The sequence below is a fragment of the Gorilla gorilla genome, chromosome 4, assembly GCF_029281585.2.
Source record: "Gorilla gorilla gorilla isolate KB3781 chromosome 4, NHGRI_mGorGor1-v2.1_pri, whole genome shotgun sequence".
NCBI lineage: Eukaryota > Metazoa > Chordata > Mammalia > Primates > Hominidae > Gorilla > Gorilla gorilla.
The window spans coordinates 41781534-41851650 of NC_073228.2; the positions used below are offsets into that span (position 1 = coordinate 41781534).

Genomic DNA, 70117 nt, shown 5'->3' on the forward strand with positions numbered 1-70117 from the left:
AGGATATGAGAACTACAGTAATTATATGTATGAATCAGGTTCATGTTTTGGAGATGGGGGAATATTTCTCACTATTTAATAACTTTTGCTGGGGTTTGTGAATTGCAATTGTTGGTCCAGAATCAAACAGAATTGCTTTTAGAGAGCCAATTACTCTTTGGGTTAGAAAAAGCATCTTGATAAACGTGTTTGTTCATGGAGGGCCAGACCTCCTAAAAATGGAAAGTCTTAGATAAAAAGCATTAAACTGCTCTTCAGAGTGGGCTGCAGGCTGTTTGGCGTTGTTTTGGGGACATAAGGAGAGGAAGGGAACCCTAGCCACAGGCAGAGCCAGGGAAGCATCAGGTGAGGATACCTGAGCGGGGTCAGGGATAAGCAGCACACACCACGTATATGTTTTGAGATGTTACCTTCTCAGCAGGTTCTGCAGAGGATGGGGTTTGAAGCTGCCTAGAAGCTGCCCTCTGCCCCAGGATCCTTAATGAAATACCATTTGGCTGTGGAGGTTCAGGGGACACTAGAGGCCAATGGGCTGGATGATGTCAGCGATTGTGGCTCTCTGGGCTCCCCCAGGAGGGTTCCTGGGAGTGGGGGCCAAAAGCTTCTGCCTGTCCTGGATGACGATCTGGCAAGTCTTAGGTAGCTCAAAGCGAGGCTCACCAAGCCACTTGCCCCTCACCCACTTCTTCCTGAAACCCCAGCGTAAGTGCCTCATGGGGTTGTAAAACCTGCCTCCAGCAAGCCACTGGGAACTAACAAACACTGTGGTTCTGGGGACAAGTTCTTGGCTGGCTCCAGGCACCGTCTTGCTACACATTTCCAGGATGTTGAGTCATCTGTTTGGCAGGGACCAGTCTGATTCAGGCTCACTCTGTTAGCCTCATATATTACGTGGCCCAGGAGGAACTAAAACTCCTGAAAACCTGCCAGGGCCCATCACACCCCTCTCTGTTACCCTGAAACTTCAGGAAAAGTCAGATCCACACAGCAGCTTGATTAGCAGTGCTTGTCGGGGGTGGGCGGAGCAGGAAGAATGCTGTGTCTAGGCTGGGGTGGGGGGATAGGAGGAGAATGTCAGCTGTAGGAGCCAAGGGGACTGGCAAGGAGCTGTGCAACCACGCAGGAAAAGCATCTGGATCCTCCCTTGAGCTACCCAACTTTATATTAAAGGTAAGGGTGACCTCGGAAGGCTGGGAGTTTTGGGGATTCACAGGCGGCCAACACTGGAGTGGGTCTCTGATCTCTTTTTCGTCTCGGTTAGGAGGATATTTGTTGGCTCAGTTTAACCTGAATCCTGCATGAGAGTTTTGCAAAGAGATGAAGACCTCCTTTGATCCTGTCTTCCTTGTGTGAGAGCTCAGCCACAAATAGAGTGTAGGGTCCTTTCAGTTTTCACCTCTAACAACTCTGACTTTGTTCTCTCCGTTCTCAGCTTCCTGCGCCAATCCCCCAGGTCCCAGATCTCCAGTTTTATTTCAGGGGTCTTCTATTTTTATCCTTTCCCCTTTGTTTTGTGGATAAGAGGAGGTTCAGGTGCATTTCCCTCCAACTGAGGACTTTGGAAATCTTGGCAGGCTTTGGAAATGTCACATGGCGTGGCAGGAGGAGCGGCTATGCAAAAACAAATGAGTGTTCCCATCAAGATGTTTGCAATTTAATTCTAGCCTAGCTACTCACTGACCTCAGCCTTAGGGATGTCATGGACTTTCTCAGGATCCATTTCTTCATCTGTAAAGTGAGGGAGTTGGTCTATAGGCTACTTTAGGCTCTTTGGATTGCAAGTGATGATAAACCAACTCAAACTAGCTTGAGCAAAATAAGAGATGTCACTGGGTGCTGTGGCTCACACCTGTAATCCCAGCACTTTGGGAGGGTGAGGAAGGAGGATTGCTTGAGCCCAGGAGTTCTAGGCCAGTCAGCAACATAGTGAGACCTCATCTCCACAAAAAATTTTAAAAATTAGCCAGGCTTGATGGCATGTGTCTGTCATCCCAGCTACTGGGGAGGCTGAGGCTGAGGCAGGAGGTTCACTTGAGCCTGGGAGGTCGAGGCTGCAGTGAGCTGTGTTCACACCACTGCACTCCAGCCTGGGTGACAGAGAAAGACCTTGTCTGAAACAATGAAAACTAAGACAAAACAAAACAAAACAAAACAACACCCCCCAGCCCAAATGAGAGATGTGTTAGCTTTTTGGTTGCCAAGGAAGGGAGGAGTAGCTAGGCCATAGTAAGGCAGCTGGATTTCAGAAACAAACAGAAACAGGCATCGCAAAGTTAACAGAACTTTCTCTCTGTCTCCTGTCTTTACTTTCCTTTGAATGTTGGCTTCATTCCTTCTCACTCAACCAGGTTTTTTCACATAAGGGGCTAACATGGCCACCAGTGGCCCCATCTCCATCTCACACTTTTACTACCTGAGCAATCTAGGATTGGACAGATTCCCTGAGCTCCAAATAGAAAATTCTCAGGGAAGGGCTCTGATTGGCCCAGATTGGATCAGTGCCCACCCCTGAACCAGTCAACCGTAGCCAGAGAAGTAGAATCACATTGTGTGAAATGGAAATGGCTGCCCCCAGTTCCACAGTCATTATGTGAATGAGGGTGGGGGTGGGGGCAGATGGAGACAATTCCAAGAGAAGCCAGATGGCTGGGCATGTGGCAAAAATGTGTGCAGCATAACCTGTTCTGAATCTAATTGTTGATGAAAGTTCTGCTATTGCTGTGTCAAAACACAAAATTGTCTTCTTGAGCCTCCAAAGTGATCACAGCTCACTGCAGTCTCGACCTCCGAGGCTCAAGTGATCCTCCTGCCTCAGCTTCCCAAGTAGCTGGGGCTACAGGTGTGTGCCACCATGCCTGGCTAACTTTTGTATTTTTAGTACAGATGGGGTTTCACCATGTTGGCCAGGCTGGTCTCGAAATCCTGGCCTCAGGTAATCTGCCTGCCTCAACCTCCCAAAGAGCTGGGATTACAGGCGTGAGCCACTGCACCCAGCCCATAAACAGTGCTTTTTATTGGGTACTAGAAGCATATGAATAGCAGAGCATAAACCTAAATTTGATCTAATGACCTTTGACAGTGTTAAAAGCTCTGGAACCTGGAGGCAGGAAACCAGTTTTTCATACTTTTTATTTTGAAATTATTATAGATTCACAGGAAGTTGCAAAGATAGTACAAAGAGGTCCCAATTTTCTTTGCCAAATTTCTCTCAATTTTTTTTTCCAGACAGGTCCTTGCTCTGTTGCCCAGGCTGCTGTGCAGTGGCATGACCATAGTTCACTGCAACCTCAAACTCCTGAGCTTCAGCGATCCTCCCACCTCAGCCTCCCAAGTAGTCCCATAGTCCCAGCCCCTGAGCTGGGACTACAGGTATGTGCCACCATGCCTGGCTAATTTTTTATAGAGACAGGGTTTCACTATATTGCGCAGACTTGTCTTGAACTCCTGGGCTCAAGCAACCCTCCTGCTTCGGCCTCCCAAAGCACTGGGATTACAGGCATGAGGCACCTGACCTCCAAGGGTTACAGGGCTACATCTCTTCTTTTTTTTTTTGAGATGGAGTTTCATTCTTGTCCCCGAGGCTAGAATGCAGTGGTGTGATCTCAGCTCACTGCAAACTCCACCTCCTGGGTTTCAGCAATTCTCTTGCTTCACCCTCTGGAGTAGCTGGCACAGGTGCGCGCCACCACTCCTGGCTAATTTTTGTATTTTTAGTAGAGACGGGGTCTCACTATGTTGGCCAGGCTGGTCTCAAACTCCTGACCTCAGGTGATCTGCCCACCTCAGCCTCCGAAAGTGCTGGGATTACAGGGGTAAGCCACCGTGCCAGGTCCTCCAAGGGTTACATCTTATGTAAAGTATCAAAGCCAGGAAACTGATGTGGGTATAACGTGTGTGCCTAATTCTGTGTTGTTTTATCACATGCAAATTTGTGTAACTACTACCTCTTCAAGTAAAATGCAGAACTGCTCCCTCACCAAACAGATCTCTCTGGTGAGACCTCTGTGTAGCCACACCCACTCTCTCCCCATCAACAACTAATGTGTCTCCATCGCTATCATTTTGAGGAGGCTGAGTTTTAAATCAACTTCTGACCCTCTCAGCAGTGTGACCTTGGATAAGTCACTTGTCCTTTTCTGGATGTTGATCTTCTCAGCTAAAGTAAGACAAGGTTGGCTCACATCAACATTCCTCTTGAATTTCCACCGGCTGATATGATCTGAAAATGCTACAGAGATTATGAGAAAGAAAATGGGGTTTTATGGTGAAATAAACTAGGGAAATGATGCTTTACATAAATACATAATGCTTCTTTACCGTGAATTCCCAGCCCTTTAATACACTAAGGTGAACTGTGAATCTTCTAGTGTGGGAGGTATATGCAGCATTTTCCAAATTTATCTGAACACAGAATGCTCCCCCCACCCTTAAAAAAATCCTCTAGAAAAAAAAAATCACTTGGAACTAGTTTTTCAGAGAATATGCTTAGAGATATGCTTTTTCAGGTGACCTCTGAGGTCCTCCTGCCTCAGGGATCCCACCCAGATTAAATGCCTAGAAATACATCCTCCCTCGTGGGTTAAATTATGTATCTTCAGCCAAAACCTAGGAGTGTGACCTTATTTGAAATAAGGGTCTTTTCAAGTGTAATTAAGATAAGGATCTTGAGATGAGATCATTCTAGTTTAGGGTGAAGTCTAAATCCAACGAAGAGTGTTCTTATCAGAGACAGAAAAGGGGGACACGCATAGACACAGAAGAAGATGATAGGCTAGGCATGATGGCTTGCACCTGTAATCCCAGTGCTTCGAGAGGCTGAGGCAGGAGGATTGCTCAAGCCCAGGAGTTCCAGGCTGCAGTGAGCTATAATCACCCCACTGTACTCCAGCCTGGGTGACAGAGCGAGACCCTGTCTCTGAAAAAAGAAAGAAGGAAGGAAGGAAAGAAAAAGAAAGAAAGAGAAAGAAAGACAAAGAAAGAAAAAAAGAAAGAAAGAAAGAAAGAAAAAAGAAAAGAAAAGAGAGAGAGAAAGAGAGAAAGGGAGAGAGGAAGAAAGGGAAGGGAGGGAGGGGAAGGAAGGAAGGAAGGGAGGGAGGGAGGGAGGGAGGGAATGCTCTGTGCTGTAGAGGCAGAGTCTGGAGGGCAGCCATAAGCTGAGGGCCACCCAGGGTTGCCAGCAGCCGCCAGAAGACAGGCAAGGGCAACCTTAGCCATGCTTGGATTTCAGACTTCTGGCCTCCAGAACTGAGAGATAATAAATTTCTGTTCTTTTAAGCCACCCACTCTGTGGTTCTTTGCTACGGCAGCCTGAGGAAACACGTAACCCTCTTTTCAGACTCTTGGGGTATTTTATTTTTATTTATTTTTTGTAGAGATGGGGTTTCACTTTGTTGCCTAGGCTAGTCTCGAACTTCTGGGCTCAAGCTACCCTCCCGCCTAGACCTCCCAAAGTGCTGGGATTACAGGCCTGAGCCACCGCGCCCCGACAAGGAGTTTTTATTTTTTAAAACAGCAGTGGCTGTTCACAAGTGCAGTCATGGTGTACTGCAACCTTGAACTCCTGGGCTCACTTGATCCTCCCGCTTCATCCTGCGGAGCAGCTGGGACTACAGGTACATGCCACCGAACCCTGCAGAATCTTAGGGGGTTTTGAAGGAAGGAAGGGTCTCGTTTAAGTTTCTCCAGCCCCCAAGCTCCTTCCCTCCTCAGGCCTTTGCATATGCTGACCCCTCTGGGAACCTGAATGGTGAAAATACAGCAGCCCTGTGAAGATTGGGAGGAGGGCATTGGGAGGGAGGGAAGTTCCAAGCAGAAAAGCCACCAAAGGCCCTGGGCCAGGCCAAGATTTGGGATAGTCAAGTCCCAGAGAGAAGGCAACTGTGGCTGCCATGCAGTGAGAAGGGAGGAGAAGTAGGAGAAGACGCTTGAGGGCAAGGGAGGGGCCACACACTGCCTAAGTCCTGCCAGCTACGGTCAGGGGTTTGAAGTTTATTCCAATGGGCAACTTTTTTTTAAAATTTTTTTTGAATAGGGTCTCGCTCTGTCACCCAGGCTGGAGTACAGTGGTGCGATCACAGCTCACTGCAGCTTCAACCTCTTGATCTCTTAAGCAATCGTCCCACCTCAGTCTCCTCCTGCCCCACCTCTGCACTACCCCGCCCTGCCATCGGATAGCTGGGACCACAGACTCACACCACCATGAGTGAAGCCAAAAAATACAAAAATACTTTTTGTATTTTTTTGTAGAGGCAGAGGTCTCTCTATGTTGCCCAGGCTGGTCTCGAACTCCTGGGCTCAAGCCATCCTCTCTCCCACCTTGGCCTCCCGAAGTGCTGGTATTACAGGAGTGAGCCATGGCGCCCAGCCCATTGGAGGATTTTTTTTTTTTTTTTTTGAGACGGAGTCTCACTGTGTCACCCAGGCTGGAGTGCAGCGGCACGATCTCAGCTCACTGCAACCTCCGCCTCATTGGAGGATTTTAAGCACGGGAATAACAAGTCTTGTTTGCGCTTTAGAAAGATCTCCCTAAGTGCAGTCTGTGGGATAAACTGCAGGGGGCGAGATGGAGACAAGCCTGGAGGCAGAAATCAGGTAGTTCATTAGGATAGGATGGGCTAGGGATGAAGGTGGCTTGGTCGAGGGCTGTAACTGTGAAATGGTAATAAGTGGGCCTAGGTCTATTTTGCAGGCAGCGCTGCCAGGATGATGGGGTGAGGGAAAAAGAAATCACAATAATTTCTTAGTGTTTTAGCCTACACAGCTGGGCGAATGGGGAGCGCCATCTATTTATGATAGGACACCTTGGGAAGGACTGGATTTGAGGGGGTGGTGGAGGGAAATTCGAGCCTGCTTTTGGCTGGGAGATGCTCATTAGGCATCCAAGAGGAGGCGTGAGGTAGTTAAATATGTGAATCTGAGTCCCAGGGAGAAGTCTCGGCGGGAGATTAAGTCTTGAGATTCATTAGACCAGAGATGGTCTGTGAAGCCGCAGATCAGGATGACAGCCACTATGGGAATGAACAAAGATGAAGACCGGAGACCCCAAGACAGACCTCCGGGGCAGCCATCACTGAGAGAGGGCGGAGGAGGAGGGGGAAGTGAAGGCTCCTGAGGAGAAGGCCGTGTGGAGGAGGGAAACCAGGGGAAGGTGGAGTCGGAGACATTGGAAGAACAGGTAAGGAGGCCGTGGCCAAGCGTGTCAAATGCCACTGAGAGATAGGCAGGGGAAGGGACCTTTGGACTTGGTGACATGTAGGTCACTGATGATCTGGACTAGAGTCATCTCCTGTAACGGTGGGGACAAACGGCTGCTTGGAGCAGCACAGAATGAAAGTGGGGAGGGGGGAGGTGGAACAGCAGATGCCAGAGGGGCTGGGGGCCTCCAGGGAGAGTTTCTTAAGGAGGAAGGGCGGGCATGTTATAAGCGGATGATAATGATCCGTGAAGGGGGAGAAAGCCTCTGCAGAGACAACTGCAGGGCCCGGCCCTAAGGAGCAGGAGGGCTGGGGCCCAGTGCAGGCTGGAGGAGCACGATGCGGCTTCCACTGTGCTCTGGCGGGGGAAGGGGGCACGCGTGGATACTGGGTGGCAGGTGTGGGGCATGGAGGTGAGGTGTGCTGGTGTGGGTGCATCCATTCTTTCTCTGAAGCATGTGGTGGCATTGCCAGCTGAAATTGAGGTTGGGGGTGTGGGAGATTTGAAATGAGTCATTTCAAGAGCGGGGAAGTGAAGCTGTGAAAGCACATTGGAGGAACCGAGGGCCTGCGCGAAACGTGTGCTTTTGATTTGGAAATGAGTCTAGTCACACAGGGGTGCTGGTTCTTGAGGCATAGTTGGATCCAACTGGAGTTTGGAGTTTGGAGTTTCTCTGGGTGAGCACAGTGAATGGGGAAAAGGGGTAAAGGATGCAGGGTAGTGACTGTAAGGATGGTTTAAGGACATGGTGATGGCGCTGCCAACAGGCAAAGACTGCTGGCTCAGAGGGTTGGGTGGGCTCAGAGAATTGCTGGCATGGTGTGGTGGTGACACAGGACCTACCTGAGCTGGAAGTACAGGAGGTGATGTTCAGAGTGGGAGGCTCGAGGTGATCAGAGCTGACAAGATAAGGTATGTCCACTTGAGACTGTGGCCAAGGTAGAGTGGAGGAAAGCCTGTTGGTGTTAAGGAGCTTCTCTGAATATTCTTACTTGGCCCTTCCCAACTTTGTTTTTTTTTTTTGTTTGTTTATTTGTTTTGAGACGGAGTCTCGCTCTGTCACTCAGGCTGGAGTACAGTGGCGTGATCTCAGCTCACTGCAACCTCCGCCACCCAGGTTCAAGCGATTCTCGTGCCTTACCCTCCCAAGTAGCTGGGATTACAGGTGCCCACCACCACGCCCAGCTAATTTTTGTGCTTTTAGTAGACAGGGTTTCACCATGTTGGCCAGGCTGGTCTCGAATTCCTGACCTCAAGTGATTTACCCACCTCAGCCTCCCAAAGTGCTGGGATTACAGGCATGCGCTACCGTGTTGGGCCCCTTCCCAACTTTGGATTCAGAGCTGTGTCCTACCAGAGCCAGAAGGGGCCGCCCTCTTCACTGTACAGATGGGCACACCAACGCCTGGAGATGTTGAATGCAGAAGGCGAAATGTCAGAAGCTGGAGTCCTACATCTCAGCTGGAGGGTGAGGTAAGATTCCTGCTGGTGTTCATCCCTCTCCTCACTTCCCTCAGCAGCAGCCCCTTTCTGCTCCCCTCCTGCATCCCTGGAGCAAGTGCCTTAAGGCCCTCCTGCTTCAACATGCCCCCCACCCTACAGCCTTTCCTGCATTTCCCTGTCCTCTGGGGAGTCCCTGCAGATAGAAATTCAACTGCACAGCCACGAGGAACATCTCCTTGATGTTAACTAGACTGTGTTTCTTTACAAATATCTGGTGGCAGATCTCCTCATTCATTCATTCATTCATTCATGCACTCATTTAATCTTCATTCATTCATTCCATCTTTCATTATTCACTCATTGGGTTTGAGCAACTAAAGCAGCCACGAGGGATGAAATTCTCCGTCACTGTGAAACTGCTCATTCACCCAACCAGCCAGCTCGCTGTTTCTGTCATTCATTATACACCTCATAAGTCCTGCATAGGTCTGAGATGTGGGCTTCATGTATGTCTGGCAGGCGTCCAGGCTTTCCCATCATGTGTCTGTCCCCTGGGTCACATCCATGTCAGGTGGGTACCACAGTCTAAAGTCCTTGTATTCTCTTCCACATACTAGGGCTGATAATTTATCAGTTGCCATTGATCAAAGTTCACAAGGCAAATCTTCATAAACTTCTGAAGCTGCCTACAGTTTCCCGTAAACAAATCTCTTTAAATTTACAAAAGCAATGCTTGCTGATTGTAAAAAACACACAGTGCCAAAGCATACAAAGGAAGAAGACCCGCTTGCAATTTGCTACCTACATCCCACTCCTGGGGCCAACAACTATTGGAAGTGTGGTGAGTGATTGACTTACATCCTTCTAGATCTTATCTACATATTTGCAAAGAAAAAATATACACATATAAAATAAAATATGTGTGGGTTATATCCTTACAAACTGAGATCATAGGCAGTTCCGCAACTTGCCTTTTCTCTGTAACAATAAGTGATGGATGCTTTGCAGGGTTGGTGCTACAGATCCTATTTATTCTTTTAAAAGGCTGCATAGGGAGCTCTGGTGGCACAATGAGTTACTGCCTGATACTTATTGAGCTCTTTTGTATGAGCACTTCTGAAGGCTCATTTCTAGAAGTGGAATTGCCACGTCATGTGCATTCTACATTTTAATGGATACCCAGTGCCAGGCATAGTGTTTCCTACATAGCAGGAGCTTTGTAAAGATCTGTGGCATGATTACATGGTGCCAGATGGCCCTCTAGAAAGGTGACACCATTCCCACTCCCACCAAGGATGACCAGAAGAGCCACAGAGGTTTCCATTTCTGTCACCAGGTGACAGCAACACTAGGTTTCAGGATGGCCACTTTCCCTAGGGCCACTCTGCTACTCCCTAGGAGGAGTTAAAGGCCCTGTGATGAAAGGAAGGCAACGTCCGGGCCGAGGGTAACTTCTCCTCCAGGTCTCCCAAGCCCATTTCTCAACATCCTCCTGCTATCACGGTGAGGGCAACATCAGCTGCAGGACTTCTCTAATTGGAACTAGCCACATCTACACAAAGAACCCACGTATTTTCTGCCACCCCTGACCAATCCCTGAAAGTAAAGGGAAACTTCCACTTACGCTTGGGCTCATTCTCCTATGGCCAACCCTGGCACTATCTTGTCAGTAACTGCTGCACTCCTTCCAGGGCCCTATCTCACTGGGAACCCACACCCGGATAGTCCCTGTTCCTGGCATCTTTGGGGCTGCCTGTGCCATCAAGCTGCCCCCAGCTCTGCCACCTGTCTGCGTCCTGATGCCCCCAGGATGAGCATTATTGGGAGAGCACTAAAAGAGGCACCCCTGTTGGCATACCAGGGCCAGTTCTACCTCCAATCCTCCTGAGAGCTTTGGCCAGCATTGACACGGGGCCCTCTGCCTGGAGAAGGAGGCTGGCATTGAGTGGGCTGTGGGGGCGCAGTGCAAAGGCAAAAATCAGGGTGGAGGCACTCAGCCCTGTCTGAGTCCCAAGGCACTGGCACTGTCCCGCCCCATTCTGCATTATTATGCCAGGCCCCCATGGGTCGAACCCCAGTGAAGACTCTTCTCCCCTAGGGGGTTAACTCCCATGAGCGAGCGGGGCTGGTAGAGAAGGGTGGAACCTGCCACCTCCTCACCTTCCTGTAGGAGATTCCAGGGTGGGGCCGTTCAAGGTCTCCTAAAGCCCCACTCCACAGATGCCCAGCCCCACCCACTGCTCTCCTGGGCTTTTCCCCACCCCCATTGTCTCCCAGCAGGTGGTTTTCTGCTATCAACAGCAGAATGGGCTGTTCCAGGGCTGCTTCCTGGATCCAACCCCCTCACAGCCAACTTACCAACTTCTCATGGTAAGACAGCCAGAGAGCTGGGCTCCATGTGTCCCAGGAAAGCCGTGGGCGGAAGGGATTGGGAAACCCACACAAGGGACACGCGTACCCCATTTCCAGGCTGCTTGGCACACAGAGACATCAAAAAACAGACAGCCAATACATCTAGAACAAGCCTCTCCCCAAGGGCGGCCCATGGATGGACTGTCCTCCCAGACCTCCCAGGTGGCTCATCAGTGGTGGGATTGCGGCGCAGCGACCCCATCACCGCGCCCCCCAGCAGTGCCTGGGCTCACCTCTCCACCCACCTCCCCACACAGGCAGAGGCAGGCCCTCAGCCGCAATCAGTAACATTCAGTGAGGACATGTGTTTATCACGTGTTACGGGTGGGTGCAGTGAGTTCTCTATTCAGGTAGGAGTGGAAGCTGGCTCAGGGCTCATCCAGTCCAATGTCCCACAGGTATAGAAGTGCCCTGATAAAATCTCAGAGCTGGCTGTCCAGTCAAGATTTGCATACCTCCAGAAATGGGGCTCTTACTACCCCTCACAGTAGCCCATTCTACTGTTGGGCACCTCCAATGGTCGGCATTTTCTTTCCGGCAGCCTCTTTCTTGGGTTGGGGGGTGGGCAGATACTATCACTCCAGCCTAACCCTCAGGACAAGAGAGGCAGCTGGGGTGGAAACAGAGGCAAAAAAAGTAATAAGTTAAATCCAACAATGAACAGAGACACGGCAGGATGGGCAGGGACATTCCTGGGGTGCCAGCAGTCTCTAGCTTGATCCAGGAGGCACTGGGGAGGAGGTTGCTGATGGCAAGATTCCAGGCAGGAGGTGACTCAGAAGGCCGGGTTGTCAATGCCCCTCTGATCCCCGGTATATTCTTCAGGCCTGAAGCTGTAGGGAGGGGGTGGCTCTGTGGGAGTTGGGCCCAGGCTGGGCTTCAGAATCACCTGCAGGGAAAAGAGAGAATTCAGTCTTCTGGGCCCTGGCCCTGGCCACCACTCCCCCATGCCAGCTGAGGCATGGTTACCAGGGAGAGGGGTGACCCAATGCTGGGTGCAGAGTGCCCTCCAGGATCGAAGGGCCCTCCACTGTCCCTGCTGCACAGCTGGCCAGAGGCAAGGTGGGGATGGGGATGAGACACCCACCTCACTGTAGGGGGGTGGGGGCGCAGAGCGGGATACTCTGACCCTCTCTGGGGGGATGATGGAGGGCAGTTCCAGGGGCCCCCGGCAATCCACGGGGGTGTCTGTCTCCGGCTCTCTGCAGTTGCGACAGAAGCACTTAGCCAGTCCACAGATGCAAAAGAGGGACAGGATGACCAGGAAGATGATGACGAAGATCCTGGGGTGGGGATCACCAAGAGTACTCTGAGTCTCCAGGCCACCCTGGGGACTCCCTACATCTCCCCGCTCCCGCCGCCCACACTGCCCCCTCGGCAGGTGCCTGGCCTTGTCCACACAGGACCAGGCCCCTCCAAGGACTGCACCCAAAGGAGCTGGCCCTGGGCTCACCTCACGGGGCCAGGGAAGAGCTCGTTCTCCTGGCAGCAGCTGTCACCACAGCATTTGAATCCTTTGGGGCAGGCGCTGGTCAGAGGGTACAGAAAAGGGCAAGGAGAAGTTGCTGGCACCAGAATGGAGAGGCAGAAGGATCCCAGCCTCCCCAAAATACACCCAAGATGCTCATGGCACAAGCCACCCCTTAGTGGGGTGGGGGGTATGGCCCCCGCTCTGAGCTCAGTAGGACTCTGGGGAAGGGCGTGTGCACTTGCGCCCAGTACGGCTCCCTATTGGGCCCCACGCCCCTCATCTGTAACACGGGTAGAAGAAGTATCCTGTTGACCTCAGCAGGCAGGTGTGGGGAAGGGGCATTGCAGCAGCCATGACACTCCTCATCCAACTCTAAGGAGGTGCGGGGAAAGAGGCCACGTGGCATGTCCAGGAAGAGCCAGTTCTCGCTGGCGCCCATGGAGTATGAGGGGTCAGAGAACGGTGCTTTCAGAACACCCAGGGCTGACCTAATGGAAACACTTTTCTGCCTAGTGACCCTTACCCAAGCTCCACCTTGTGCTCAGGCTTCTGGGATTTCTCTCTTACGGTTAGCCCCCTGCCTCCGACCCAGGGGACCCTCAGAGGGGAGACAGCCTGGCACTGCAGTAGGAAGGACCGGGATCCAGCTACAGACCTGCCTGCAAGTGTGGAAGTCCCCGAGTTTGTTGGTGGAGATAGAGGGTGGGGTCTCCCTCTTTGGCTGGGAAAGTGGGGGGACAGTTTCTGGCTGGATTGGGACTAAGGAAGGATGGAGTTTCTGGCCCCCCACGCCCCCCAAGGCATGCAGGGCATGATTTAGGTTGCTCCTCCCCGCTCCCCAGATTGGAAGTTATGGCCTCTAGACTTACAGGATGAGACCACATTTGGCTGCAATCTGTGGAAGAAAAGAGAGTTCGGGAGTCAGGGTCATAAACTGGGGATAGTGGGGGTGGGGTCTCCACTCAGATGCTGCCCAGGTACCTCACAGGCAGCAGGTCCCCAGTAGACTCAGCCTCTTCCTGCAAGCCACTCCCTACCTCACTCCACCGTGTTCCCAGGTCAGTGCTTGGAGCCCAGCTGACCCCTGGCTGGCCCCAGCTCCCCTTCCTCTCTCAGCACATTCCATCACCCCCGGGTTTGTAAGCTCATCCCTTCTGACCACCCTTCCAACCTGGCTTCCACCGTGACACCCATGGCTCAGGGCACTAGCGACTTTCCTTATCCCACCTTCAGTCACTGCAGACACTGCGGGCAGGAGGACTCTTCCTATAATGCAAATCTCATCACCAAAGAATCTTGCTGGAAGCCCCCTTCGGTGGCTCCCTGGGGTAGAGACCCCTCCCAGTGAGCAGCTGCACTCCCTCCCCTTTCGCTTCCCCTAGTTCTTTCTGTTCCTCCCACACACACCCGCTGGGAGTTCCCTGAACATACCTGGCTGTTTTACACCTGTCCGAGCCTCCATTCATCCTTCAGATCCCTGCCTAAGGGATTCCATGCTCTGCAAAGCTGCCAGGACCCCGCCTCCCAAATCAGCTTCCCCCTCTTCTGTACTAGGTCTGCAGGGCACCCAGGACATCTTACAGAATTTCCCTCCATTGATAGCAATTGTGTGTCAAAGCCGCACTGACTTGGAACACTCTTCTAGGTGGCTGCAAGGCTGGCTCCAGCTCCTCCCTCTCCGGTTACCTTATTAAAAATTACAACCACCCTTTCCCCTTAGTGTGCTTAACTTTTCTCCACATCTCTTGTCAACATCTAACATACTATATATTTACTTTATCTTGTTAATTGTCCTTCAGTTGTGTAAAAGGCAAACTCCGCGAGGGCAGGGATTTTTGCTGCATCATTGTTGAAAACCCAGTAGTCAAAATATTTGCAGAATGAATGAACGTGCATTCATCAATTACCTGGTTTCATTTCATCCTGGCTGCTCCCAGACTGTGGGGGAGGGATGTAGGTGCCAGAACATAGGAAATGGGTGGTGGGGAAGGGCATCTCTCACCCCACCCTAGCCTCCTGGGACAAACAACCAAGGCTAAAAAATAGGAAGCCAGCTTTGGCAAAACCACCATTATCTTTATCTTTATACCTTTATAAAATATTTCAATTGCAAATCGCAACAGTAAAGATAAGAATACCAGTGATAGCCAATAAGAGTTGGGGTAATTCCCCTTTTCCATGCTCAGTCCCAGGCTGAGTACCATCTCACAGGCTTTGTCCCCTTGTGGGGACAGGAACAGGAAGGAACCCCTGCAGGTTGGCCCAGAAAGGGTGAGTCTGTGAATCCAAATCACACAGCACACAGGAATGACTATAGAATTGGAGACAGGCTGGGTGTGGTACCTCATCCCTGTAATCCTAAGTACTTTGGGAGGCTGAGGTGGGTGGATTGCTTGAGGCCGGGAGTTTAAGACCAACCTGGCCAACATAGCGAGACCCTGTCTCTATTCTTTTTTCTTTTTTCTTTTTTTTCTTTTTGGAGATGGAGTCTCGCTCTGTTGCCCAGGCTGGAGTGCAGTGGTGCGATCTCGGCTTACTGCAACCTCCGCCTCCCAGGTTCAAGTGATACTCCTGCCTCAGCCTCCCAAGTAGCTGGGATTACAGGCACGTGCCACCATGCCTGGCTAATTTTTGTATTGTTAGTAGAGATGGGGTTGTTGGTCAGGCTGGTCTGAAACTCCTGACCTCATGATCTGCCTGCGTCGGCCTCTCAAAGTGCTGGGATTACAGGCGTGAGCCACTGCGCCTGGCCTCTATTCTTTAAATTAAAAAAATATATATACAGAGAGGGAACTTGGAGACAAATCGAGGGGTCCATCCAGGCACTCAGCAGTACCCCTTCCCCCTCAGACCCCACTTTGGCCCTTGTCCTTTTCCTGGACCCCAACTAATAAGTAATGGATAATTAACAGGTTTAGTAAATTAATCTCAAGTTCCGGTTTGGGAGGGGGAGGAGCTCTTCTCCCAGATTGTCTCCCCACATTTTAACCAGGGGGTAGTCTTGTCTGGGGTGGTTCAGAGGCTGAGTTTTATGGAGCATCAGGGTGGTCTTGGGCTGGGAGTAAGTAAATCTCAGCTTACTTAACTCCAGAATTGAAGGCATTAACAGCACCTCGCCCCTGGGGTTGGTGGGAGGGGTAAACCAGAGGATGCCCAGCCCAGCATTGACACAAACTGACCGCCCAGTGATTTAGAAGGAATACCTTGCTCACTAACCCGGGTCCACGGAAGGGTTTTGGCAGAGCCTCTCTGAAAGCTCAGCCCAGATGTGTGAAGGTGCCCTGTTCTAAAATCCTAACTATGGAAGACCCTGACTTCCCTCCGGTTCTTAAATGGAAATAAGACACAAATGCATGTTCTAGACCCGTCTCTGTTCCCAGGATAAACACCCATCCCAGGACCGGACAGCCTTCCCCCATCACCTGTAGAGTTTACTTGGGAGGAACAGAAGGGCGGAGGGAACACTCGAACCCTACACCTTCCTCTCAAAATCACAGATTTCAGAGGTCACCCCAGCCTTGGTCAGGCAGCCAGGTCAAATCCCACCACAGGCTGGGATTACTTACCCCTAGAAGGGGACAAAAGAGCCTTCTCTCCCCTAGGGAACAAGCAGAGACACAGTCCCAAAGAGGGTGGGGACATCCCAGGGTCCCCCAGCACTGGAGGAACAGAGCTGGGGCTAAGTGCTGGCCCAGGTGTCCAAAGCTCAGGCGGGAAGGAGCTGGAAGGATAAGCTGAGGCTAATACGGGGTCCAAAGTCCCTATTCACAGAGACGTGCTAGGTGTCAGATAAGGTGGTGGCTGGTGGCCACTTCCCACCACAGGATCCCCCTCAGAGGTGGGAGAACCCAGCCTCTCCCAGAGCCTCCTCCGCTGCCCCCACCTCCACCTCCACAGCAAAGAGAGAAAGGAAGTAGCTAATTGTGTGTGGTCAGGAGGAAATCCTGATTCTGGAAGGTGGCGACCAGGCTCCAGAAGCAGGCTCCTGACCTACAAGGGTAGGGCCCAAAAGTTCAACAAGCTTACCTCCCAGTCTCACCTTTTGGGGGCCAGCCAGCAGGCTGAACAGCAAGGTGGGCGCGAGGCCGGGGACCCAAGCTTGGGACATCCTGGCTTGGGGGCCACTGAGCTTTCCTGTGTAGAGAAGGCGGGGCTGCGACCTCTCCCACTTCTGTCCACCTATGGGGCCCCGCCTCGGGATGGGGGCGGAGCTGCACCGGGAGAGGCGGACTCGGGGCAGGGAGGGGCTGGGAGGAGGAAGGGAGGAAGGGAGGCACAGAGGTCTGGGTTGGGTTTTGGGATTTGGGAGGTAGAAGGGATTAACAGATTTTTTAAAAAGCGGTCCTGGGCGCGGTGGCTCACGCCTGTAATACCAGCACTTTGGGAGGATCACTTCAGGTCAGGAGTTCGAGACCAGCTTGGCCTACATGGTGAGACCCCCGTCTCCACTAGAAATACAAAATTTAGCCGGGCGTGGTGGCGGGTGCCTGTAATCCCAGCTACTCAGGAGCCTGAGGCAGGAGAATCGCTTGAACCCGGGAAGCAGAGGTTGCAGTGAGCTGAGATCGTGCCAGTGCACTCCAGCCTGGGCGACGGAGTGAGACTCCATCTCTAAATAAATAAATAAATAACTTAAATTTAAAAAGAGGTGGGATCAACTCCACACCGCTGAGCTGGGCCTTCCTAACTCCCAACTCCTCCACTCCTAAGTGCCCCAGACTCCAGGGAGGGGTGCCGGGACCGGCGGGAGTGGGAAGGGGACGTGGAAGCCCCTTCTTATCTGGACCTGTGAGTCTGGTGAGAAGTCAAATGGGGGCAGAGGTTGAGGGAGGGGAAGGCGAAGGTTCTAGGGTAGATTTTGAGGGGTTATGGTTGGGGGATATCGCCCCATTGTGTTTTGGCCAAAAAGGGAGGGACGGGGCAGCCTGGCTGATTTCAGAGTGACCTGAGATTTCCAGGTCGAGGAAGGAAGACCAGGAGCACAACGTGGGTACCTTCGTGTCCCCTCCCCTCTTGAAATCCTACAGGAGGTGTTGGTGCGTTTTCTCCCATTGACAAAACGGGAAATCAAGGCCCCAGGGTTTAGACTGCCCCGGGGTCCGCAGCTGGGGCTGGTCCTCTGCCAGGCCCGCCGGGGCGCGGGCGAGCAGGCCCATCCAGATTCCTGGAAAGACCCCGCGGAGGCCGCCCCAGTGCGGAGGGGCCCGATTCTGAGCCCCCTGCGGCCGCCGCCTCCAGCACTCCAGGCGCGGAGCTTCCGGGAGCGGCCGGCAGGTGGCAGCGTCGCCCAGCGCGGGTGCCCCCGGGAGCCGGGAGGGGCGCGGCCGGGGCTGGTGGGCTGGGGGCGCTGGGCGAGGGCGAGGGAGGAGCAGTGCAGCCAGGACCGCGGGAGGGGGCGAGGGGGCGATGGAGCGTGGGGCGCTGCTCCCTGGCCCGGCGAAGGGGGACCCTGAGAGGCTCAACGTCATGTCCTTGGGCGCCTCCTGCTGTGTCGCCAATCTGTCTTGACCCCTGAAAAACACCCCCGACGTCGTGGACGTTTCTTCTCTTTCCTTGCTCTCTGCCCCTTCTCCCTCATCTCTCCCAGTCATGTTCTGTCTTATATTTAACCCCTCTGTGTCTCTCCCCGTTTCTCCCAGCCTCTGTTTTTCTGTTTCGGTTTCTTCCCATCTGTCCGCACCCAGTTTCTCTCGAGTTCCCAGCCTTTCCCTCTGTTCTCCCGTCTGTTTCTCCTCTCTCTGTTCACCTCTGTCTGCCTCGGCGGAGGCGTCTGTTTTTCTCGGTTTCTCTGGTCCCTTCTCCTTGTCCCTGGTTTGGTCCTGCACCCCCAGTCTCTCGGTCTGTTTCTTATGCTGTCTCCCTGCGCTCTCTCTCCCTTTCCCTGTCTCTATTTCCCATTACCTCCTAGCCCTTTTTGCCCCTTAAGAAGATAATCTTCTAGTCTCCTGATCCGAGGGGTATTGGGATCTGGCCCCTCTGTATTTGAAGTGACTGTGAGCTTGGAGAAGGGAAGGGGCCGCCGTCTCCCCCCTCCCCTGCAGGTGGACCTTGGCAGGGGGACCTAGTCCTGAGAGTGCTAGAGCCTCCACCTCTTGAGTCGTTGCCACCTTGGGCTGCCAGGGTTCTTCTTGTCCCCACCCAGGACCCACTACAACAGCAAGGCCTGGGGTCTCTACCCCACACTCCCTGCTATCCTGCCCAGGCTGGGAGCCCTACAGAGGTGTGGCCCTTAGGGGAGAGGAAAGTGGGAAAATGGTTGAGCTTAGAGGAGGAAGATACCCTGCAGGGTGAAATGAGGGTGCTGAGAAGGGCATGTGGGAACTCAAGGGACAGATGTGGGGGGTCAGCAGGAGTGGGGGTGAGGGAACTAGGCGGGCACCAGTGCCCTGAAGAGGGGCAGCAGGAGGGGGAGGAGGCTGGCATAGCTGCTCTCTGGGTCTCTGGCATCAACCTGACCCAGATCTAGGGTTGCCGGACAAAAGACAGGAGGCCTAGGTAAATCCAAATTTCAGATAAACGATGAGTAATTTCATTTTAGTATAATTATGTCCCATGCAATATATATATATTTTTTGAGAACCAAGACTGGAGTGGAGTGGTGTGAGCTCACTGCAACCTCCACCTCCCAGATTCAAGCAATTCTCATGCTTCAGCCTCCCAAGTAGCTGGGATTACAGGCATGTGCCACTATGCCCAGCTAATTTTTTGTATTTTTAGTAGAGACAGGGTTTTACCTTGTTGGCCAGGCTGGTCTCCAACTCCTGGCCTCAAGTGATATGCCCACCTCGGCCTCCCAAAGTGTTGGGATTACAGGCGTGAGCTACTACACCTGGGCCCATGCAATATTTGAGACATACTTATGCTAAAATTTACTTTTCTATCTGAAATTCACATTTAATGGGATGTTCTGTGTTTTTCTTTGTTAAAACTGGCAACCAGGCCAGGCACAGTGGCTCACACTTATAACCCCAGCACTTGGAGAGGCCGAGGTAGGAAGATCACTTGAGCCCAGGAGTTTGAGACCAGCCTGGGCAACATAGCAAGACCCTGTCTCCGCAAAGAAAGAAAAGAAAAGCAATTAAGTCGGTGTGGTGGCATGTACCTGTAGTCCCAGTTACTCTGAAGGTTGAGGTAGGAAGATCACTTGAGCCTAAGAGTTCAAGGCTGCAGTGAGCTGAGATCACACCACTACACTCCAGCCTGGGTGACAGAGCACCACCCTCGCTCTAAAAAGAAAAACAAGACAAAACAAAATCTGGCAGTGCTATCCACATCCCTACAATGTCCTAGGAACAAACTCCATCCCCACCCCACATCTTCCAATGAAGAAGCGAGGTCCTTAGCACTTGACTCACCAGGCAGAGTCTGAAGGGCTCTTGAGCCTCTCGGCTGGGCCCCCAGTTCCTTCCATGACACCAAACTGCCCTACGTTCCTTCCTGCAGATGGGGACAAGATGAGGAGCCTGGAAGTGGGTGGTCCCAGGCCAGGCCAAGAACACCAGGGCCTGTTAGCATTCATCATGGCCCCAGGGCCCTCGGATTTTTGGTGGGTGAGGTCAGAAGGGGTGGGAGCACCATGGACCCCCCTAGACTGAGCAGAGAAGGGCTGTTCTAGAGGAAGGAGGGTCCTGGACAAGGCCAGCATCTTCTGTTTGGCACGTCACCTAGCACCAGGAGGGCAGCGTGTGCAGGTGCTCAGGCATACACGAGCACAGAAACCCAGAGGCCTCATGCAGTCAGCGGCCCCCTAGATTCAACGCCAAATTCCATCTGGGGTTTCCCAAGAGCAGCCACTTCGAAATGTCTTCATAAATGCTCGCCGGGCCCCCAGTGCATTCACTAAAGAATGAGCTGATTGTGCATCCTGCCGGGGCCCAGCTGGAAGGAGGGGCCTCCGAGGCCAGCCGGCCCACTTACGCCCTTCTCAGAGGAGGCAACCAGGGCCCGGAGAGCGGGAAGGCCAGGTTGCACAGGACATGAGGGGCTGAGTCAGGATCAGAACCATGCAGCGCTCGAGATGCCACACCCAGCACAGGTGGCACTCACCTCGGGCCTGGGGAGCCCTGCTCCACTGCTCCGGATGGAGGATCACTCAGGATGGGTGGCCTCGCCTAGCCTGGCTCAGCCCAGCCCAGGGGGCCAGGCTTGGGTGAAGGGGAAGAGCCAGGGTGAATTCTGTTTTACTTGGCAGTCCCCCCCACCCCCATACTTTGGTGGACACTAATATATGTAATGGCTGATGGCGCTGGGCTGGGATCTCTTTTCAAAGCCAGCGGAATGCTCTGCTCTAGCCCGGCTCTGCCTGTAGGGGCAGTATTGTGTCGTGTTAGTCAGTGTGCCACTGAACATGTTGTGCTGTGTGACCTTAGACGAGAAATGGAACTTCTCTGGGCCTCTCTCAACAGGAAGGAGAGGGAGGAGTTGGATAACAGTACCTCCCTCATCATATAGGCCATGATGAGGATGAAACAGGATGCTCAGAGTCTGGCATACAGTAATGGCAAATAAATGCTAGCTGTCATTCCTGGCAGAGACAAGGGGCCCATACTTCCTTCTCTGCATTTCACATGGAGGCAGAGTGGGGTACCAAGGAGTGCAGGGTCTCGCTGCTTTTGGACTGCTCACCTCCCTGGATGGGCTGCAGCATCCAGCCCCAGTTTCCCCAGGACGCTTTGCTCACTAAACCCCTCTGCTGTCCACTGGGCCCCACTTAAGGCCAGTCAGGCCTGAGAAGGTGGGGCTGGTGACAGATCCCAGAGGATGTCCAGGTGCCGACCACTCCTGAACGTGGTCTGGGACTGGAGATGTGATTCCCTCCACTCCCAGTTTGTTCCCCCTTTCTACTCCCGCACGGCCCACTGAGCGCTGCCTGGGTCTACTTCACAGAGGAGGCCCTCCTCTCCACATGGGCTGAGAGCTCATGGAGACTGGAGGCTGTGCCTGTCACAGGTGTCCTCTCCCTTTATCCCCACTGCCATCGGCACCCTGTGCAGCCTGGCTCCTCAGGACTCTTGTAGCCATATTCAACAAGGCCTCTAGCTTGGTCTCCTCATTGCCAAGGAGGGACAGGCCATGTTGGGCATGTCGCTCTCTTGTTCCCTAATCTTTGGAGGCTCCCTGCTGCCACCTGAATAAAGTCCCATCTCAGAGAGACCTTCAGGGTCCCCCATAACCAGTCCCCACCTGACCTCCACCCCCCCACCATATTCTCCAGCCCCTCCTCTTACTCTTTCTGCTTCTCTCCTTGCCTCTGTCCAGGCAGTTTTTTCCACCTAGTTTCTTCCCCAAATCCCTCCCAGAAACCGAACACATTCTTCCCCATCCTTTAAAGCTCAGCCCAATGCCACCTCCTCCAGAAAGCCTATCTGGACTTGGATCTTCCTTCAACAAGTGATTGTCTGCTCCCTGCTCGCCCCTACCCAGGCCTCTTCCCTGGGCCTCTCTGACAGCCCTTGGTCGTTTTCCCTTGAAGACGTGTGGACATGTCCTAATGCTCCCACCCTGCTGCAGGGGCTGGCCAGCTCTGATTCAGAATGCATTTCCCCCTGGTGCTTTGTTCCAAGTAAACACTGGCTCTGTTGTCGTTGAATCCAAGCTGGTTAGGGGCCTTCCTGGGTCAGGGGCCAGATTTCTCTAAGGGGGTAGGGAATTCATTTCCAAAGTCCTTGGTGAAGGACTCGTGGTTGGGGTGGGAGGAGTTCAGACTGACTGGGCTCCCCACCACACTGGCTATGCGGTTTGGGGAATCCACCTCTTCTGCTTCCTGCACCCCCTCCAAAGGGTATGCTCAAATTTGTGACTCCCCCTCAGCAAGTGAGGAAGATGGCTCCGTAGGGATTGAGCGACTCCTAAGGGGGTGTAGCAAGGAATGCTTGGCTTACGGTCCGCCTTCCTGGAGGAGGCAGAGTCCAAGAATAGGACTTCTTGGCCATGGGACGGGGACCTCAGTCCCCTTTCCAACTTTTTTTGGAAATTGAAGCCCACCAGCCCCTTTCTTATTCTTGGGGTGATGGGCATGGGGGTGGAGGAGATCACTTCTAGAGTCAGCTCCAAGTTTGAACCATGAATCTGTGGGCCGGGAGGGTGGAGGGAGGGCAAACCACCTGAGAATTAACAGTGCAGGGCACTTATTATCCCAATGAGCAGGTTGGAGGGACTCACTGATGCTCACTTTCCTGGAGGCTTAGCAGAGACAAAAACGCCATTTGGGAGCCATTATCCTTCTAAAGTGTAGGTTTCTGGGGCACAGGCCAGGGTGGAAAGGAAACACCTCAAAGAGCCTGGATGGGTGTCAGGTGGGGAGGGTCAGGGGAAGGTTGAGCTGATGAGCTTTGGCTTCTGGAGTGGCAGATGGAGCAGAGCCATGAAGGCTTGGGCAGGAGAGACTGAGCTAAGACTAGCGTGAGGGTCTTGAGAGCCCCCATGCCTGGCCTCCTTCCTCTGGGGCCCCCTCCTTCAGTCTACTGTCTGAGACCGGATCCTGTAGCCAGACGGAAGAAAGGAATTTGGGATCCTCGATTTCTAGCTCTGTTCTTGTTGGCTCCTGAAAGAGGGTTCTGCTGCACCCTGCTTGTGGGTTCCTTTGTTTCTGACCCAAATGTTACTGGGGTTGTAGTTAGACCTAAAAGAACTTTTCAGATCCAAAGGAACTGCAGATTCAGGACAACCATGGGAAGGGGAGCCCTTCCATGGTCTGGGGCTTAGACTAGAGTGGGGCACAGGCCCAGCCTGAAGCTGTAAAGGCAGAGAATGAGTGTGAGCAGTGGGTCAGGGATTCAGGCTGGCAGAGAGCACATTCTTCCTCAAGTCATAGTGCCTCTAAGCAGCCACATCATCTGGCTCCCAGCTGAGGACAGACTTGGCTTTGGTTGTGTGGGAGCTGGATGTGTGCATGTATGTACATTACGTGCACATGTGTGTATGCAGAGCATCCCAGCCTCCTGTGTTGATTGGCAGCTCCCACTCACACCCCTTACCCCACCGCCAGTGCCTGGCTTCCTTATCTCCGGGCCAACCTTTAGGGGGCTGGCTTCAGGATCCCCTCACCCCAGTGGCCGTGTTAGCACCTCCTTTCTCCCTTGTTAGCGCCTCACAACCCCTCTTCCTCCTCCGGCCCCAGCTGTCCCCCCAGAGAGAGGCCCTGTGGCTTACAGCCCAGTCCTCGCCTTCTGATTCCACTTCAGCTTCTACTTTTTGAAGCTTGGTTTTTCTCCCAACCCCTAACCCCCCCGGCCTTTCCGTTTCCCTCTTGCCCATGTGGAGGGGTCTTCTGCAGAACATCAGAGCCTGGGGGAGGAAGCTGGATCCCCCCACAACTGAGCACGACTTCTCTTCCAGGCTGGGGCTGAAAGGCTGGCGCACAGACAAAGTGAGCCCCTCCCCATCAGCCTTCCCTGCCTGGAGGGTGGGAGGGGGGCAGTTTGGGAGGGACCCCTGTACTAGGGGCTAAAGCTAAATCTGGTGCCAACTCTGCCCCCTCATGGGGGCAAAACCTCACTCTGTGGCAGCACTGAACGAGTGGGGTGAGGCGGCAGGGCCCCTGGGTAGAAATGTCCTTTTCTGCCTGTCGCCTCCAGGCAGCTGTGCCCAACCTGAGCCTGGGTTGCTGAGTGGGACAGGGTGGTCTTGTGCCCGGAGTCAGGTTGTCAGGCCTCCGGGACTGTAGGTTTCCTCTACGGAAGGGCCCCTTCCCTGCGGGCTTTGATGTGTCTGCGAGGTTCGTGGAGGATGTTTGGCTTCAGGGCCCGGTGCCAGGATAAACTCCCTCTGCCTGCTGAGCCAAACCACTACCTCCTCCTTGCCTGGCTCTCCTGCCTGCCTCAGTCTTGGGCCTGGCCTCCTCCAAGGCTAGCACTGCCCTGCCTGCTTACTGCGGTGGGCACCAAGATGCCACTGTTACTGCTACTGGGGAGAGACCTGTGGGCAATCCTGGTCCCCAAGGCTGGCCCGGCAGTGCCTGCTGCTAGGTGACCGAGGTCCTGATCCAGGTGGGGGATGCTGGACCCCAACTGCCAGCAGGGATGGGGATGAGATGGAGCAGCGGGGAGGGGGTGTCTACGTGGAGCTGCTTGCACAGGCTTCAGCTCTTCCAGATGTGTAGAGGTTCCAGATGTGGGGATGACTCAGCCCGGAATGAGGAGGGGTGGGCGGTGCATGGGGGGGATGGTGAGCAGGGGGATCTGAGGTCCTGAGCAGCTGCCAGCTGCTGCCTCCTGTCCTCCGGAATTTGCAGCCCCTCAAAACCCCAGAGGTGGGAGAAGTGGTATTTAATAGCTGCTGGGAGCTGCCCATATGTGTGGCCCTCAAGTGTCCCACCATGTGCTGGGAAAGAGACCTCAGGGCCAGGGGCTCAGCTAGGAGAGAGAGAAAGGGAGAAAGTGGAAGGCGGGCAGAGGAAGTGGGAGGAGGACCGAGAGTGGCAGGGAGGACGGAGAGTGGGAGGGGCAGGGAGAAGCCCAGGACTAAAATGGTGGCCCCTACTTGGCCCCACTTTCAAGTGTGGCACTGGGAGGAGAGCATATTGGTTCAGAGGACTGTGTGTGTGTGTGTGTGTGTGTGTGTGCGCACACGTGCGTGTGTGCACGCATGCAAGCAAATGTGACCTTGCTGCTGGAGTGGAGGTTATACGGGTGGAGAAGGAGCTGTGTTGGGTGAGCGTTGTGTGTCTGGTGTGTGTATGCTGTGTTTGTGAGCTGGGTGCTGGATGATGTGTATGTTGGGTGTGGCAGAGTGCAGGAGCATGTTCTATACCATCTGTGTGATAGAGAAGAACTGTGGGTACAGCGACTGTGTAGTGAGGGGCTGTAATGGGGAAAGGGTGTATGTTTATGCCAAGTTACATGTGCCTTTGGATGCAGAAGGTGGGTCCCACAAACCTGGGGAGTTGAGTGGCATCTGGGCCTATCAGAGCAGGACCCCAAAGACCTGGGGCTTCCTTCAGCCTCCCCTGGGGGGCCTTGGGGACCAGTGTCCAGCATCCTGGAGCTGTGGTTTCTCCTGCTGGGCCCTGGGCCATATGGTCTCCCTTGCAGGGCAGCTGGGAGACCCCTGATCTTCAGAGGCTGGCACTCTGCAAACTGCAGTGCAGGGTGTGCAGCGGGCAAGGTGCCTCCCTCCCCATCCTGGAGAGCTGCTGTCCTGGCCTCCTCTCTGGCCTGCAGGGGAGTCTGCTGGCAGGGCCACCAGCTGCTCCCTGGAGAGGCCCACCTGTGCCAGCCACCCTTGCCAGGGTAAACAGGGCACTAAGTGTCTGGGCTGGTGCCTGCCTCAGGCTGGGCATTGCTTCTCCACACAGGGCTCAGCTCCCAGTTGTGGCTTGGGTTGCCTCCTCCAGCTAAATGACAGGCCTGATGCCCCAGGCCCCATAAACAGTGTTTTCTTGGGAGGTGGGGATCATGGGGGCTGCTGAGCAGACAGATAATCAAGTTGGATTGGGAAGACAGCATGTTGCCTCCTCTAAGGCGGGGAAGGCTTTTGTGACCCTCTCCCAGTGCTGCGGGGTCCTTGCCCCTTTTGGGTGACACTGGTTGAATCCTCTGTTATTCTCCCAACACATACACACATACTCACACTCACACACCACCAGCCCTCCGCTCCAGGTTGTCAGCATCAATTTACTTGTGAGTGCAAACAAGCGGTGGCTGGGATCTGGTCAGCTGGTCCTGTGCTGTGCATCCCCTCTGTTCACAATCCAAGGCTGAAGCCCGCAGAGGTTGGGCCCCGTCTCTAAATCGCTGCATGACGGTGTGCACTTGGATGTGTACCTGGCCCTCCAGACACTGTGATGCTGCCACCCAGCCCTGCCCCATTCCCTGGACATCTCTGTGGCCGGCTCTTTCTCGGTCCACCTCCTTGCCGCCCCCTCCGCCCTCCCCTCCCTGTGGCTGACTCAGAGTGAGAGGAGCCTCTGGTTCCTCAGCCCTGCCTCTGACTCCCCTCCAGGCTCCTAACCCCAGCGCAACCTCACAGAGAGGAGGAGCCCTAGCTCCACCCCCCTGAAGCAAAGCCCCCTCAAGGGGCCGGGAGGAGCGGGCAGGTAGAGGCTGGACCTGGGGGAGCCAGGTCTGCTGGCCAAGGAGCAGGCTTCCAGGGAGGGCACTGAGCAGGGGCCAGGCTGCCTGAAATAGAGGGGCGTGCAAGGATGGCAGGGAGCAGGAGGACGCTCTGCAGACACCTGAGCCCGCCAGCAGCCGGGGAGCAGACATCTGGGCCCAGCCACCCACTGCTTGTCTTGAGGAGGGAGGCAGTGGAGGAGCGGCGGGTGTCCTCCTGGGCAGCCAGCAGAGGCCCTGCCCCCACTTCACTGCGGTGGGGTGGAGAGCAGAGAGAGCGGTGTGGTGCGGAGCCCACAGGGCTACCCCAGCGGGCCCTGTGGGTAGGAAGGGGGTGCTGCCATCCTGGGGCTCTGGAAGCACCCCTTCCCCACTCTCCCTCCCTCTGTCATTGCCCACCTCTGTTTCTGTCTCTGTCCTTCACTCTGCCGCTTCTTTGTGTGTGCCTGTCTTTCTCTATCTTCCACTCTCTTCTCCCTTTTCTCCTCTCCCTCCCCCTCTCTCTTTTCCCTAAGGGGAGCAGCTCCAGTATCTGGGGCCAGCTTCCCAGAATGGAAGGTGGCTTTGTCCAGGGAGAGGGAGGCCCCTGACCCAAGCCTGTGGTCTCAAAACAGCCACATCCAGCTCACCACTTCTTTGCCCAGACCCTCCTGCAGGACCTCTCTGTGCCTGGGAGTCCTTGAAGCCAGAGCCCATTCTGCTTTGCCAGGTGGTATGGGAGCCCCAGTGCCCCCATATTCAGAACTGCTTGTCTCAGCAACGGGGATGAAGGCAATCTCTCTCTCTCTTCTCTCTCTCTCTCTCTCTCTATCTCTCTGTCTCTCTCATCCCCAAGAAGGCAATGCTCTGGGTGGCTGAGAGGCTGGAGTCTGAGCCCCATCGCTGGGTGACCAGATACCCCGTGTGCCCAGGACAGTTCAGATCTATGTCATTGCCTGGGTGTAACTGCTACGAGCAACTCAAAGTATCCTAGTCTGGACTAAAAATTATATCCCCCATGGCCAGTTAGACCCTGGCAAAGCTCACGGCCTCTCCCACTCCCTTTACCCTCCCAGGAGAGCTGTATAGCCTGCTTGGGCCTCACTCAAGGACAACAGGGCCAGAGAGCAAACAGGGGAGCAGGAGCTGTATAAATAGCCCATTTTGGGGGAGCCCCCCCAGCATGGTGTCGGGTGGGTCTGCTTGCTGGAGAGGGAGGAAGGAGAGTTGTGGTTGCCCCCAAGCAGCATGTAATTTAGGATTTATTTTGGGGCACTCTCTATAGCTCGGGGTGGAGCTGAAGTTAATTTAAAGGTTTAATGGGGTCGGGGGCTGGATGGGGAGGAGGAGAGGGAAGCCCTTCCACATTTGGCCTGGCTGGGAAGGGGGTCCTTTCCCAGTTGCCTGCCAACTTCTATCCCTGGGTCTGTTCCTGGGAGGTTTCTAGGACACCTCAGCTCTTGTTCCCAGATGCTCCATGCCTCTCCCTGAGTCTCAGGGTGCTTCTAGCCTGATGGAGAAGCTGGTTCTACCTTTGTCTGATGGAGGAGGCACAGGCTCTGCCCTCAGGGAGCCCTCAGTCTGAGGGGAGAGAGGACACAAGCCCAGCCTTCAGAGTGGCCAGTCATGATGGCATCCCCCATCATGATTTTAATTTTTAGTCTTTACTTGTTCACGACTCTATATCTGTGTCTCTTCCTGGAACTTAAGATCCGCGACAGCAGGGACTTCTATCTGCCTCTCACAGCATCTTCAGCACTTGTCTAGCACCAAGCAAGCAATATTTCCTGAATGAATGAATGAATGAACTGGGAAACGGCACCAGATCTGAAAGCCCCACGTCAAGAGGCAGCAGTGGATAAACTCTAAAGTCCTTCCACATTCCAGCCTGTGTGATGTGGCCCTCCACCTTGCCGCCTCCCACCCCTCTGGCCACACTCTTCAGCCACCAGCCACTATGAGCACTGGCTGCCCTGGTGTCAGCCCCAGTTCCCGCCTCCACCCCTTTCCTCACCGCACTCCCTCTTCCTGCAACTGCCTTTGCTCCCATTGCCACATGACTAAATCCTGCCAGTCCTTCAAGGCCCTATGCAGAGTCACCTCCAGGAAGCCCACTCAGATCCCTCCACTGGATCTAAACATCCATAGCTTTTTCTCTGGGCCTCTTCTCTCACTGTGTCTGCATAGGCCTGCTGGGGTCATGGCTTCTCTCCCTTTTATGCCATAAGGCCCTGGGGGCCAGGATTGCCTGCAGTTGCCCTGGAGGCCAGTACCTTGTGGTGGCTCCATTGGAGGAAGTGTGAGCTGCTCAGTAGGCAGGTGGTCGTGTGTGCTCCTCTTTGCCCCAGCTTCTGGAAGCGCTGGGTGAGTCTCTGGTGAAAGGTGTATGTGGTGGTTGTTGGGGGTGTGGGGGGTGATTTTAGAAGCCAGGGAGGGCAACCAGGACCCCAGTGGGGTGGGAGTAGCACGAAGTTTCCCTTAGAAAGATGTCGAGCCTTCTGGTCTGAGGGACGAGGAGGAGATGGAGAGGAAGAGTACTATAGGGGAAAGACCGGAGGAGGGAGCGTAGAGGGGTGGGCAAGGGCTGGGGGACAGACAGAAGGAAAGGCTGGGGGACAGGGAGAAGCCTCTGGGTCCCTAGAACACATGTCCCTTCTTGGGCCTCACCTGCTTCATCTGTTGCCATTGGCACTGTTGGCTGTGCCTTGTCTAAGACCTCCTCCTGTGAGGCTTCAGGGGCTCTGGCCACTCATTCTCTGGCATCTTTGCAGGCTGTGCCGGCTTCCTCTCTCTCCACCTTCTCCAGGGCGCCTCCATGCGTCCAGCCATCTCATGGGCACCTCCACTTGGATGCCCTGCAGGTGTACCAAATGCAAGTGCAGCAGCAAACTCCCCAGCCCGACGATCAAGCTGAAACCTGGGGCTTTCAGATCTGGTGCTGTTTCCCAGTTCGTTTGTTCATTCATTCATTCATTCGTTCATTCATTCTTCAGAAGCCCAGGAGCCAGCCTGAGCAGATCACTGGCCCCCATACTTCTGCCCATCAGTCACCAAGTCCTCTGGCTTCTGCCTTTTAAATCTCTTATCAGTCTGGCCACCTCTTTCCACCTGGCTGCCACTGGCCTGGGCCCGGCTACCATCACCTCTCACCTGGGCCTCTGTGGCAGCCTTCTAAGAGGTCACTCCACCTCCTTTCTGATCACCTTCCAACCCATCCTCCACAGCCTGCCCAGAAATCTTCCTAAGATGCACCCTAACAGCTCGCGCAGCTCCCAGGACCCTGGCCGCTCCCTCCAGGCCGGATGCTCCCGTGGGCCCTGCCCTAGGCACTCTCTTACCTCTGGGCCTTGGAAATGCTGCTCCCTCTGCCCTCCATGCTCTTCCTCCCGGGCTCCTCCTGGTCACCCCTCACTCTGGGAAGCCTTCTCTATGCCCTTCACACCAGAGGTTGGGTCAGGAGTCCCCTTCCCGGAGCTGCTGTCACCTTAATCTCCCCCATCACAGCACCCAGTATGGTAAATAGCGCCTCACCCTCTTCATCCGGGAGTTCCATCAGAGCAGAGGCCGTAGCAAGGCCTGGGGCAGAGTTTGCTGATGGAACATGCATTTGGGGAGACTGGGAGGGCAAGAGAGAAGAAAACTGAGGGCTTCCTCGAGGGGCCGGGCCTCTAAGGCAGTGCGGCGGGGGACCTCCCAGAGGATGGAGAGGAAGCCTCAGTTGGGGTGGTTGGGTGCTGGCCCTGGGCTCACAGTCAAGGTTGCCCTGTGCCTGCACTGTCCGTGGAGGCAGCCCCCACCCCCACACAAGCTGCTTGTCCTGTGGAGGTTTCCCTCCCCAGGAGACGGAGAGAGTCGGCAGGACTCCCACTGTAGGCCTTGGAGGGAAGAAGGCCTCTGCATCCTGGGGTGGGCCAAGGCTGCCTGCCAGCACCCAGCACCCAGCACCCACTGGCATCTTCCACAGCAGCCTTGGGTCTGCACAAACTGGCTACAAACACATATGACTGCATCTCACTCCAGTCCACAGCCATGCCAAGGAGGAGGATGCTACTCCCTGGGGCCCGCCTGCAGAGAGCCCCACGAGATCTTCCTTGAGGATGTGTTTTCTACCTTGAACATTCACAGGCATTTTACTTCCTACCCCATGCTATGTCCTTGTATGTTTTAGTATCAAAATAATGCTTTCCATCACTTACCATTGGAAAAAAACGGACACTCGAAGAGATAAGGCAAATTATCAGGCCTGAGCTGTTCTTGCCCCTCTTCCTGGGTTTGGAAAGAGCGCAGAACCAGGAGCGATAGGCTTGGGCCCAGGCTTGGCCCTGCAGACGACGATGGCTAAGTCATCCATAGAATGGGCTGGTGAGCCTGCCGTGCCTTGCCTTAGGACGGTGGTCACCACTGAATGGAGCAGTGGGTGTGAAGACTAATGATTCACACATGGAACTTGAGGTGTCGGCTGGCTGCCTGGGGGCTGGGCCCCTCTCCAGGCCCCTCTGAGACTGGAGAAGCTGGAGGGAGCCTGAGGCCGACACCCCCAGCATGGCCGCCACCCAGATTCCCCCGAGCAGGCCGGGGACTGGGGGTCCAGGCAGCAGCTGCCCCCTCCCAGGCTAGAGGAAAGGGTGAGCTCACCCCCTGGCCCAGGCAGAGTGAGGGGGGTAGGAGACATAATTAAAATGCCAGAGGTTAGGAGGTGAAGTTACAATGGAAAGAATGAAGCCCCAGCCCTGCTGCCGCTGCTTCTCCCACCCCGCTCCCTTTGCCAAGCCCACATTTGATTTTTATTTCGGGAGCCGCCAGCACAGCACTTGGGAGGGAGTGGAGAAACCTCACTCCGGCTTGCCTTGCCACGTCTGGAGCTGGGGCCACGGAGTGGGGAGGGGGCTCCTAGGACCCAGAGGAAGAGCCCAGAGGCCCCCACCCCAGGACCCAACGTCCTCAGGGATCAGGTGCCAGGGAAGGGTGGCACTTGGGGCAGGGAGTGGGCTTGGGAGGCCAGGAAGAGAGACCTCGAAACAATGAAGGCATTCCTCGATGTTTGCATGAGGCTTTGCGCCTTCACTTTACTCTGGAGGCTGACCCCGGCCTCTTTCCCACTCCCAGCGCTAACTCCGCCTGCCCCCAACACTGGAGACTTTCAGTGCCCACTGGCATGTGCATATTTGTGAAAGGGTTGCTGTGTGGCCCTGGGGAAGTTACTACCCCTCTCTGGACCTCAGTCTTCTCTCTGTGAAATGGGCAGGTTGGCAAGATTAGCAGGTTCAAACTGGGCTCTGCAAGGGCGTTGGAGGCCTGGGCTCTGCCCTCTCCTGGCCACCCTTTCCTGAGCACATCTCTTATCTGCCCCTTCTAGGGACTGGGGAGGTGGAGGCAGCCGTTGGCCCATCCCCTGAGCCCCCGCCGCCCCCATGCAGACGGGAGCTGCTGGGGCCAACTCACATTTTCCTGCTCTCGGCTTTCTCCTCTGCCCATAATGCACTCCAGATGGTCTCTCCATCGGAGAGCCGAGGCAGCGGATTCCAGAGGGAAAGAGGTTGGGCTCCTCTTTCCACCGGGATGGAGAGGGCTGGGGTGAGGGCCCTCTGAAAAAATGGGGTGGGGGTGGGTCCAGCTCCACAAGAGGAGGGTAGGTGGAGGGGAGATCTCCCAAGGCACTCCACTGTGCCACAGAGATAGGCCACAGCCCAAAGACCTCCTGGGTTCCCCCAAGGCTGTCTCCCTGTGGGGCAGCCCCACCCAGGAGCTGCTCAGGGGCTCCCGGGCCCTGGGGTGGAGGGGAAAAAGGCCTGCCTTTTCCAGTGTTTGGGAAAGAGCCAGACACAACTGGGTTCAAATCCCAGCCCTGCCACGTAGAGGCTGTGTAGCCCCTTGAGTGGGGCACCTGACTTCATGGAGCCTCAAGTCCCTCACCTGTAAAATGGGATGGGGCCAGGCATGGTGGCTCACCCCTGTAATCCCAGCACTTTGGGAGGCCGAGGTGGGTGGATCATTTGAGGCCAGGAATTTGAAACTAGCCTGGACAACATAATGAGGCCCTTCCTCAAAAAAAATACATGAGTTAGGTGTGGTGGCTTGTGCCTGTAGTCTTAGGTACTTGGGAGGCTGAGGCAGGAGGATTGCTTGAGCCTAGGAGTTAGAGGGTGCCTTCAGTTATGACTGCGCCGCTGCACTGGAGCCTGGGCAACAGAGCAAAACCGTGTGTGTTAAAAAAATTTTTGTAAATAGGATGGCTAATACTGACCTTGGGGTGTCTGTGAGGGCCACATGGGATGATGTACAGAAAAGGCTTCTCATGTCCCTGGATGTTCAGGAAATATCCAGCAGTTGCCTGTGGAACCCTCCCCTCCTAGTACACAGCTCACCTCCCACTTAGGCAAAGTCTGAATGCTGAGAAAGCCTGTCCCAGGTCTGACTCGGCCCCCTCCTGCTGCAGCTTGACAGCACTTCCTTGGAAGACCCTCGGGGGATTTTAAATCACCCTTGGGAGACTGCTCTAGAGACAGGCCCGGGAAGGGAGGGTGCTACGAGCCTGAGGCTGAACCCAAACCCAGTCCGACCTCCTCCCTGGCCCGGCCCCTCCACTTCAGCTGAGGCAGGACTTCCCACTGGGCCTAGAGAGCCACGTCGAAGTAAGAGGGCTGGGAAGGGGGTTGTGAGCAGGGGGCAGCCTCTCCCCGGCCAGGCCCCGCCTGCCCCTGGACTTCCCTGCCAGGACAGCCTCCCAGCCACGCTCACCCTCTCCGCCTCAGCAGTACCAGGGGGAGCGCTTCGATTTTTCCACCAGAGGAGCCAAGAGCGAATGAGAAACAAATCCAGCCCGACTGCCTGTCCCACTGCCTGCCCCTGCAGTGCATGGAGGGAGGGGAGAGTGAGCCCCCAGCCCTTTCCCTGCCTCCATTCCTAGGCACCAGCACCCAGGGGCGAAAGAAGTCTCAGCCGCCTGGTTAGAGGGCGGGCAGTGGGTGCAGGACCTCCCTGGCCCACACCCACCATAGGGCGGAAAGTCTGGGGCCTGGGCTTATTGCTCCCCACCCCAGCCTTGGACAAGAATAAACACTGGAGGCTGCCGCCCCACTCCCCATTGCAAGTCTTGGGCTGGGGCCTCCATGTTGCGGGGGAGGGACAGAGTTGGATGGGGGTACAGTCACTGCTCTCAGATGGCCCCAGCTAGATAAAGAGATGGGGCCTCCATGACGCCTCCCGCTCTTCTCACTGAACTCTTTCCCCGCGGAGGGTCCCTCCCTTCACTGAGCCTCTTCCCCACATTTGGCCCCCTCCTCCACCTGAGCCCCAGTCCCTCACTGCATCCCATCCCTTCTCCATCTGCCCACACCACCGGGGCTGCCCTGCCCCTCTCCAGCTTCTCCACAGGGAGGTAGGTAGGACCTTACCACAATCCTATACCCCCAACAAGCAAGCTTGCTGGCTTCCCCCCACCCCCACCTGCAACCCCTGCTGTCCCCCAGGCTCAGAAGGCCCTACCCTCCTGCTCTGCCACCCACAGTCCCTGTTCTCCCTGGGCTGCCTCCACCTCCCACGTGATGAACTTCCTTCCCATCCACCCACAAATACACACTAGTGTCCCCCTACCATCCTGTGCTCCTGAGCCCCCAAATCACCTCTGGGCTCTCTCCTCCCCACCCCAGCCTCAATTTTTTTACAAGCACGGTCTCTACTTCCATCAATGTGGCTTACAGGTGAGACCCTGGAAAGAGCCACACCCAGGAATAAGGGCAAACTGGACCTAGACCAGATTCACTGCATCAAGATGACTTCCCTGTATCCTATCTGGCTACCAGGAGGCGATCAAATTCTCCCTGAAAGAAGATGACATCAGCCACAGCCTCTACAGTCTGTCACCCGCAACATCCAACATTCCACAAAATTTGGCCAGGCAGCTCTCTTCCTCTTCCTCCTCCTCTTTCTTCCCCACCTTCTTCCTCCTCTCCTCCTTCGTTTTCTTCTCTATTTCTTCTCCCTTTTCCTTCTTCTTTCTCCTCCTCTTCTTCCCCTCCTCCTCCTCCTCCTCCTTTTTCTTCTTCCATTTCTTTTCCTTTCCTTCCCTTCAAAAACAATTCAGTCTTCTGGTTGACATTAAACACAACAAAACAAAAACAATTCAATCCAGAAGATATTGGGGAGGGTGGAGTAAGCAGGGGTCCCCAGGGGTAGGGTGGATGGGAGATGCAGTGGCTCAGCAAATGGTTCTGGAGCTCAAGTTAAGTGAGGAGGGTGTTTCCGATGTTGGGGGTGGCCAGAGCAGGAGAAAGAGGGGCAGAGGAGGACATCCAAGTGGGAGAGCAGCCCAGTGTGGGATGTTAAAACCCAAGCAAGGTAGGGAGGATGTCCACTTGGGTCCCAGCTCAGCAAGGGAGAGTGAGTCATGAGAAAGGTGAAGAGGGCATCTGGCCAGGGTAGTGGCCAAGCCCCAAGAAGGGGAGTTCAAGGGGGATGAGAAGGGCATTCCTGCAGGAGTGGGCAGGGCATCCAGGGGGAGCTCGATGTGCAACCTCAGAGCCTGAGTGGAGGAGCACGTCCATGTGGGGAGGTGGGGGTAGGGTGGCCCCAGGCAGAGTGTCAGAGCCCACGAAGGCTGAGGGTTGCTTCCGTGTGGGTAAAGACGTGGCATGCTGGAGTCTGAGGGACAAAGAGGCATCCATGTGGTGGGCTGGCCCAGGGCAGGGTGTCAGAGCCCAAGATCGCTGAGGAGGGTCTGGGTGGGGTGGAGGGCATGGGATATCGGTTGCCGTGGAGGCTAAAGCAAATCCATCTTGGATACTAATCTGCCATGTTGACTTCTGAGTAACCCCAGTTCCAGGGATGCCTCTAAGATATCTACTTTAACTACTGTTAGCTAAATCTTGCCCTTAGGCATCTTCACATAGCATTCTTGCCTTTCCCCAGGGGGCCGATTTCAACTGTCCTAACATTGCCACCCTGTGGTATACAAGCCCTGGGGTTGGGGGCAACAGTGTGGGGATCCGCCATTTTGCTTGCTGATGTCAGACGTGACTTCTCATTTTAATTCCTTGTTAAATGTTTCTTTCTGAGAAACTGGGTTTGTCAGCCTCTTTCTTTAGCCTCTCAGCTTCCTCACTTTTGGGAATAGCTTCCTTACCTTTGGGGATAGGTTTGCCTGGACCTGCCCACTGCAGAACAGTTATATTCAGTGGAACTGACCCAGTGAGAAAAAGTGAGCTAGGTTTCTCACTGTTGGCAAAGAGGATTATAATATGGAAAAGAAGCCTGGGTGCAGGGGCTTATGCCTGTAATCCCAACACTCTGGGAGGCCAAGATGGGCAGATCATTTGAGCCTAAGAGTTCAAGACCAGCCTGGGCAATGTGGTGAGACCTTGTCTCTACAAACAATACAAAAAATTTGCTGGACGCAGGGGTACGTTCCTGTAGTCTCAGCTACTCAGAAGGCTGAGGTGGGAGGATCGCTTGAGCCCAAGAGGTCAAAGCTGAGGTGAGGCATGATCAGGCCACTGCATTCCAGCCTGAGTGACAGAGTGAGACCCTATCTCGAAAGAAAAGAGAAGAGAAGAGGAGGAGGAAACAAGAATGAACTCTCTGATGTTCTCACCTGTAATCCTATACACCTGGATTGGAATTGGAGGTAATGGGAAGAACTCATTATTTCCAAAATACATGGAGAGATGTAGAGGCTGGGTGCAGTGGCTCATGCCTATAATCCCAACACTTTGGGAGACCGAGGTGGGAGGATCACTTGAGACCAGGCATTTGAGACCATCTTGGGTAACATAGTGAGATCCCATCTCTACAAAACAAGAATAAACAAAATAGCCAGGTGTAGAAATAAATATTGATGCAAATGCATGTATGTATGTGTTTATGTTGTGTGTGCATGCATCAATGTGTGTATACTTATGTGTATACGTACAGATATTTTCTGGCTTTATCCATTGAGAGGGCCTGGGAGCCATGACATATTAATAATAATGAGTGTAGCTAGCACCCAAGCCTTTTTTTTTTTTTTTGGAGTGTGGTGGCACAATCTCGGCTAACTGCAACCTCCACCTCCCTGGTTCAAGTGATTCTCCTGCCTCAGCCTCCCAAGTAGCTGGGATTACAGGAACCTGCCACCAAGCCCGGCTAAATTTTATATTTTTAGTAGATACAGGGTTTCACCATGTTGGCCAGGATGGTCTCTATCTCTTGATCCACCCGTGATCCACCCGCTTCAGCCTTCCAAAGTGCTGGGATTACAGGCATGAGCCACCACGCCCAGCGCCTTTTTTTTTTTTTTTTAAATCAGCTTACATCATGCTTTGATAGCACCCAAGTCTTTTTTTTTTTTTTTTTTTGAGAAGGAGTTTCACTCTTGCTGCCCAGGTTGGAGTGCAATGGCATGACCTTGGCTCACTTCAACCTCCGCCTCCCTGGTTCAAGCGATTCTCCTGCCTCAGCATCCTGAGTAGCTGGGATTACAGGCATGTGCCACAACGCCCGGCTAATTTTGCATGTTTAGTAGAGACGGGGTTTCAGTATGTTGGTCGGGCTGGTCTCGAACTCCCAACCTCAGGTGATCTGCCTGCCTCAGCCTCCCAAAGTGCTGGGATTATAGGCGTGAGCCACCGCACCCGCCGATAGCACCCAAGTCTTAATGTCTAAATGCCATTGTCCACTGGAGGAAACCAGGGCTCCTTAGCAAAATGGCTAATTACAGGGATAAGGCAGGGAAAGTACAAGATAAGCCTGAATCCTCTTGTGCCAGAAAATAAAGTGCTCAGAAATGATTAACCAGAGTGATCATAGGAACCAGCAATTCCATTCCTAAGGATACCCAAGAGAAATGAAAACATATGTTTGTACAAAACTTGTGCAGGCTTACCTTGTTTTATTGCACTTCATTTTAGTGTGCTTCGCAGATAATGCAGTTTTCACAAATCGAAGGTTAGCGCCAACACTGCACTGAGCAAGCCTATTGGCTTCATTTTTCCAACAGCATGTGCTCACTTTGTGTCTCTGTCACTTCCGGTAATTCTCAGAATATTTCAAACTTTTTCATTAGTACTGTATCTATCTGTTATGATGATATGTGATCAGTGGTCTTTGATGTTACTATTGCAATTGTTTTGGAATTCCATGAACCATGCCCGTAGAAGATGACAAGCTTAATCAGTCAATGTTGTGTGTGTTCTGATTGCTCCGTCAACCAGCCATTTCTCCATCTCTCTCCCTCTCTTTGACCTCCCTGTGTCCTGAGACAAAACACTATTGAAATCAGGCCAGTTAATAACCTTACAATAACCTCTAAATGTTCAAGTGAAAGGAACAATCACACATCTCTCACTTTAAATCAAAGCTAAAAATTATTAAACTCATTAAGAAAGGCATGTTGAAAGCTGAGACAGGCCAAAAGCTAGGCCTCTTGTGCCAAATGGTTAGCTAAGTTGTGAATGCAAATGAGTTCTTGAAGAAAATTAAAAGTACTACTCCAGTGAACACACGAATGATAAAAAACTGAAATAGCCTTATGCTGCTGATATAGAGAAAGGTTTAGTGATAGAAGATCAAACAGCCACAACATTCCCTTAAGCCAAAGCCTAATCCAGGGCAAGGCCTCTTCAATTCTATGAAGGCTGAGAGAAGCGAGGAAGCTGCAGAAGAAAAGTTACAAGTTACCAGCGGTTGGTTCATGAGGTTTAAGGAAATAAGCTGTCTCCAAAACATAAAAGTACAAGGTGAAGCAGCAACTGCTAATGGAGAAGCTGCAGCAAGTTATTCAGATCTAGCTAAGATCATTGATGAAGGTGAAGGTGGCTACACTAAACAACAGACTTTCTTTTGATTTTGCTTTTTTTTTTTTTTTTTTTTGAGATGAAGTCTCGCTCTGTCGCCAGGCGGAAGTGCAGTGGTGCAGTGGCATGATCTCGGCTCACTGCAACCTCCGCCTCCTGGGTTCAAGCGATTCTCCTGCCTCAGCCTCCCAAGTAGCTGGGACTACAGGTGCACGCCACTACACCCAGCTAATTTTTGTATTTTTAGTAGAGGTGGGGTTTCACCATGTTGGCCAGGATGGTCTTGATCTTCTGACCTCGTGATCTGCCCACCTCGGCCTCCCAAAGTGCTGGGATTACAGGCATGAGCCACTGTGCCTGGTTCCCAGACTTTCGATGTAGATAAAACAGCCTTCTATTGGAAGAAGATGCTACCTAGGACTTTCATAGCTAGAGAGGAGAAGGCAATGCTTGGTTTCAAAGCTTCAAAAGACAGGCTGACTTTCTTGTTAGGGACCAATGCAGCTGATGACTTTAAGTTGAAGCCAATGCTCAATTACCATCGCAAAAACCCTAGGGTTGTTGTCTGGGTGCAGTGGCTCATGCCTGTAAACCCAGCACTTTGAAAGGCCAAGGCAGGTGGATTGCCTGAGGTCAGGAGTTCGAGACCAGCCTGGCCAACATGGTGAAACCCCATCTCTACCAAAAAATACAAAAATTAGCTGGGGGTGGTGGCCTGCACCTGTAGTCCCAGCTACTGGGGAGGTTGAGGTGGTAGGATCTCTTGAAACTGGGAGGCAGAAGTTGCAGTGAGCCGACATCACACCATTGTACACCAGCCTGGGCAATAGAGTAAGACCCTGTCTCGAAACAAAAAACAAAAAATCCCAAGCCCTAGTCTTGTTAAGAATGATGCTATATCTACTCTGCCTGTGGTCTAGGAATTGAACAACAAAACCTGGATGACAGCACATCTGTTTACAGAAACGTTTACTGAATATTTTAAGCCCATTGTTGAGGCCTATTGTTTAGAATAAGATTTCTTTCAAGATACTACTGCTCATTGACAATGTACCTGATCACCCAAGAGCTCTGATGGAGATGTACATGGAGATTAATGTTGTTTTCCTGCCTGCGAACACAGCATCCATCTTGCAGCCCACAAAACAAGGAGTAATTTTTACTTTTAAGTCTTATCATTGTAGGAATTTATTTCCTAAAGCTATACGAAATGCCAGAGATAGTGATTCCTCTGCTGGATCTGGGCAAGGTAAAGCTTCTGGAAAGGATTCACCATTCTAGATACCAGGGAGAACATTTATGATTCATGGGAGGAGGTCAAAACACTAACATTAATAGGAGTTTGGAAGAAGTTGATTCCAATCCTAATGAATGCCTTTGAGGGATTCAACACTTCAGTGGAGGAAGTAACTGCAGATGTGGTTGAAATAGCAAGGAACTAGAATTGGTAGTGGAGCCTGATGATGTGACTGAATTGCTGCAATCTCATGGTAAAACTTGCACAGATGAGGAAATGCTTCTTATGGATGAGCCAAGAAAGTGGGTTTTTGAGATGGAATCTATTCCTGGGGAAGATGCTGTGAACATTGTGGAAACAACAACAAAGGATTTAGAATATTTCATAAACTTAGCTGATAAAGCAGCAGTAGGGTTTGAGAGAATTGACTACAATTTTGAAAGAAGTTCTACTGGTGTAAAATGCTTTCAAATAGTGTCACATGTTACAGAAAAATCTTTCTCGAAAGAGTCAATCGATGTAGCAAACTTCACTGTTGCTTTATTTTAAGAAATTGCCAATTGCCACAGCCACCCCAACCTTCAGCAGCCACCACCCTGACCAGTCAGCAGCTATCACCATGGAGGTAAGACCATTCATCAGCAAAAAGATTATGACTTGCTGAAGGCTCAGGTGATTGTTAACATTGTTAACTTTTTTTTTTTAAGCAATAATGTATTTTCTTTCTTTCTCTTTCTTTCTTTCTTTCTTTCTTTCTTTCTTTCTTTCTTTCTTTCTTTCTTTCCTCTCCTTCCTTCCTTCATTCTTTCCTTCCTTCCTTTCTTTCTTTTTTTTAAATAGAGATGAGTTCTCACTATGTTGCCCAGGGTGGTCTTGATTTCCTGAGTTCAAGTGATCCTCCCACATTACTTTTTTTTTTTTTTGAGACAGAGTCTCACTCTGTCGCCCAGGCTGGAGTGCAGTGGTGCGATCTTGGCTCACTGCAACATTCGCCTCCTGGGTTCAAGCGATTCTCCTGCCTCAGCCTCCTGAGTAGCTGGGATTATAGGTGTACATCAACATACCTGGCTAATTTTTCTATTTTTAGTAGAGACGGGGTTTCACCATGTTGGCCAGGCTGGTCTCGAACTCCTGGCCTCAAGTGATCTGCCAGCCTTGGCTTCCCAAAGTCCTGGGATTATAGGAGTGAACCACTGTGCCTGGCCAAACATAACTTTTATATGCACTGGGAAACCAAAGTACTCACGTGACTCACATTATTGCAATGTTCGCTTTATTGTGGCAATCTGGAACTGAATTGGCAATATCTCTGAGGTATGCCTGTATGTGAATTTTTATAACATTATTCATAATAGCCACAAGTTAGAAACAACCCCCATGCCCAGCAATGGATGGATAAACAAAATATAGTACAGTCTTACAATGGAATATTATTCAGCCATAAAAAAGGATGAAGTAATTGTACATGCTACAACCTGGATAAACCTCAAAAACGTTATGCTAAGTGAAAGAAGCCAGTTACCAAAGACTACATATTGTATGATTCCATTTATATTAACTATGTAGAATAAGGAAATATACAGAGACAGAAAGTAGATCAGTAGCTGCCAGGGGCTGGAGTGGGTGGGAGGATAGGGGGATGATAGCTAAATGTTACAAGACTTGTTTTAGAGGTAATGAAATTGTTCTAAAATTGGCTGTGATGACAGTGGCACATATCTGTGAATACACTTAAAACCATTGAATTGTACACTTTAAATGGGTGAATTGTAACATACATGAATTATACCTCTATAAAGCTGTTCAAAAAAAAAAAAGAAAAGAGAAGTGCTCAAAGAATGAGCAATGGAGACATGTCAAAACAATACGGAAGCCAGCTAGAAGGGGCTTCCACTGGCTGGAGCTGGAAAGTTTGAGCATCACAATAAATAATAATATCAATGGATTATAATTTACAGAATAAAATAGGAATCCATGACTCTATACTGTTGTAAATACATGAATACGTGAGATGTTTGTTGAGGAATGGGCTATTTACTTATTCTCAAAGCACCTTATCACAAAATACTTATTAATTACAAAGAGAAAATCAGTAACTTTGCAGGGGAGAAACCTATCAGACACCACCTTAATCAAATGACCAAAGTGGACATCAACAGCAATGGGATAAATTAGAATTATGTACCATCTATAGGATGCAGTGAGAAAGACAGCATCACTTCTGTGATATTCCTGCACACAATACATAACCTGAATCTAATCATGGAGAAACACTGAATGAGCCCAAATTAAGGGGCATTCTAGAAAATAACTGGCTCATAATCTATAAAAGTGTCCTCGAAGTTAAGAACAGATTAAAAAACTGTTCCAGATTTAAAAAGACCAGAGATAACTGAGAACTACATGGAATATGTGATACTGTACTGGATCCTTTTGCCATAAAAACATTATTGGGCATGCTGGTGAAATTTGAATAGTCTGTGCTGTGGATTAGCTGGCAGTAATCTACCAGTGTTAATTTCCTGATTTTGATGGTAGTTTTATGGTTACCTAGGAGGATGTCCTTGTTCATAGGAATTACAAATTGAAGTGTTTGAGTGGTGACGGCAACTTAATCTCAAATGATTTCAGGAAAAATGTTCTTTGTACTATAGTTGTGATCTTTCTGTACATTTGAGACTGCTTCAAAATTAAAAAAAATTCTACTATGACTTAGAAGGGATTGAAAAAAATCCAAGCATGTGAAGAAGAAACTGGACTAATACTTGAAAACCAAGAGAAAAGCAAACCATAGAAAATACAATCTCACAGGAGATCCAGATACTGGAGTTATCAGTTGGAGTTTTGAACTAACTATCATTACTTTGTACAAGAAAATAGATGAAAAGCTGGATAGTTTCACCAGATCATTGGAATTAATAGAAAATGAAAAATCAAGTGGAGTCCTAGAGTGGAAAAAAATATAATAACTGAAATTGAGCATTCATTTCACAGGACTAAAGGCAGATTAGATAGAGCAGAAGAGGGAATTAGTGAATCGGAAGACAGGTCAGTAGAAACTACTTCGATTGTAGCATAGACAGAAAAAGGGTAGAGAACACAAAAATGTCATTAATATTATATGCAGCACAATAAAAACTTCTGTCATAGGTATTTCTGGAGTCCAAAAAGGAGAAGAGAGAGAGAATGGGGTAGAGACAATATTACTGGCCAAAATTTTTCTATAACTAACACAAGACATCAAGCTAAACAGGTTTAATGCAAAGAAATCATACTTAGGCACATTGTACTTAAACTGCAAAATATTAAATTCAAAGGGAAAAATCTGGAAAGCACCAAGAAAACAAAAGCATATTCCTCCAAAGAAACAACCATAGACTGACAAATTGAAATTATATTTGAGATGAAAATCACAAAATCTAAATATAGATTTTTTTTTAAAACCTAGCCCAGGTTGAAGTGCAGTGGTGTGATCTTGGCTTACTGCAACCTCTGCCTCCCGGGTTCAAGTGAGTCTCGTGCCTCAGCCTCCTGAGTAGCTAGTGAAATTCCTGAGGTCAGGAGTTTGAGACCAGCCAACATGGTGAAACCCTGTCTCTATTAAAAATACAAAAATTACAAATATAAAAATTAGCCAGGCTTCGTGGTGGGCAGCTGGATAGTTTCACCAGACAATTAGAATTAATAAAAAATGAAGAATCAAGTGGAGTCCTAGAGTGGAAAAAAATATAGTAACTGAAATTGAGAATTTATTTAACAGGACTAAAGGCAGATTAGATAGAGCAGAAGAGGGAATGGATTCCTGTTTCACCAATTTTCCTTTTTCTCTCTATGCTACAATCAAAGTGTTTTCTACTGACCTGCTTCCAATTCACTAATTCCCTCTTCTGCTCTATCTAATCTGCCTTTTGTCCTGTGAAATAAATTCTCAATTTCAGTTATTATATTTTTTCTCCACTCTAAGACTCCACTTGATTCTTCATTTTTTATTAATTCCAATTATCTGGTGAAACTATCTGGGTGCCACCTTCAAGCCTGGCTAATTTTTGTATTTGTAATTTTTGTATTTTTAGTAGAGACAGGGTTTCACCATGTTGGCCCAGCTGGTCTCAAACTCCTGACCTCAGGTGATCTACCTGCCTCGGCCTCCCAAAATGCTGGGATTACATGCATGAGCCACTGTGCCTGGCCCTAAATATAATTTGAATGTATTTTGAATGGATGGGATTAACAGCAGATGAAATATCACAGAAGAAAAGGTCAGTAAACGTGAAGATATATGAAGACATTATCAGCAAAAAGTTTCTGAAAGGAAGAACATGGAAAGAAATAACCAAAAACATAACAGAGCCATGGTTATTCCCGGGATATATCAAGTGCTCTCACATACTTGTAGTTGAAGTCCAGAAAGAGAGGAGAAACAGGAAAACAGAAAAATATTTGAAGAAATAATGACCAAAAGTTTTCCAACTTTGATGAAAACTAGAAACTCAAAGATCCAAGAATCTCAATACCAACTATAAAGATAGTAAATGACAGCAAGATTCATTATAATCAAACTGCTGAAAATCTGAGATGATGAGAAAATCTTAAAAGAAGCCAGAGGGAAAAAGACATTGTATATGGAGGGACAAAGATAACAATTATCATGGACTTATTGTCAGAGACAACGTAAGCCAGAAGATAATAGAACACAATTTTTGAAGTTGTGGAGAAAAAAAGTACTCTCAACGTAGATCTCTAACCCAAGTGAAAATATCTTAAAAATGATGGCAAAATAAAGACTTTTTCACACACACAAAGAGTAAGAGACTTTGCCATCAGTTGACCTACACTGTAAGAATGTTAAAGAGACTAGGCATGGTGGCTCACTCCTGTAATCCCAGCACTTTGGGAGGCCAAGGCGGGTGGATCACTTGAGGTAAGGAGTTCAAGACCAGCCTGCCCAACATGGTGAAACCCTGTCTCTACTAAAATACAAAAATTAGCTGAGCGTGGTGGCAGGCACCTGTAATCCTAACTACTAGGGAGGCTGAGGCAGGAGAATTGCTTGAACCCAGGAGGCAGATGTTGCAGTGAGCCAAGATCATGTCACTGCATTCCATCCTAGGGGACAGAGTAAGACTCTGTCTCAAAAAAAAAAAAGAAAAAAAAAGAAATGTTAAAGAAAGTTTTTCAGGCAGAAGGAACATGATACCAGATGGAAACTTGGAGCTACACAAAGAAATAAATAAAACAAGAAATGGAAAATATGTGAGTAAATGTAAAATATATTTTTCTCATTTAAAATTTAGTTTAAAAGATCATCAACTACCTAAAGAAAAAAGCATAACAATGTACTATGGGGTTTATAACATATGTAGAAATAAAATGTATGATAACAATACCATGAAGCATAAAGGGGCGAAAAGAAAATATGCCAGTTTAACCGGGCGCGGTGGCTCACGCCTGTAATCCCAGCACTTTGGGAAGCCGAGGCAGGCGGATCACAAGGTCAGGAGATCAAGACCATCCTGGCTAACACAGTGAAACCCCGTCTCTACTAAAAATACAAAAAATTAGCCGGGCATGGTGGCGGGCGCCAGTAGCCCCAGCTACTTGGGAGGCTGAGGCAGGAGAATGGCGTGAACCCGGGAGGCAGTGCTTGCAGTGAGCTGAGATCATGCCACTGCACTCCAGCCTGGGTGACAGAGCAAGACTCCATCTCAAAAAAAAAAAAAAAAAAGAAGAAGAAAATATGCTAGTTTATGTTTCTAACTTTTACATGATGTGATATAATGTTGTTTGGAGGAAAACTGTGATAAACTAAAGATGCATATTGTAAACCTTAGAGCACGGGTTGGCAAACTTTTCCTGTAAAGGGCCAGATAGTAAATATGTCAGGTGTTGAAGGCCATACAATCTCTTTTGCAACGATTAACTCTACTGTTTTATCAAGAAAGTAGCTGTAGAAAATATTTAAATGAGTGAGCATGGCTGTGTTCCAATAAAACTTTATTTGTGGACTCTGAAATTTGAATTTATGCCATTTTCATATATCCCCAAAATATTATTCTTTTGACTCATTTCAACTTAAAAAAAATTTTTTTTGAGACAGAGCCTTGCTCTGTTGCCCCGGCTGGAGTGCCGTGCCACAATCTCAGCTCACTGCAACCTCCGCCTCCCAGGTTCAAGTGATTCTCACGCTTTAGCCTCCAGAGTAGCTGGGACAAAGGTGTGCACCCCCACACCTGGCTAATTTTTGTATTTTTAGTAGAGACAAGGTTTCACCATGTTGTCCAAGATGGTCTCAAACTCCTGGCCTCAAGGGATCCGCCTGCCTTTGGCCTCGCAGAGTGCTGGGATTACAGGCGTGAGCCACTGTGCCCCCACCCATTTCAACTTTTAAAAAATGTAAAGCATTTTGGGAAGCCAAGGTGAAAGGATTGCTTGAGGACAGGAGTTTGAGGCTGTGGTGAGTTACGATGGCTCTACAGCACTTCACTCAGGGTGAGAGAGTTAAGACTTTCTCTCAAAAACAGCGAGAGAGAGATTCTTTTGCTGTTCGTAAGCATAAGGATCAGGTATTCATGGTCATGTGTAAGACGTGCCTCCCTCCAACCTTGTTACGATGTGGACGTCAGCACATACCCATTTGATGATCTGACATGAGGGGAAAAAAAGTAAAAAGTAGGCTGGGAGCGGTGGCTCAAGCCTGTAACCCCAGCCCTTTGGGAGGCTGAGGCTTGTGGATCACCTGAGGTCAGGAGTTCAAGACCAGCCTGGCCAACATGGAGAAACCCCGTTTCTACTAAAAATACAAAAAAATTAGCTAGGCATGGTGGCGGGCGCCTGTCATCCTAGCTACTCGGGGGGCTGAGGCAGGAGAATTGCTTAAACCCTGGAGGGGTGGAGGTTGCAGTGAGCCAAGATGGCGCCACTTCACTCCAGCCTGGGCAACAAGAGCGAAACTCCGTCTCAAAAAAAAATAAAAATAAAAATAAAAATTATTCTTTTTTTTTTTTTTGAGATGGAGTCTTGCTCTGTCTCCAGGCTGGAGTGCAATGGCGCAGTCTTGGCTTACTGCAACCTCCACCTCCTGGGTTCAACTGATTCTCCTGCCTCAGCCTCCCGAGTAGCTGGGACTACAGGCACGAGCCACCATGCCCGGCTAATTTTTGTATTTTTAGTAGAGACAGGGTTTCACCATGTTGGCCAGGCTGGTCTCGAGCTTTTGACCTCGTGATCCGCCTGCCTTGGCCTCCCAAAGTGCTGGGATTACAGGCGTGAGCCACCTCGCCCGGCCGTAAAACCTATTCTTAACAAATCTCTCAGCCAGAAGAATTTCAAATAACTTACGTAGATAGTCTGCCCTCAACCAGTGGAGCATAACTCCCCGCTCCTTAAATGTGAGCTGGCATAAAGACTTCCTTCGAAAGATTACAGTGTGGAAAGGCAGAAAAATAAGTAAATTTAGAGAAACCTGGCAAACGCTAACCTCAGCTGGGTGATCAAAGTCAATATCAATAATGAGAAGTCAGGCCGGGCGTGGAAGTTGCAGTGAGCCAAGATCGCACCACTGCACTCCAGCCTGGCCACAGAGCGAGACTCTGTCTCAAAAAAACAATAATAATAATAATAATAATAATAATAATAATAATAAGTCAGGTTGTCAGTATGTACTTTTTTTTTTTATTTTTTGAGAGAGGGTCTCCCTCTGTTATCTAGGCTGGACTGCAGTGGTGCGATCTCGGCTCACTGTAACCTCCGCCTCCCAGGTTCAAACGATTCTTCTGCCTCAGCCTCCCAAGTAGCTGGGACTACAGTCCTACTCCATCATGCCCAGCTAATTTTTGTATTTTTAGTAAAGACAGAGTTTCATCATGTTGGCCAGGCTGGTCCTGAACTCCTGACCTCAAGTGATCTACGCGCCTTGGCCTCCCAAAGTGCTGGGAGTACAGGTGTGAGCCACTGCGCCCGGCCTGATGGTATGTATTCTTGACCTGATGTGATGAAAATGGCACTTTTACCTTTGTAGTCTTCCTTCGTAAAACCGATAACCCTAGTTTAACCATGAGAAAAACATGAGGTAAATCCCAAAGGAGGGATGTTCTATAAAATGCCTGACCAATACTCCTCAAAACCATCAAGGTCATTAAAAAAAGGATAGTCTGAGAAACTGTCACAGACTTGAGGAGCCTGAGGAGATATGATGACTAAATAAATGTGATATCTTGGATGGGATCCTGGGTCAGAAAATAGACATTAGGTTAAAACTAAGGCAATCTCCCGAGTGTCCATTCATTGACAGATGAAGGGGTAAACAAAGTGTGCGATATCCATACAATGGAACATTATCCAGTGTTAAAAAGGCAGCTGGGCACGGGGGTTCAGGCCTGTAATCCCAGCACTTTGGGAGGCTGAAGCGGGTGGATCACTTGAGGCCAGGAGCTTGAGACTAGCCTGGCCAACACACTGAAACCCTGTCTCTACTAAAAATAGAAAAAGTTAGCTGGGCGTAGTGGTGCATGCCTGTAATCCCAGCTACTCGGGAGGCTGAGGCAGGAGAATAACTTGAACCCAGGAGGCGGAGGTTGCAGTGAGTCGAGATCGCGCCACTGCACTCCAGCCCGGGGGACAGAGTGAGACTCTGTCTCAAAAAATGAATACATAAAAAATAAATAATAAAAATTAAAAGGAAAGAAATTCTGACACATGCTACAACATAGACATTATTCAAAGTGAAGTAATAAGCCAGTTACAAAAAGACAAAGACTGTTATGATTCCACTTACATGAGACACCTAGGATGTCTAGAGAAACAGAAAGTAGAATCATGGTTGCCAGGGGCTGAAGGCAGGAGGAAATGGAAAATTGTTTAATAGTATAGAGTTTTAATTTTTTAAGATGAAAAAGTTGAGATTGGTCGCACAATGGTGTGAATATGCTTAACACTATTGAGCTCTATACTTAAAAATAGTGAAGATGGTAAATTTTATGTTAAATGTATTATACCACGCTTTAAAAAATACTAAGGAAATCTGGCCAGGTGCTGTGGCTCACACCTGTAATCCCAGCACTTTGGGAGGCTGAGGCAGGTAGATCACTTAAGGTCAGGAGTTTGAGACCAGCCTGACCAACATGGTGAAACACCGTCTCTACTAAAAATACAAAAATTAGCCAGGCACTGTGGCAGGCACCTGTAATCTCAGCTACTTGGGAGACTGAGGCAGGAGAATCATTTGAACCCGGAAGGCAGAGTTTGCAAATAAGCTGAGATCATGCCACTGCACTTCACCCTGGGTGACAGAGTGAGATCCCATCTCAAAAAACAAACAAACAAAATACTAAGAAAATTTGATTAGAGTATGAACTTTAGTTAATAATAATGTATCATTATTGATCCATTAATTGTAACTAATATACTATGCTAATAATAAAGAAAACTGGATACAAGATGTATAAAAATGCTGTACTATGTTCATGATTTTCTGCATGTCTAAAACTGTTCTAAAAATAAAGTTTATAACTAAAAAAAACCCAACATTCATAGCTCATGGACCATAAAAAACAGGCCATGGGACATATGCTTACCACTGCCTTAGAACAAATACTAACAAATTTTAAAGCAGTATAGGTAATTAGACATTAGTAGAGATAAAATAAATATTTTAAAATATTCAATTAATTCAAAAGAAGGCAGAAAAATAGGAAAAAGAAATAAAGTATATATGGGGCTAATAGAAAACAAATAGCAAGATGGTAGATTTAAGCCCAATGATGTTGACAATTACATCAAAAGTAAATTATCTAAATATTCTAAGACCGAATTATCAAACTGGATAAAATAAAACAAAGAACAAGACTCAACTTTATGCTATCTTTAATACGTAAGATTGGCACCTAATAATTTCAGAGAAATGATGGAAACCAGGAGACAATTATATGATGTATTTGAAGGCCAGGCACGGTGGCTTATGCCTGTAATCCCAGACTTTGGGAGGCCAAGGTGGGACGATCACATAAGGCCAGGAGTTTGAGACCAGCCTGGCCAACATGGTGAAATTTCGTCTCTGCTAAAAATACAAAAATTAGCCAGGCATAGTGGCAGGCGCCTGTAATCCCAGCTACTTGAGAGGCTGAGGCACGAGAATTGCTTGAACCACGAGGTGGAGGTTGCAGTGAGCCAAGATCACACCACCGCACTCCAGCCTGGGTGATAGAGTGAGATTCGGAATAAAAAAAAAATTATATATTTGAAATGCTATAAAATAACTGGCAAACTAGACAAGTGAAAATATTCTGTAAAAGATGAAGAGGCTGGGCATGGTGCCGTGCACCTGTAGTTCTAGCTACTTAGGAGGCTGAGGCAGGAGAACTGCTTGAGCCCAGGAGTTTGAGGCCAGCTTGGACAACGTAGTGAGACTCTGCCAAGAAGGAGAAGGAGGAGAAGAAGATTCCATTCTGACATGTAAGAAGCTTGGAAGTAAGTTGTCACTCTGCCAACAAGCAAAAAGCTGAACCAACTGAAAAATCAACAACTTCCTCTTGGATTCATCACAGGGAAAGCTGCTGTACTCAAAATTGGAGAAATAGACAGGTGGAGATGGAGAATCACAATTTACCAGAGAAATAAAACACATCAGCAAAAATCCCCCTGGGAACCAGACCTGAACTGTAATTGATGAATTGTTGGAGGCTCAATGTGAACAAGTCTGAGAGTTAAAAATTCCAGGGGGAGGCCAGGTGCGGTGGCTCATGCCTGTAATCCCAGCAGATTGGGAGGCTGAGCTGGGCGGATCACCTGAGGCCAGGAGTTCGAGACCAGCCTGGCCAACATGGTGAAACCCCATTTCTACTAAAAAAAATACAAAAATTAGCCGGGCGTAGTGGGACATGTCTGTAATCCTAGCTACTCAGGAGGCTGAGGCAGGAGAATCACTTGAACCCAGGAGGCAGAGGTTGCAGTGAACCAAGATTGCACCACTGCACTCCAGCCTGGGCGACAGAGCGAGACTCCATCTCAAAGGAAAAAAAAATTCCAGAGAGAACCTAGTTACAGGAGGGACCCCCCAACACACACACACTTTTGTGAGTTTTACTTACCTCCAGGAGGTTAACCAGGTTCTCATATGAAATATGCCAGAGCACTCTGTTCAGCTTCACAAGGCCTGCCCTCAAGAGGAACTATTTTACCAGAGCCTAAACTATTGGGGTTTGTTTTTTTTTCAGAGCCTACAATTTCACAGGCTCTTTAAAAGATTGAGACAATCATAGGTTAGAGAGCACTTCCCCTCTCCCACACTTTACCACTACATTACTAAAGAAACTGCAGTTTATTTTGCTCAGCACATCAATCATGTCTTGCTATCCAAAAAAAAAAAAAAAAAAAAAATTACGAGACATGCATACTGAAGGATAATAGAACATAGTTTGAAGGGACAGAGCAAGCATGAGAGCCAGACTCAAATATGGCAGGGATGTTAGAATCATCAGGCCAGGAATTTAAAAATAACTATGATTAATATGCTAAGGGGGGGCGGGCGCAGTAGCTCACGCTTGTAATCCCAGCACTTTGGGAGGCAGAGGCAGGCAGATCACCTGAGGTCAGGAGTTTGAGACCAGCCTGCCCAACACAGTGAAACCCCTGTCTCTACTAAAAATACAAAAATTAGCTGGGCGTGGTGGCGGGTACCTGTAATCCCAGCTACTTGGGAGGCTGAGCCAGGAGAATCGCTTGAACCTGGGAGGTGGAGGTTGCAATGAGCCGAGATTGTGCCACTGCACTCCAGCCTGGGTGACAGAGCTAGACTCTGGTCTCAAAAAAATATATATGCTAAGGGTGCTAATGGATAAAGCGTACAGCATGCAAGGCCAGATGGACAATGTAGACAGAGAGGTGGGAATTCTAAGAAAGAACCAGCAGGAAATATTAGAGATCAAAAACACCATAACAGAAAAGGTGAATGCCTTTGATGGGCTCATCAGTAGAGAACATCAGCTGAGAACATCAGCTGTGTTCTCCTCAGCTGAACACATCAGCTGTGTTCTCCTCAGCTGAACACAGCTGAGGAGAGAATCTCTGAGCTTGAGAATATGTCAATAGAAACCCCCCAAAACAGAGAAAACAGTCTTCTTTCTGAAGACTGAAAACACACACATACATGCACCACACATGCACACACAAAGCCCAGAATAGAATATCCAAGAACTGTGGGACAATTGCAAAGGGTGTAACATACACATAATGGGAATACCAGAAGGAGAAGCAATAAAGGAACAGAAGAAATATTTGAAGCCATAATGACTGAGAATTTCCCAAATTAAAGTCAGGCACCAAACTACAGATCCAGGAAGAATTTGAGAACATGAGGCAGGATAAAAGCAAAAAAAAAAAAAAAAAAAAAAAAAAAAAAGTCTAAGCATATCCTATGCAAGCTGCAGAAAATCAAAGATAAATACAAAATCTTGAAAGAAACCAGAGGAAAAACCAACTTCCTCATAGAGTAGCAAAGATAACAATTACATCTGGCATCTCCTCAAAAACCACGTAAGTAAGAACAGAGTGGAGTAAAATAGAATCATGCACCGCATAAAGACATTTTGATCAATGATGGACCACATACAATCGTACAGTGGTCCCATAAGATTATTACACCATACCTTCACTGCAGCTATTCTACATTGAGATATGTTTAGATACACAAACACTTGCCATTGTGTTACAGTCACTTACAACATTCAGTACAGTAACGTGCTGTACGGGTTCATAGCCTAGGAGCAGCAGGCTATCTCACACAGCCTAGGTGTATAGTAGGCTCTGTTATCTAGCTCTGTGTAAGTTCCCTCTATGATGTTTGCACAACAATGAAATCACCCGATGATGCATTTCTTCAAATGTATCCCTGTTGCTAAGTGATGCATGATTGTATTTAAAAAGTGTTGTGAGAGAAAAACCATCTACCTAGAATTCTGGGACCTGTGAAATTACTCTTCAAAAGTGAAGAAAAAATAAAATGCAAAATTATGTATCTTCAATTTACAGAAGATAACACAGGAGAAAGCCTAGACGACCTTGAGATTACTTTTTAGATAAAACACCAAAGGCTTGATTCATGGAAGAAAAGATTGATAAGCTGGACTTAAATGAAATGAAAAACTTCTGCTCTGCAAAAGACACTGTTAAGAGAATGAGAAGACAATCCACAGACGGGGATTGTCTTTTTTTGCAAAAGACATATTTGATAAACAACTCTTCCAAAATGTACAAAGAACTCTTAAAACACAACCATAAGAAAACAAACAATCCAATTAAAAAATGGGCAAAAGATCTAAACAGACACTTCACCAAAGAAGACATACAGATGGCAATTACATATAAGAAAAGATGCTTAACATCATATGTCATTAGGGAATTACAAATTAAAACAACAATGAGATACCACTACATACATATTAGGATGGCCAAAATCCAAAACACTCACAACACCAAATGTTGGCAAGGATATGGAACAGGAACTTTCATTTGTTGCTGATGGGAACGCAAAATGGCACAGCTACTTTGAAAGACAGTTTGGCAGTTTCTTACAAAACTAAACACATTCTTATCATACGATCTAGCAATTTTGTCCCTTGATATTCATCCAAATGAGATGAACACTTATGCTACACAAAAAAACCTGCAGATGAATGTTTATAGCAGCTTTATTTGTGATTGCCGAAACGTGGAAGCAATCAAGATGTTTTTCTGTAGGTGAATGGATAAATAAGCTGCAGTGCATTCATACAATGGAATGCTATTCAGTGCTAAAGAGAGATGAGCTATCAGGCGGTGAAAAGACATGAAGGAAACTTAAATGCATATTACTAGCTGAAAGAAGCCGATCTGGAAAAGCTACCTACTGTGTGATTCCAACTACGTGGCATTCTGGAAAAGGCAAAACTTTGAGGATAGTAAAAGATCAGTGGTTGCCAGGGGTGGAGAGAGATAAGGATGAACAGGCAGAGCACAGAGGATTTTTAGGACAGTGACACTATTCTGTATGATGCTACAGTGGTGGATATATATCATATACATTTGTCCAAACTCAGAATACTTAACACCAAGAGTGAACCCTAATATAAACTATGGTCTTTGGGTGATAATAATGTATCAATATGAGTTCATCTATTGCAACAAATGTCCTTTATTTTTTTTTTTTAAGACAGAGTTTTGCTCTTGTTGCCCAGGCTGGAGGGCAATGGCATGATCTCGGCTCACTGCAACCTCTGTCTCCTGGGTTCAGGTGATTCTCCTGCCTCAGCCTCCCAAGTAGCTGGGATTATAGGCACACACCACCATGCACAGCTAATTTTTGTATTATTATTAGAGACGGGGTTTCACCACGTTGGCCAGGCTGGTCTTGAACTCCTGACCTCAGGTGATCCACGCACCTCGGCTCCCCAAAGTTCTGGGATTACAAGTGTGAGCCACTGCTCCCCGCCCAAATGTACTATTTTGATAGTAGCAGAGACTATATGGGGACAAGGGGTTTATGGAAAATCTCTGTGCCTTCTGCTCAGTTTTTTTTAAAAAAACAAGAAGTTTATTTAAACAACAAGATGCTTGACTTGAAGGGAAAACTCTTTAGGATTCTTTTTTTTTTTTTTAGAGCAATTTCTCCCTACTTAAAGACAGATTACCCTACATGTAACAGCTATGTACAAAAAAGTTATAAAATTGTCCTTGGTTTTACAATGATAAATGAAAAACATTTAAATTCTCCAACTGAACAGGTATGCAAGGATTTTTATATTTTGTTGTTGTTGTTAAAACAGTGAGAGCAAAATAACTTACTGGAATATAAAGATAGGAGCTGAATGAAAATGACGCTAATGGAGAAAGGGGGTATTTTCACAGAATCAGTATTTTTCCCCATCCCGTCTCCACTTGATGCCAATCAAAACATACCATTGGCTGTTTAGTTTAAAAAAATGCAGTATGCTTGTGCACATATATCAGTTACTTTATGTATAATAAAGATATTGGGAAGGCGGAAATCAAAGAATAGAGAAAACTATATTGTAATAGTCAGGATTGGGTGGAACCAAATTGCAGTTTTCTAATTGAGAATGTAATCTTGGTCTTTAAAGAATTGAGTTCTGCAGTAAAGAAGCAGGTTCGGGCCGGGCACAGTGGCTCATGCCTGTAATCCCAGCACTTTGGGAGGCTGAGGCCGGTAGATCATGAGGTCAGCAGTTCGAGACCAGCCTGACCAACATGGTGAAACCCCATCTCTACTAAAAATACAAAAGAATTAGCTGGGCGTGGTGGCGAGCGCCCGTAATCCCAGTGACCTGGGAGGCTGAGGCAGGAGAATTGCTTGAAACCGGAAGGCAGAGGTTGCAGTGAGCCAAGATTGTGCCACTGCACTCTAGCCTGGGCAATAAGAGCAAAACTCTGTCTCAGGAAAAAAAAAAAAAAAAAAAAAAAAAAAGCAGTTTCCCTTCTCAGTAGACACCTCCCATCTGCTGTTGGAACACATCAACTGTATCTTCAGCCTCCATTTCCAACTGTGCAGCTGTCTCTGTTTCATTGAGTGGTTGCCCGTCAAATTGGAATCTGATTTGCCTCATTGACAATCCCTGTCGTTCACAATAGGCTTTTATTAGTTTACTGAGTGGTGTATGCCTCTTAATCTTAAACTGCACCACAGAACCATCCTGCCCCACCACCTTCAAATCAATATAATCATTGCTCTCAGTCTTTACTCCTTCCTTGGGCTTTTCATGGGCCATGGCGAGCGCCAGAGTGTCCTCAGCTGCTGCTTCACAAAAGAGGTACCAGGTCCTCACTGAACAAGCACACAAGCAGCACCAGGAGGGGCAGAAGAACCCTTCTGCTCAGTTTTGCTGTGAATCCATCCACTGCACATCCTACAGGCAATTGAGATATTATGATACTATAATGACTCTGCGCTAATAAATTAGAAATTTTGGATAAAATGCTCAAAATTTTTGAAAAACACAGCAAATCTTATGGAACACCATGTATAGTCCTATATCTATTAGAAAAATTGTATCAGAAATTAAACATTTTCCTACAAAAAACACTTCCAGATGGCTTAGCTGCTTAATTCTTCCGAACATTAAATAAAGAAATAATACCAGTTTAACACAAACTCCTTCAGAGAATAGAAAGAACACTTCCTAACTTTTTGGATGAGGGCAGCATAACCTTGATATTAAAACCGAACTAGGACATTACACCAAATGATAATTACAGAAAAATTTCTTTCAAAACACAGACATAAAATCCTAAACAAAAATAATAGCAAATCAAATTTAGTACTAAATAAAAAATGATAATGCATCATGACAAATTTTAATTCATTCCAGAAATGTAAGGTTGGCTTCACATTTGAAAACCAGTTATATAAATCACAGCATTAAAAGTATAAAGGAACAAAATCATATTTCAGTAGATGTTTAAAAAGCAATTGATAACAATTCAACATTTATTCATGATAAGAATTCTTAGCAAGTTAAGCATAAAAGGAAATTTTCTTAATCTGATAGTGAATTTTAAAAACACAGCAAACTTTAGATTTTATGGCATAAAGTATTGAAAATCATCCCTTTGAGAGTGGAACAAATTGAGGATGCCCACCACCACCATTTCTGTTCAATATTGTGTTGGAGTCCTAGCCAGTGCAATAAGGCAAGAAAAAGAAATAAAAAGTGTAAGGTTTGAAAAGAAAAAAATAAAACTGTGGCTCTTCATTGATGACATGATTATGTAGGTAGAACATTTTATAAAACTACAGATATGTGCCGAGCCCAGTGACTCATGCCTGAAATCTCAGTGCTTTGAGAGGCCAAGGCAGGAGAATCACTTGCAGCCAGGAATTTTAGACCAGCCTGGGCAACATAGGGAGACTACAAAAAATTAAAAAATTAGCCAAGTGTGGTGGTGCATGCCTGTGATCCTAGCTACTTGGGAGGCTGAGATGGGAGGATCACTTGGACCCAGGAGGTTGAGGCTGCAGTGAGCCATGATTGCACCACTGCATTCCAGCCTGGACAACAAAGCAAGACTTTGTCTCAAAAAACAAACAAACAAGCAAACAAAACCCTAGAACTACAGATATGCTGTAAGTTATTAAATTTAGCAAGGTTCCTGGAAACAAGGTTGACGTTGAAAACTTTCCAAAAGTGGGCAACAGCAATTAGAGAATGAAAAAAAAGTCAGTGAAAAAAATCAAATCCCAAACACCTAGGAATAAATCTGATAAAATATTCTCATAATTTTTGTTTGTTTGTTTTTACTGGAGATGAGATCTCACCATGTTGCCCAGGCTGATCTCAGATTCCTGACCTCAAGCAATCCTCGCAGCCTTGGCCTTCCAAAGTGCTGGGATTACAAGCATGACCCACCACACCTGGCCTATGCTCATGATTTGATATGGAAAACTACAGAATATTAATGAAAGGGGACAAAGACCTTTTAAAAAATACATAGAGATATGCTGTGTTCATAGATTGCTAGTGTCATGTTATAACGTGGTCAATTCTCACCTCAATTGACCTGCAGATTCAATACAACCTAATATAACCTCATGTACTGCTGGTAGGAATGTAAAATGGTATAACTTCTTTGGAAAACAGTTTTATATTTTCTCCAAAGCATAAACATAAGGTTACCTGTGGCCCAACAATTCTAATCCTAGGTATATATTCAATGAAAACATATGTCCATACAAAAATTTGTGCATGAATGTTCAAAGTGGCATTATGCATAATAGCCCAAATGTGGAAAAAACAGATGAATAGGTAAAGAAATGTGGTATATCTGTGGAATGAAATATTACTCAACTGTGAACAAGATTGAAGTACTGACAGGGGCTACAACATAGATCAACTTTGCAAACATTATGCCACATGAAAGAAGCTACTCACAAAAGACCACATGTTTATGATTCCATTTATATGAAATATCCAGAACAGGCTTATCTATAAAGACAGAAAAATAGAATTAGTGATTGTCTATGCTTGGGGGTAGAGTGGGAGAGAAAAGGGAATGACTGTTGATGGGCATGGAGGTTTTCTTAGAGAGTGATGAAAATATTGTAAAATTGATTGTGGTGACAGCTGTACAACTCTGTAAATATGTTAAAAATCTATTGAATTATACACTTATTTACATGGGTGAATCCTGTGGTATGTGAATTACATCTCAATAAATCTATTTTATAAAAACATTTTTAATCCTTGAAGGTTATTTTCTTTTTCTTTTCTTTTCTTTTCTATTTTTATTTTTATTTATTATTTTTTTTGAGATGGAGTCTCCCTTTGTCACCCAGGTTGGAGTGCAGTGGCACAATCTTGGCTCACTGCAACCTCCGCCTGCCAGGTTCAAGCGATTCTCCCACCTCAGCCTCCCATGTAGCTGGGATTACAGGCACCCACCACCACGCCCAGCTAGTTATTGTATTTTTAGTAGAGATGGGGTTTCATCATATTGGCCAGGCTGGTATCCAACTCCTGACCTTAAGTGATCCACCTGCCTCGTCCTCCCAAAGTGCTGGGATTACATTTTGGTGGAAATCTACAAGCTGATTCTAAAATGTACAGGGAAATGCAAAAGGTCAAAACTAATCATCATAAATAAGTACAAAAATGAAGGGCTTAAACTACCTGTTAGTGAGACTTATTACAAAACTCTAGTAGTGCAAACAGTTTGTATTGGCAAAACTTACAGACAAATAGACCAGCGGGACACAACAAAGAGTTCAGAAACAGACCCACAGCTATATGATCCAGTGAAATGACATAAGGAAAGAATGACCTTTTCAACAAATGATACTGCATACATTTAATATTCATGTGGGAAAAAATGAACTTTGACCACTACTTTAGTCCACATAGAAAAGTTAGTTCTAGGTAGATCATTAATCAAAATGTGAAGAACAATAGAAACAGACTTCCCAAATTCTGAAAAAAAAAAAAAAAGTTATTTGTCACCTAAAATTGTATACCCAGTAAAATTATCATTCAAATGTAAGGGTAGATTAAAGACATTTTCAGATGTAATCCTTCTCACAAATCTATTGGAGGATGAGCTCCTTAAAAAACAAGAGAATAAAATACGGAAGAGGAAGACATGGGCTTTATGAAAAGGGGGAATCCGATCTTGGAAGGATGGTTCAGGAGATTACAGCTTGAGGGCTGTTCACCTGGGCTGCGGAGCAACCAGTTGGATTAGGATGGATAGAAAGCCTTCAGAAGAGATTGCTTCAAGAAAAGGAACCGAACAGAATTCTTGATGTGTCTGAACATCCTAACGGGGGATTTGGACCACTGGGATTGAAATGGTGGTAATTACACGGAAAACTAAATGAACATCACCAACAACACAAGATAAGTATGAACTCCAGGAGAACAAAGAGCAGAAGTGATCATAGCACACGACACAGCTCAGATAAGAATGACGATTACGTAGTTACAGTAAGGTACACACTGAATATTGGCTAACCAAAATTATCGTGCAACCACATTGGGAGGCTGGTACGACTGGAAGTGTGACTGAATGTGGTAAAGGTTAGGAGTCAAAGAGAACTAAATCAGCCAGGCACAGTGGCTCACACCTGTAATCCCAGCACTTTGGGAGGCTGAGGCAGGCAGATCACTTGAGGCCGGGAGTTCGAGCCCAGCCCAGCCAACATGGTGAAACCCTGTCTCTACTAAAAATACAAAAATTAGCTGGGGATGGTGGCATTTGCCTGTAATCCCAGCTACTTGGGAGGCTGAGACATGAGAATCACTTGAACTCAGGAGGCAGAGGTTGCAGTGAGTCTGGATTGTGCCACTGCACTCCAGCCTGGGAGACAGAGCAAGACTCTTGTCTTAAAAAAAAGAGAGAGAGAGAAATTGAGAGAGAACTAAATCCTCATCTTCCATACTGGGAAGTCAAAAGATGATTTCCCAAATTGAAATATCAAGAAGTCATAATGAAAGCAAGTTATTTCGAGATACAGAGAATATCTATATAAAAAATAGCTGATCGCATTGAAGATCACTGGCGCTGGGGAGAAGGAGACAGTATGAAGGAGGACGGGACTACTGCCCTTTTTTAACCTGCCCCATAGATTCCTGGCAACTAAATTAAATTATGCACACATATACCTTTGGTAAAAATTAGAAGTACATTTTTAAAAAGTAATTGTGAATTGCAAAAGAAAAAGGAACATTTTAGAATACAGAGACTAACAAAGGAGAATATGTTCATGATCTTGGTATTAGACACATAATTCTTAAACAAGACCCACATACACACACAACTAACCACAAGGAAAACATTAATAAATTGGATTTCGGTAAAATTAAGGACGTCTGTTCATCAAAAGACATTACTGAGTGAAAAGGCAAGCCACAGAAAGATATTTCCTTCCTTCCTTCCTTCCTTCCTTCCTTCCTTCCTTCCTTCCTTCCTTCTTTCCCTCCCTCCCTCCCACCCTCCTTCCTTCCTCCCTCCCTCCCTTCCTCCCTCCCTTCCTTCTTTTTGAAACAAGGTCTCGCTCTGTTGCCCAGGCAGGAGTATATGGCTCACTGCAGCCTCAACTTTCTGGGCTCAGGTGATCCTCCCACCTCAGCCTCCTCCTGAGTAGCTGGAACCACAGGCACGCACCACCATACCCAGATAATTTTTTTTTATTTTTAGTAGAGACAGGGTTTTGCCATGTTGCCCAGGCTGGTCTTGAACTCCTGGACTCAAGCAATTTGCCCACTTCGGCCTCCCAAAGCACTGGGATTACAGGCATGAGCCACCATGTCCTGCAGATATTTTCAATATATGTATTTAGCAAAGGACTTGTGTCCAGAACATATTTAAAATATCTTATAAAATAAAAAAAGTTTGACAATCCAATTTTTTTAAGAAAATGGGCAAATGACTCAATATACTTTTCATAAAATAAGATATCTAATTGGCTAATAAACATGAAAACGTATTCAACATATTTATCAGAAAATGCAAATTAATACCACAATGAGATACTACTACATATTCACTAGAATGGCTACAAATTAAAAGACAGACAATGCTATTAATAAGGATGTGGCCACTGGGACTCTCATACGGATGGGAGGAGTGTGAATTTCTGCAATCACTTTAGAAAAAACTCTGGCAATAACTACTAAAGCTGAACATATACATTCTCTACAACCCAGCAATTTCACTTTCAAGTATATGCCAAATAGAAGTGTACCTATATATGCACTAAAGGGGCATGTGCAAGTTTATAACCATGTTACTTCTAATGGTAAAAAAAACAAAACAAACAAGCAAAAAAAAAAAAAACTTGTAGAGGGCCAGGCATGGTGGCTTATGCCTGTAATCCCAACACTTTGAGAGGTTAAGGTGGGAGGGTCACTTGAGCCAGGAGTTTGAGACCAGCCTGGGCCACACAGTGAGACTCCTGTTTCTACCAAAAAAAAAAAAAATTAGCCAGGCGTGGTGGCATGCACCTGTGGTCTCTTCTAGTCAGGAGGCTGAGGTGCGAGGATCATTTGAGGCTGGAAGGTTGAGGCTGCATTGAGATATGATTGCACCACTGCACTCCAGTCTTGGCCACAGAGCAAGATCCCGTCTCTCAAAAAACAAACAAACAAAACAAAAACTTGAAGAATCAAATGGGCCATTAGCAATAGAATGGGCATATAGAAGTTGTGGTATATTCATTCCATGGAATAGGAGGCAAAGGCAAAGGGCAAGCCACTGCCACATGCAACAGCATGGACAGATCTCACAAATACCATGAAGCTAGTCCCAAACAGAAGAATATACTATGTGTTTCCATGTATATAAAATTAAAAATAAGCCAAACTATTCCATAGGGATAGAAGCTGGTTATCTGGAAGAGGGCAATAACCGGATGGGGTATGAGGGAGACTTCTGAGGTGTGGGTAATGTTCCATATCTTCATCTGGTTGGCTGTCACATGGATTGTTCACTTTGTAAAGGTTTGTTGAGGTATGCACTTAATATGCACTTAAGATTCGTACACTTTACAGTAAGTAAATATATATCCATGTAAAAAATTGTTCTTCCCCTCTTTTTCCCTTCCCTCTTTCCTTCCCTTCTCTTTCCTTCCTTTGCATACTCTTTCCTATTTTCCTTACTGGAACAGTTCAGCCCTGAAGTCATCAGGTAGGCCAGAGCGAGGTTGGCACCCATGGTGATGAGAGTGGGAGCCACAGTGTCCCAGAACAAGATATCAGAGCCAGAGTAGGGCAATGAGGGAAGGGGAGGGGATAGCTGGTATGATCAGTTAGCTTGACTGAGGTGAGGGCATCCACGCGTTGGAATGGTCCCATACAGTTTATCAGACCCTAGTAGGTGAGGAGAGCATCCCTACATGGGGATGGCCTGGCATGGGAAATCAGAACCAAAGTAGAGGTAAGAAGGATTCTAGGCCGGGCACGGTGGCTCACGCCAGCAATCCCAGCACTGTGGGAGGCCAAGGCAGGTGAATCTCTTGAGGCCAGGAGTTCAAAACCAGCCTGGCTATTGTGGCAAAACCTTGTCTCTATGAAAAATACAAAAATTAGCTGGGCGTGGTGGCACACACCTGTAATCCCAGCTACTCAGGAGGCTGAGGCACAAGAATCACTTGAACCTGGGAGGCAGAGGTTGCAGTGAGCCGAAATCACGCCACTGCACTCCAGCCTGGGTGACAGAGTGAGACTCAGTCTCATAAAAGAAAAAAAAAAAGGATTCTACATGTAGGGGTTGGGGTGGGCACATTGGGGGTACCAGAGCCTAAGAAGAGTAAGGAGGGCATCCACCTGAAAAGGAAGTGGCAGCAGAGATGGAGAGTGGTAAAGAGTGGTTACAAAGAGGGGGATTTATCAAATAACTGTATATGTTAAGGATAATAGAAGCCAGGTTTCTCATTGTTGGAGAAGGATATTACAAATAGGGAAAGAGAGAAAACTAGAATGAACCCTGTGGTGTTGGACTGGAATTGGAGGCATCTGTAGGAATCCATAGTTTTCAATATATACAGGTAAATAAAGAAATGTAGCTGTGAATATGTGTAGGATTGTGTATTTCTGTATTAGTCAGGGTTCTCTAGAGGGACAGGACTAATAGGATAGATGTATATATGAAAGGGAGTTTATTAAGGCAAATTGACTCACACGGTCATAAAGTGAAGTCCCACAATAAGTTGTCTGCAAGCTGAGGAGCAAGCAAGCTAGTTCAAGTCCCAAAATCTTGAAAGTAGAGAAGCCGACAATGCAGCCTTCAGTCTGTGGCTGAAGGCATAAGAGTCCCTGCCAACCACTGGTGTAAGTCCAAGAGTCCACATGGCTGGGGAGGCATCATAATCATGGTGGAAAAAGAAGGAGGAACGAAGGCACATCTTACATGGTGGCAGCCAAGAGGGTGTATGCAGGGGGACTGCCCTTTATAAAACCATCAGATCTTGTGAGATTTATTCAGTATCACGAGAACAGCACAGGAAAAACCTGCCCCAAGATTCAATTACCTCCCACTGGGTCCCTTCCATGACATGTGGGGATTATGGGAGCTACAATTCAAGATGAGATTTGGGTGGGGACACAGCCAAACCATATCAGCTAATAACTTCCTAAATACCCCACCTTCTAATACTATCACTTTGGGAGTTTGTATTTCAACAGATGGATATTAGGGGACCACTAATATTCAGTCCATGACAGATGCAAAATGATTATTATCTTTTTTTTTTTGACAGAATCTCACTCTGTTGCCCAGGCTGGAGTGCAATGGTGCAATCGTGGCTCACCGCAACCTCTGCCTCCCAGGTTCAAGCGATTCTCCTGCTTCAGCCTCTCAAGTAGCTGAGACTATAGGTGCCCACTGCCACGCCTGTCCAAGTTTTGTGTTTTTAGTAGACACGGGTTTTCACCATGTTGGCCAGGCTGGTAGCTTTTGACCTCAGGTGATACACCCACCTCAGCCTCCCAAAGTGCTGGGATTACAGGCATGAGCCACTGTGCCTGGTCCCAAATGATAATTATCTAATTCCATCATTCCTTCTGTCATTCTACTTACTGAAAAAGCTTTCTCTTTCCTTCCTTCCTTCCTTCCTTCTTTCCTTCCTTCCTTTCTTTCTTTTTCTTTCTTTCTTTCCTTTTCTTCTCCTTCCTTCCTTCTTTCTTTTCTTTTCTTTTCTTTCTTTCTCTCTTTCTTTCTGTCAGTATTAAGGTTATTATTTTAATGTTCAAGTTGTTCAGATGCAGCCAGTGAGACCTCTTCAAGCTGGCTTCTGTGTCTTTTTGATTCATCCCTGCTATGGAGTGAATTATGTCCCCTCCCCCTAGCATTCCTATGTTGAAGGATTAATCGCCAATATGACTATATTTGGAGACATAGCCTTTAAAGAGGTAATTAAGGTTAAAAGAGGCCATAAGTGTATGACCTCAATCCAATAGGACTAGTGTCCTTATAAGAAGAGAAAGAAACACCAGGAGGATGTAAGCACAGAGACAGGCCATGTGCAGACACAGTAAGAAGGCCACCATCTGCAAGCCAAGGAGAGAGGCCTCAGAGAACCCAACCCCCTCAATGCCTTGACCTTGGACTTCTAGCCTCCAGAACTGTGAGAAAATAAATGACTGTTATGTTAGCCTCCCATCTGTGGTGTTTTATTATGGCAGCTCAAGACAATTTAAATAGTCACCATCATTCTCTGAGCAGTTCCTTACTTTCTGTCACAAGATGTCCGAGGCAATATATAAGATGTCATTTTGTACATTCCCTGCCCCAGCCTTGAAACCAACCATTTCTCCAAAGAGTTCTGGTTCCTTTTAGTGGAAAATGATACCTAGAAACCAAAACGTAGGTGTTAGGTGCTCATTACCATTGGAATGTCACTACTTTGAAGCCTTCTTTGTGGTCAGCACTAGGGAATTGTGAAATAGCTTTGACCAAAATGCTGACAGTGTTATGGACAATAAAGTCCAGGCTGAGGTGGTCTCAGATGGAGATAAGGAACTTGTTGGGAAGTGGAGCAAAGGTGATTCTTGTTATATATATATATATATATTTTTTTTTTTTTTTTTTTTTTTTGAGACGGAGTTTCGTTCTGTCGCCCAGGCTGGAGTGCAGTGGCATGATCTCGGTTCACTGCAAGCTCTGCCTTCCGGGTTCATGCCATTCTCCTGCCTCAGCCTCCTGAGTAGCTGGGACTACAGGCACCCACCACCACGCCTGGCTAATTTTTTTGTATTTTTAGTAGAGACAGGGTTTCACCATGTTAGCCAGGATGGTCTCAATCTCCTGACCTCATGATCTGCCTGCCTCGGCCTCCCAAAGTGCTGGGATTACAGGCATGAGCCACCACACCTGGCCAACTCTTGTTATGTTTTAGCAAAGAGACTGGCAGCATTTTGCCCCTACCCGAGAGATCTGTGGAACTTTGAACTTGAGAGAGATGATTTAGGGAATCTGGTGGAAGAAATTACTAAATGGCAAACCATTGAAGAGGAAGCAGAGCTTACAAGTTTGGAAAGTTTGCAGCCTGATGAAGCAATGGAAAATAAAAACCCATTTTCTGGGGGAAATTCGAGCCTCCTCCAGAAATTTGCATAAGTAAGAAGGAGCTGAATGTTAATCACCAAGACAATGGGGAAAATGTTTCCAGGGCATGGCAGAGACTTTTGTGGCAACCTCTCCCATCACAGGCCTGGAGGCTGAGGAGGAAAAAATGGTTTTGTTGGGCCCAGGATGTCCTGCTGTGTGCGGCCTAGGGACTTGGTGCCCTGTGTCTCAGCTGCTCCAGCTGTGCCTAAAAGGGACCAAGTTATAGCTGTGGCTTCAGAGGGTGCAAGCCCCAAGCTTTGGCAGCTTCCACATGGTGTTGTTCCTGCAGGTGCACAGAAGTCGAGAATTGATGTTTTGGAATCTCTGCCTAGATTTCAGAGGATGTATGGAAATGCCTGGATGTCCAGGCAAAAGTTTGCTGCAGGGGCAAAGCCCTCATGGAGAACCTCTGCTAGGGCAGTGCAGAAGGAAAATGTGGGGTTGGAGACCACACCCAGAGTCACCACTGGGACACTGCCTAGTGGAGCTGTGAGAAGAGGGCCACCAACCTCCAGACCCCAGAATGGTAGATCCACTGACAGCTTGTGCCGTGCACCTGGAAAAGCTGCAGGCACTCAATGCCAGCCCATGAAGGCAGCTGGAAATGTAGCTGTACCCTGCAAAGCTACAGGGGTGGAGTGGCCCAAGGCCATGGGAGCCCACCCCTTGCATCAGCAAGCGCTGGATGTGAGACATGGAGTCAAAGGAGATAATTCTGTAACTTTAAGGTTTAATGATTGCCATATTATATTTCAGACTTGGATGGGGCCTGTATCCCCTTTGTTTTGGCCAATTTCTCCCATTTGGAATGGGTGTATTTACCCAATGCCTGTATCTACATTGTATCTAGGAAGCAACTAACTTGCTTTTGATTTTACAGGCTCATAGGCAGAAGGGACTTGCCTTGTCTCAGATGAGACTTTGGACTTGGACTTTTGGGTTAATGCTGAAATGAGTTAAGACTTTGGGGGACTGTTGGAAAGGCACGATTGTGTTTTGAAATGTGAGGACATGATATTTGGGAGGGGGCGGGGGCAGAATGATATGGTTTGGCTGTATCCCCACCCAAATCTCATCTTGAAGTGGAGTTCTCATAATCCCCACATGTTCTGGGAGGGACCCGGTAGGAAGTAACTGAATCATGGGGGCAGGTTTTTTCCCATGCTGTTCTCAGGATAGTGAACATATCTCATGAGATCTGGTGGTTTTATAAAGGTAAAGTTCCCCTGCATATGCTGACTTGCCTGCTGCCCTGTAAGACGTGACTTGCACCTCCTTCACCTTCCACTGTGATTGTGAGGCCTCCCCAGCCATGTGAAACTGTGAGTCCATTAAAACTCTTCTTCTTTATAAATTACCCAGTCTTGCATATGTCTTTATTAACAGTGAGAAAATGCACTAATACATTAGGTCATGAGGGTGGAGCTCTCATTAATGGGATTAGTGCCTTATGAAAGAGACCCCAGATGGCTCTCAAGCTCTCTTTCTGCTATGTGAAGATGCAACAAGAAGTTAGCCATCTGCAACCTGGAAAAAGGCCTTCACCAGAACCTGACTGTGCTGGCGCCATGACCTCCAGAACAATGAGAAGTAAATGTCTATTATTTATAAGCCCACCCAGTCTGTGGTACTTTGTTGCAGCAGTTCAAACTAAGACAGCAACAAATATAATTTAAAAAAATATTTCAGGCAAAAGCCCTCAATGGATTCTAAGATTAATGGGTGCAGGCTGGGTGTGGTGGCTCATGCCTGTAATCCCAGCACTTTAGGAGGCCAAGGTGGGCAGATCACTTGAAGTCATGAGTTTGAGACCAGCCTGGCCAACATGGTGAAACCTCATCTCTACTAAAAATACAAAAATTAGCTGGGCGTGGTGGCATGTGCCTGTAATCTCAGCTACTTTACTTGGGAGGCTGAGGCAGGAGAATCGCCTGGACCCCGGAGGTGGAGACTGTAGTGAGCCAAGATCATGCCACTGCACTTCAGCCTGGGCAACAGAGTGAGACTCTGTCTTAAAAAAAAAGTTAAATTAAACTAATGGGTACAGATTGGATAAGGAGTGGGGCTTGATATAGTTTGAGATCCTCCCCACAGAAAACAATGGGAAAAGAGTAACTTTACAGTGGATAGACCTTGTAGATGCCACCTTAATCAAGCAATCGAAGTTAACATCATCAGTAATGGGGCAAATTGAAATCATGCACCACCCGGTAAGATGCAGTGAGAAGAACATGGCATCACTTCTGTGATATTCCTACCTCAAGTTCATAACTTGAATCTAATCATTAGGAAACATCAGACAAACCCAAACCAAGAGACACTCTACAAAATCATTACCTGTGATCCTCAACATTTACAAGGTCATGAACAGCAAGGAAAGACTGAAGATAAATGCACTGTATGATACTGGATTGGGTCTTTTTGTGACAAAGGATATTTGGGACAAATGGCACAACATAAATAAATTGTAGTAAAGTGTTTATATTTTTATGGTTGCATTGTGGTTGTTTAGGTGAACATTATTGTAGGATTTACACATAAGAATATTCATGGGTGATGGAATATCGTGCTGGCAGTTTACCATCAAATGCTTCAGGAAACAAAACTGCTTCGCACTATTCTTGGAACCTTTCTATAAACTTGAAATTATTTCCAAATAAAAAGAAAAAAATGGTAACAAAAAGCTTATAAAAATTATGTGTATGGGAAAAGTACGTGTGTGTATATATGCTAGCAGCCAAGCGGGAATGTTTTGGACATTGAGTGTTTCTACCTGCCTTAGCATTTGTTTCTCCTTCTTCCAGAAACAGCATCCAGATTTTATTTTGGGGAACTGCCCTTCCCCCACTCTTGGTCAATGCCTTGCTGGTGTAGGCACATGCCCAAGTCAACCAGCATATTTCATCCGCCAGCCATGGTCACTGGTTTAGAGACGGGCACATGACTTAAGTCCATCCAATACGGGCAAATCTTGAGATTTTTTTTTTTTTTTTTGACAGACTCTCTGTCACCCAGGCTGGAATGCAGTGGTGCAGTCTCGGCTCACTGCAACATCCATGTCCCGGGTTCAAGCAATTCTCCTGCCTTAGCCTCCCGAGTAGCTGGGATTACAGGCACCTGCCACCACCCCCGGCTAATTTTTGTATATTTAGTAGAGACAGGGTTTCGCCATGTTGGCCAGGCTGATTTCGAACTCCTGACGTAAGGCGATCTGCCCACCTTAGCCTCCCAAAGTGCTGGGATTACAGGCGTGAGCCACCGTGCCTGGCAAATCTTGGGATTTTTTTTTTCCCTCTTGAAACTATTGTGAAAGAGTTTCTGTTTTTCTCCTGGGGTTGCTTAGCTTTTAGAAAATAAGCCTGAGGCAGCTGCGTGAGACCACCACACAGAGCCAAGCTGTCCAAGAAAAAAAGCTATTTCAGAGAAAAGCAAAAGAAGAGGTAGAGAAACTGAGTCTTCTTGATCTTATTTTAGCCGATAGATCCAATTGTACCTACCTTTTTGGTTAAATAAGCCAAATAGCTTTAATTTTCTGTTTAAGCCACTTTGAATTAGGCTGTTGGCACTTGCAACTGAAAAAATCATGACTAATATTAGGAAATTCCTAATTCAGCTGGGCTGGAGTTGAGAGTGGGAAAGGGGTGGGGAGAGCTGTGGCTGACAGTCAGACTTGGCAGGGCCTCTGGGCATCAGGATCCAGTGGGCGTTCTGCGGGCCTGAGAAGCACTTGAAGGTGCTTTTGAAGAAGTGGCAAGAGCGGGTGGCAGGGAGACAGTGACCAAGCAGAAGTCTTTGAGTGACTTTGGACAAAGCTTGGGCCCAGGCTTATTCCCAATCGGCGCCACCTAACAGTTTGCTACCCAGCCCGGAGCCCAGTGGCTACACCCTTGGCACATCCCTGACCAGAGACGCCTGCAGGCTTGGCCCTGGTCTTCCCTTCCAACCCTGTGGTTACTAGGCCCTGCATTTCTTCACCCTGCCTTGGTTGACAAAATACCCTGTCTCCAGATTATGCAATCAAGCATTGGGACAACCCTATGAGGGAGGTGAGGCTGGGATTATTCCCATTTCACAAGAGTAAAAAGTAAGGCTCAGAGACGTAAAGCAACCTGTCCAAAGTCACACAGCTATGTGGCGGGCAGAGCCAGGACCAGGAGATGGGGCTTTTCTCTCCAAGTCCACAGCTCTTTCCAGAACTCTCTGAGTTTTAGAATTTCTGAGCTAGAGCTAGGAGATGGCACAGCTTCTCTGGTATGGGGGATGTAGTGGAAGACAGAATCCACCCCTTGGGTTTTGAAACCTCCCTTGAGTGAGCGGGGAGGGGTGGAACCAGACTTTCAGAGGCACAGGAGGCCCTCAGGAGAGGGAAGTGGGCTGAAAAGGAAAGTAAACTAACAACTTTACTTGAGGAATGATAATTGATCTAATACATGCTACATGCTTACTTCCACCAGGCACTGTTCTACCTACTTTAGGTTCTCACAATCTTACGAACAAGATCTATGATCCCCGTTTTAGAGATGAGGAAACTCAGGCACGGAAAAGGGAAGTAACTTGTCCACAGTCACACCGCTGGGAAAAGGAGCGGCTGGGACTGGAACTGGAAGTCTGAGCCCGCAGGCCAAGATCTCATAGCGCGACTGCACTGCTCCTTCTGTGCGCCAGACACTGTGCTAGGAGCCAGGATGAACCTGACAGTTGTACCCCAGTCCTCCCAGAGAGGATCTTCAGGAGGGTGGGATGGGAGTGGGCAGCCAGGCAGAGCGGGGCGCTGGGAGAAACCCTGCAGCGGAGCGGGACGGCCAGGGACCCAAGGGAGTTTTTGAAAAGAAGTGTAGCCAGAAACGCCTAGGGGAGAGCGGGGGGTGGGATGGTAGGTGGAGAGGGGCCTGTTCCAAGCAGAGCAGGGCAGGGTCTGCGCTGGGCAGGATGCCCGGGGCCTCGGGGCTCAGGAGGGGAGCGCTGGGGGACGGAGGTG

At 48.4% G+C, this 70117-nt stretch overlaps 2 protein-coding genes, 2 long non-coding RNA genes, 1 other non-coding gene and 1 pseudogene across 7 annotated transcripts; 3 read left to right on the forward strand and 3 right to left on the reverse strand.

The window, feature by feature from the left end:
* The first annotated feature begins 8583 nt into the window (after window positions 1-8583).
* Window positions 8584-12758, forward strand: LOC134758520 (uncharacterized). Its single transcript, XR_010133779.1, has 2 exons — window positions 8584-11007; window positions 12258-12758. It is a non-coding gene; the product is annotated as an uncharacterized lncRNA (long non-coding RNA).
* Window positions 10983-20614, reverse strand: TMEM92 (transmembrane protein 92). 3 transcript variants are annotated; one of them, XM_063706276.1, is made up of 8 exons: window positions 20567-20614; window positions 19876-19957; window positions 19623-19746; window positions 16560-18031; window positions 13390-13415; window positions 12503-12577; window positions 12137-12332; window positions 10983-11938 (listed from the first exon to the last, which is right to left on the reverse strand). In XM_063706276.1, the coding sequence occupies exons 4-8, from the start codon at window positions 16626-16628 to the stop codon at window positions 11825-11827; spliced, it is 480 nt and encodes a 159-aa protein (XP_063562346.1). In that variant the 5' UTR covers window positions 16629-18031; window positions 19623-19746; window positions 19876-19957; window positions 20567-20614; the 3' UTR covers window positions 10983-11824. The 3 variants fall into 3 exon arrangements, with proteins under 3 accessions (XP_063562346.1, XP_004041377.1, XP_063562345.1); XM_004041329.5 differs by lacking the exon at window positions 20567-20614 and having other exon boundaries at window positions 19876-20315; XM_063706275.1 differs by lacking the exons at window positions 16560-18031; window positions 19623-19746; window positions 19876-19957; window positions 20567-20614 and adding exons at window positions 13692-13786; window positions 13952-16546.
* Window positions 20615-28160: 7546 nt separating this feature from the next.
* Window positions 28161-30922, reverse strand: LOC134758451 (uncharacterized). The gene is made up of 4 exons (XR_010133650.1): window positions 30747-30922; window positions 29218-29405; window positions 28824-29087; window positions 28161-28337 (listed from the first exon to the last, which is right to left on the reverse strand). It is a non-coding gene; the product is annotated as an uncharacterized lncRNA (long non-coding RNA).
* Window positions 30923-37669: 6747 nt separating this feature from the next.
* On the forward strand, window positions 37670-40238 carry LOC129533528 (tigger transposable element-derived protein 1-like; annotated as a pseudogene).
* Window positions 40239-46086: 5848 nt separating this feature from the next.
* On the forward strand, window positions 46087-46195 carry LOC115934883 (small nucleolar RNA U13). Its single transcript, XR_004070620.1, has one exon. It is a non-coding gene; the product is annotated as a small nucleolar RNA U13 (small nucleolar RNA).
* Window positions 46196-55022: 8827 nt separating this feature from the next.
* On the reverse strand, window positions 55023-55310 carry LOC101132402 (small ubiquitin-related modifier 2-like). The gene has a single exon (XM_055387691.2). It carries the CDS (start codon window positions 55308-55310, stop codon window positions 55023-55025), a length of 288 nt encoding a protein of 95 aa, XP_055243666.1.
* Window positions 55311-70117: the final 14807 nt, after the last annotated feature.

Bases quoted from the DNA above. Each gene is read 5' to 3' on its own strand.
- TMEM92 (XM_063706275.1), bottom strand. From the start codon at position 13,982: ATGGAGGCTCGGACAGGTGTAAAACAGCCAG. The intron at 13,416-13,691 runs GTTGGAAGGGTG...TTTCTTCCACAG, and splicing joins GGTGTCACGGTGGAAGCCAG to ATTGCAGCCAAATGTGGTCT. The intron at 12,333-12,502 runs GTGAGCCCAGGG...TCCCCACCCCAG, and splicing joins CTCTTCCCTGGCCCCGTGAG to GATCTTCGTCATCATCTTCC.
- LOC101132402 (XM_055387691.2), bottom strand. From the start codon at position 55,310: ATGGCCCATGAAAAGCCCAAGGAAGGAGTAAAGACTGAGAGCAATGAT.